The sequence below is a fragment of the Zeus faber genome (assembly GCF_960531495.2).
Source record: "Zeus faber genome assembly, chromosome: 8".
NCBI lineage: Eukaryota > Metazoa > Chordata > Actinopteri > Zeiformes > Zeidae > Zeus > Zeus faber.
This window is the reverse complement of record NC_137195.1, coordinates 23,885,219-23,944,378: the sequence shown is the minus strand read 5'-3', so window position 1 is coordinate 23,944,378 and position 59,160 is coordinate 23,885,219. Positions and strand designations below refer to the sequence as shown.

Genomic DNA, 59,160 nt, shown 5'->3' with positions numbered 1-59,160 from the left:
TGACCACACCTCCAACAGCTCTGGGTCTGTGGATCAGCTGGGAGCCTGGGGGCAGACAGAGGCGGGGGTAGAACCTGTGGCCGCCCAGACGCAGGGTTGCAGAGCTCTCCGCTCCATCCGAAGCCCTGTTCCATCACAGAAATTCCGCTCCACCTCTTGGGCGTGCTCACTCAGCAGTGTTCCACATCTGGACTCCTTCAGGGCTGGGGCTAGTGGGCTCACTGCTTACACTTCCGGGAACAAGGGGGAACGCCACAGGGCTAACGAGCACTGCATGAGACCTGTTAGCGTAGTTGAAGAAAGCTGGTGTGGAGTAACGAGGCTTGGGCTCTGTATGGCGAGGGGGTTAGAGCACTGTAGGACAGCTGGGCTGGGGTCAGGTTGTACGTCATAACCGTGCGGCCGGGGCAGGTAGGCTGCTATAGGGGCTCATTTGGCCGTATTAGCTGGGGGGAACTAACCTTAGCGGCACCAGCGTCTGAGGGCCCCCCACGCACGGGGGTTAACTATCAGTCACCGTCTTTCTCTCTTTGGTTACCATTTCACCCTATGTAGCCATGAGCCACTCCCTAAACATCTTTCTGTCCAGTTTGGCGGCAACTTTTGTCTTTCAGCGGGTGGTACTTTAACGCTGGTTTTACCTCAGAGCAATACGACGGTGACGCTGTGGCGACTTGGGAGACCATGTGCGTTCGGCTGTTTTCAGTTCGCAGCTCCATCTCGGCACACCTCTGTTCCGCAGCTTACATTGCCCCCCGGCTTCCCGACTGTGAGGGGGTGAGCATCCGCATCTCCTCCATGGTTAACTGGCCAATGGCGACGTGACGCTAATCCCGCTTCTGACACCTGTGACGCTCAGCGATATTAACCAGACGGACCCAATGAAGGAGAAGCAGATCGTATTGTTGTGGGAAGCTGAACAGTCTTTATTCCCTGCCGCGAGGCGTACAACTAATTCCGAGGTTTGAGGCATCCAGAGAGAACTAAATAATCCACTTTGTTTGGCCGTGTCGCGTCTCTTCTTCCCCTCGACCACTTCCTCTCTTTGTTCCAGCCCCGCCCCCTCGACACCTCGCCCAATTACCAACTACTTAGTACATCCTGGACACCTCCCCACCAATCAAACGAAGCCAAGAACACAACAACCACCCAATAAACCTGAACCCCCCCCCCCCTCCAGCGACTTTCACCACGGTTAGAAACACACACAGCGTTGCAATATAAACACCATGTCAGCTTAACATCAAATAATAGCATGCACAGCATGTGGATTAACATTTCACTAAAGCAAAATACCAACAAACAAACAAAATACCTTTTTGGCTGCATGCTACAAGGAGGGAAGTAGACTTTGAATCTTCCTTGAAACCATTGACATCCTCCCCTGACGATTCACATCTTATATTCAAGTCCTTCCTGACCAGTTAACTTTTCACCCACACATCCACCAAGTTGGTGCTCGCTGCTTCTGACTGCAATAGAGTAAGCGTCGCACGTCGCCTTCAAAATAAAAGTAATACTAAATTAGGCTATATTTAAATAAATGACAGCAGCTTAAATCAATACTCAATTACAAATTGGTTTAAAAAAGTAAACAAATATTGTAGGCATACAAACTATGACAAATGTAACCAATATAATGTCAACAATTACACTCCCACCAAATCATACAAAGCTTAATGTGGGATTTCCCTAAATGAAATGTTGTCGCATGTAAACACTTCAACTTTTCAATAAAACATTTCCTGTTATTAACCGGACGATGTCATTCACCTTCAAGTTCCTTCTATTCTTGTGCCACTTTTGTCTTGGTTGTAAGTTCAAAAGATATTCTTTCTTCCATCGAGTCCAAAATTCATTAGCCAAACACTGTACTCGGCGCCGCCTCTTTTGGAGATAAAGCTCTTTTCTGACAAATTGTCCTGGAGGGGGCAGAACGTTTGTGGACTTTTTTATAAGAATGTGATTCGGAGATAAAGGTTCTGGTCAGGATGGGTCATTCAAATGTTCAGCGGTTAATGATGGCCATTACCTCATACAGGAATGTCCTTAGAGAGCTGCTGTGAAGGATTTTGATCTGATTGCAAGCACAAAGCAAATTGTTTTTAAAAATGTGTTCCAGATAAGTAATTCCTTGTCTTTTCCAAGACCTAAAGATTATTGGTCTGTTTTTAACCAGAAAATCCTGGTTGTGCCAGATTGGCGTGAATTTGTTTGGAGATAGAGAGCGACCACTGAGTTTGAGGAATTTCCACCAGGCTGACAGAGTTGTTGCGATAAATGGGTTTTTACAGCAATTATGTTTCCTTATTGATTCAGTAAGGAATGCTAGATCAGATATTATAACTCCTGACATTCTGTTTGTTTAATGTCACGCCATCCATGGCCCAGTCGTTGCTCTGGTTGTAACCTCTTAATTTTAAATTGACGATGGTTTTGCTAGATAGTAGTATCTAAAGTTTGGGGCTGCTAGGCCTCCACAGTCTTTGTTTTTCTGTAGTGCTGCTAGTTTAATTCTCGGTTTCTTGTATACCCAATAAAACGTATTGACTATTGAATCTAGAGCAGTGGTCCCCAACCTTTTTATCACCGCGGACTGGTCAATGCTTGACAATTGTAATTGTAAAAGTTTATATTGCGAATATAATAAACGTGATAATAAATAATAAAGAAATATATATTATAATAAAATAAATAATAAAATAATAAACTTTATAAAAAATACGAAGAACCAGCAATTCCACATTTCACATTTTTATTATTAAACACTCCATGAATGATATTTTTCAACAGCTGAAATAAAGTTGTCCACAGCCCTAACGCTCTCGGACTCTGGTCGCTATGGTAACGTTTAAACATGCCTTCAAAATAAGATACAGATACGCCACAAAAATGAATATAAAGTGCATGAAAATTTTAACTCACCACAACGCTAAATCAATAAGAGCCCTGAGCTTGTTTCTCTGCAACGAGATGGTCCCATCTTGGGGTAATGGGAGAGACTGACACCCGAAGCGTGTTGCTTATGTCCAGTCTACTCCGTTGTTTTGTTTTGGTTTCTGTCACGGCAGAAAACCCTGCTTCACACAGATAGGATGTGGGAAATGGCAACAGGGTTTTAAGTGCTGTGGTGGCGATCTCCGGGTATTCTGCCATGACTTTAATCCAGAACATCGGCAGAGTTGTTGTCTCGAAAATACTTTTAAAGCCGCCGTTGTTTGCGATCTCCAGCAGTTGATCTTCTTCTTGCACAGACATGCTGGATTCACCTGGTTTGTTGATAAATGGGTCGCGGATCCATCCCTTGGCAGTTCGTGGGTCCTTTTTGGTTGGGAAGTAGCGCTCGAACTCTTTTAAAAGCAAAGACAGGTGATCGTGCACCAGCTGTGAGAATGAAGGCTCAGGCTCAGTCTCACACAAAATCCCCGCTAATGTTTGAAACATGTCCAATATGCCTCTGTTCACGCGCCGTCCCCACAAATCCAGTTTGGCTTTAAATGCAGCTACTTTATCTGCCAACTTGAAGACCGTTGTCATTTTCCCCTGAAGTGACATTTAATTCATTGAGCAGGCTGAATATGTCGCACAAGTATGCTATTTTTGCGACCCATTCCTCGTCACTGAAATGTGGTGCCAACGGTGACTTCTTTTCTGAGAGAAATCTTTGCAGCGGCTCTCGTAATTCAAACACTCTGGCCAGTGATTTCCCTCTGGATAACCATCTTATTTCTGTGTATAAGAGAAGCCGTGTGTGCTCCGCGTCCATCTCCTCACAAAGCTGCTCAAAAAGGCGTGAGTTAAGGGCGTGTGCTTTAATGTGGTTAATAACTTTAACGACATAATTCAAAACGCTGTTCAATTCCGGTGGCATTTTTCGGCTTGCAAGCATTTCCCTGTGAATGATACAATGCGTAGATTCACACTCAGGTGCAACCTCCTTAATCCGAGCAGTTAAACCAGACAGCCGTCCGGTCATGGCAGCAGCTCCATCTGTGCATATGCCGACACAAAAGGACCATTTAAGTTTTCCTAATATATAACCATCCAGCGACTTCTGCGGCTGTGGTGTTGGTTGGCAACGATAGCGCACACAACATGTCCTCATGTACATCCTCCTGATAAAGATATCGCACATAAACAAGTAGTATTGCCTTATTGTCAACATCTGTAGATTCGTCTACTTTCTGTGTGGAGTTTGCATGTTCTCCCCGTGCTCACATGGGGTTTCCTCCACCTCACGTCAGTAAGGACCCCCACCAAAAACATGCACCCATCATCGTCTGACCAGCGATGGACACTTATCACCTGGTCCCCGGGCGCGTCCACATATGCTGCCCACTGCTCCTGGCTGTGCCCCCGGAGGAAGGACAAGCCAGGATGGGTCAAATGCAGAGGATCCATTTCACCGGCCACCATCAAAGCATGTGCATGTGTGTGTGTGCAAGCATGTGTTGTAGTGTGGTGTGTTGCATGACGAATAAAGACTGTTTCTTCTTCTTTTCTTTTTCTTCTACCTGGAGTGCGTACCACGGTGACGTATTAATCCTCTCCAACAATTGTTTCTCAATGTCTTTGGCTATTTCCTCAATGCGCCGAGTCACAGTGCTAGCCGACAAAGGTACCCGTGCTATCTTGTTAACAGCAGCCTCTCCTAGAAGTTCACGGCAAATGTCTTTAGTGGAGGGCAAGATCAACTCTTCACCAATAGTGAATGGCTTTTCAGCCTTAGCAATACGGTTAGCCACCAAGTATGATGCTCTCAGTGCATTCGCATTTATTGATGTGGTGGCCGCCAGTAATTTCTTCTGTCTTTCGTGTTCCTGTTTTTTTCTTTCAAAATACTCCGGGGGCTTGTTTTTTAATCCAGGGTGCTTGGTCTCCAGGTGGCGAAGCAATTTTGAAGGCTTCATTGCCTCGTTAGAGAGCCGTTCGCCGCATATTATGCAGAGCGGGCTTGGTCTGTGGGAATCACCTGTCGCGATAAATCCATACTTCAAGTAGAACTCCTGGTACTGTCTGTTAAAAACTTTCTTTTTCTTGGAAGTTGTAGGCTCTTCTTCTGTCTCTTCACCGGTCCTTTTCCCCTTTGAAAAGAAACTTTCCAAAGACGTCTGTTTTTTGCTCATTTTGCTAGCTTGTGGGTTGAATTTTTGGCGCTCAAGTGACCGAGATGTAACCGAGAGAATCCGGTCATTTTTCAAAATAAAAGATTGTTCAGACTCAGATAATAAATATAACGGAAATAATTAATTATTTCTTGGGCGGCCCGGTACCAATTGATCCGCGGACCGGTGGTTGGGGACCACTGATATAGAGTATTAAACCAATGTACTGTTGGTTGCACTGGGGTCATTGAAAATATAGTTTATTTTTGGGAGTATATTCATTTTCACTGCTGCTATCCTACCAATTAGTGAGATGGGTAGGTTGTTCTATCGAATGAGGTCTTCTTTAATGGATTTGAGCAATGGAGTGAAGTTAAGGTTAAACGAATCTGACAGATTGGCAGACATATCAATATCAAGGTATCTAATATTGCCCGTTGTGATGGTTAAGGGAAGTTTCTGAGTTGCAGCATTGCAGTCCCCCCCACTTAGTGGTAAGACCATGGCTTTAGTCAAATTTATTGAATAGTCTGAGATAGCTGAGAATTTAGATATAAGATTGAACAACTCCGGTTGGGATGATATTGGGTTCCGTACGTACAACAAGACATTGTTTGCATTCAAACTGATTTTGTGAACAGAGTTTCCTGTTTGTATGCCTACGATATTACTGTTTTAATGGATGGCCGCTGCGAGGGGTTCAATAAAGATGGCGAATAGTAAAGGGGAGAGCGGACATCCTTGTCTTGTGCCGCATTGTAGATTGAAACGCTGTGAAGTGTAACCATCAGTGAGGACAGAAGCAGATGGGGAGTTGCAGAGGACTCTGATCCATTGAATGAGTGACTCTCCAAAACCAAATTTGTTGAGGATTGAAATGAGATATGTCCAATTAACTCTGTCAAATGTTTTTTCGGCATAAATGGGCAATAATAGTATTTAAGTAGTTCCTTTGAGATATGCTGATCAGATTGAATAAATGATGCATATTCCTGGATTGAGTGTCTGCTTTTGACAAAGACTGTTTGGTCTGGGAGAATTATAAATGGAATCACTTTTTTGAATTCCGTTGGTTAGTGATTTACTTATCATTTACATTTACATTTAGTCATTTAGCAGACGCTTTTATCCAAAGCGACTTACAAGGGAGGATAACATTCAGCTACATTGCGAACAGAGATTAGTGTAACAACAACATTGGTGTAACAATAAATACTGCAAGGTGGTGCTAAGTAATTGTAGATTAGGACAGGAGGTACTCACTGAAGAGCTGGGTCTTCAGGTGCTTCTTAAAGACAGAGAGGGAGGTCCCTGCTCTGGTCATTTTTGGCAGCTCGTTCCACCAACGTGGAACTACAAATGAGAATAGCCTGGATTGCCGTGGCTGTATGGCCGGCAGAGCCAGGCGACGCTCATTTGATGAGCGCAGCATCCGGGGGGCAACATGTGCTCTTACGAGAGCATTTAAGTAGGCGGGAGCGTTCCCAGCAATCACTCTGTAGGCCAGCATAAGAGACTTGAACTTGATGCGGGCGGCTACAGGTAGCCAGTGGAGCTCGATGAGCAGCGGAGTGACATGTGCCTTCTTTGGCTGGTTGAACACCAGTCGCGCCGCCGCATTCTGGATCATCTGAAGTGGCTTCACCGCACAGGCCGGCAAGCCTGTTAAGAGGGCATTGCAGTAGTCGAGACGGGACATCACCAAGGTTTGTACCAGCAGTTGAGTGGCATATTGGGTCAGGTACGGCCTGACTTTTCGGATGTTGAGTAGTGCGAAGCGGCAGGACCGGGAGACGGCGGCAACATGGTCCGAGAATGTCAGTTGGTCATCAATGATGACACCAAGATTCCTTGCAGCCTTGGTAGGAACAAGAGATAGAGAGTCGATTTTAATATCAATGTTGTGATAAATACCTTGTTTGGCCGGGAAGACCAGCAGTTCCGTTTTCGCCAGATTTAGTTGAAGATGATAATCCTTCATCCATGTGGATATGGATATATATGGATATATATGGATATATATAGCGAGACAATCCGAGATCCGCGTCGAGACAGTAGGGTCGTCGGGCGGGAAGGACAGATAGAGTTGAGTATCATCCGCATAGCAGTGATATGAAAAGCCATGTGAGCGGATGATCGGGCCCAGTGAGGTGGTGTATATGGCAAAGAGGAGGGGTCCCAGCACCGAGCCTTGGGGCACCCCTGTGGTGAGGTTGTGAGGCACAGACAGCTGGCCTCGCCATGTCACACTGAACGAGCGCCCAGTAAGGTAAGATTCGAACCAGGAAAGTGCACTGCCCGTTATGCCCATGCTTGAGAGTATGGACAGGAGTATGCTGTGATTGACAGTGTCAAAAGCGGCTGATAAGTCTAGCAGGATGAGGACCGAGGATTTGGCAGCAGCTCTAGCAGTTTTTAAGGCCTTTGTCACAGACAACAGGGCTGTTTCAGTGGAATGACCACTTTTGAAGCCAGATTGAAGTGTATCAAGAAGGTTGTTTCTTGACAGGTACTCTGTAACCTGTCTAGAGACCGCCCTCTCTAAGGTTTTGGAAAGGAATGGGAGGAGAGAGACCGGCCGATAGTTTCCTACTTGATTGGGATCGAGTGAGGGTTTTTTGAGTAGTGGTGCGACCCGAGCCGCTTTGAAGGCGGAAGGGAAAGTGCCGGAAGTTAGGGAAGAATTAATCACATGTGTGATTGCCGGGGTGATAGTCGGTGATATGGCTTGAAGGAGGTTGGATGGGATCGGATCTAGCGGACAGGTAGTAGGATGGCTACATGTTAGTAGTTTAGATACCTCACTTTCAGCGAGGGGGGTGAAACCAGGGAACGATGAGCCTAGGGCTGGGGAAGACAGGTTGTGAGTAAGTTGTTTAGTGAATTGGCTGCTGATGGCTGCCACTTTGTTAGTAAAGAAGGAGGCAAGGCAGTCAGCAGTGAGGTTAGTAGCTGGGGGAGGTGGTGGAGGGTAGAGCAGAGATTTGAAGGTGGTGAATAACTTACGTGTGTCTGTGGCACCGTTGATCCTATCGTTGAAGAAGGCCTTCTTGGCAGCAGTGATGCTGGAAGAGAAGGAGGACAGCAGTGTCTGGTAGCTAGCAAGATCCTCAGTTGTTTTGGATATGTGCCATTTCCGCTCGGCTGCTCTGAGGTCAGTGCGCGTTGTCCGGAGGGTGTCAGTCAGCCAAGGGTGCGACTGGGTTGAACGAGCAGGTCTGGTGGATAGTGGACACAGGCTATCCAGACATGAGCTCAAGATGGAGCAGAGGGAGTCAGTGGCATCATTAACCTGCAGAGAGGAGAAAGTGCCGTGGGGTGGAAGAGAAGAGGAGAGCACAGAGGAGAAGTGGGTGGGAGACAAGTTGCGGAGATTGCTGCGGATAGTAACCATGGGTGGGGAGGTGGGGGGTTGTTTTGGTAGCTGGACATTGAAGTGGATGAAGAAGTGGTCAGAGAGATGAAGAGGAGTGACCCATAGGTTGTCGGTGGTACAGCTCCGAGCAAGAATGAGATCGAGCTCGTTGCCAGCCTTGTGAGTCGGTGGAGTCGGGATCTGTCTTAGGTCGAACGAGCGAACCAAAGACAGGAAGTCAGCCGAGCTCGCACTGTCCAAGTGGATGTTCATGTCTCCGAGGACGAGCATGGGACACTCGTGCTCAGGGATTGATGACAGCAGGGTGTCAAGCTCATGTAGGAAGTCACCTAGTTGTCCTGGTGGACGGTAGATGACGACCACATAGGCTTTCACCGGAGCAGTCACCAAGACGGCGTGATATTCAAAGGAGGCAAAGTTGTTTAAAGGCAGCAGTGGATTAAATTTCCATGTGTTGGAAATTAGCAGGCCAGTCCTACCACCACGGCCAGATGGTCTGGATGTGTGGGAGAATGAGTAGTTAGTGGAGAGTGCAGCCGGGGTTGCGCTATCTTCCGGTTTAATCCATGTCTCAGTGAGAGCAAGGAGCTCCAGGGAGAGGTGGTTGGCATGACCAGAAATGAAGTCTGCCTTGTTAACTGCAGATCGACAATTCCACAAGCCAACAGAGAAGGAGGTCTTTGCAGAAGATGTTTGCTGCAGGGACCTGAGGTTACCCGGATTGCATCGGCGTATGGTATAACGACGCTTTCTGGGTGACCATGAAGTTGTAGGGATGCGGTAGTAGCACATTTTGTATGGAGTGAGAGAAGGAAGGCAGGTTAGCCTTGTTCGGTGTCCTTGCTTCGGTTGACGTGCAGAGGTCGACGTGCGTCTTCACACGAGAGCGACTACAAATGGGCCAACGCTTGAAGCTAACGCTTCAAGGGCAGGACCATAAATAGGTGATAGAATACAGCTGCTCGTGTGATTAGGGTTGCACCTGGCTAAGAGCACGCCCACATAAGAGAGGACTTACCTGAATAGGGGGTGTGTCTGGAACACAAGCTTGTTGGCAGATCAGCAAATAGCAGTGAAATGTACAGAGTCAATCCAGTAGTCCAAGTTGCAATACTACAATACGAGCAGTGATACACTACACAGCAACCTCAGCACTAGAGCTCGACTCAGAGTTAGTTTGTAGTGCAGGGTATTTATCCCTGTCCAGCGGAAGGAGGACACGCCCAGAAAGTTAGACAAAGGGTTTACTGATTAGAGGGAGTTGCTTGGCTCACACCCTTGCTGATGGCTGAGCAGTTAGCAGCAGATATGCCGGTACTACCCTGAAACCAGCTAGGACAAAGTAAGTGCCAATAAGACTGAACCAGCAATAATAACAAGAAAAACAACAGCAAAGGACAACAACAAACGACAACAATAAAACAGATTTAGTCAGTAATGCGCTTCTCTTTGACGTGCAGAGGTCGACGTGCGTCTTTACACAGAGCGTCTTCACACGAGAGCGACTACAAATGGGCCAACGCTTGAAGCTAACGCTTCAAGGGCAGGACCATAAATAGGTGATAGAATACAGCTGCTCGTGTGATTAGGGTTGCACCTGGCTAAGAGCACGCCCACATAAGAGAGGACTTACCTGAATAGGGGGTGTGTCTGGAACACAAGCTTGTTGGCAGATCAGCAAATAGCAGTGAAAGGTACAGAGTCAATCCAGTAGTCCAAGTTGCAATACTACAATACGAGCAGTGATACACTACACAGCAACCTCAGCACTAGAGCTCGACTCAATCATAAGCTCGACTTATAATCTTAAGGTCGCAATTAATAAGGCTTATGGGTCTATCACTGGAGGTGAGGGTTGGGTCCTTATTGGGTTTGAGCAAAACCAAAATGAGAGTGGTATTCATGTGCGGAGGCATGGTGGAGGTTGATTAAATCTCTGTTAGCATTCTGATGTATAATGGGGATATAAGTGGCCAGAAGTGTTTATCGAATTCCACTGGGTAGCCATCTGATCCAGGTGATTTATTGTTGGGCATAGAGAAGAGAGCGTTCCTGAGTTCTTCTAGAGTAGGTGGTTGATTTAACGTGGTAGCCTGCTCTGTCGAAAGATTAGGAAGGTCAATATCATCAAGAAATTAGTGAATGTTTGATATATTAGATTCATTATCTGAGTAATACAGCTAATTATAAAAGTCTCTAAATATGTTATTGATGTCTTGAGGGGAGTATGTTATCCTACCCTGCGGATCATTGATGGCTGTAATAAGTGTTTTTTCTCTATCGTGTTTCAATTGCTTGCCGAGAAATTTACCTGATTTCTCATTGAATTCAAAATAATTTGCTCTTGTTCATTGCATGAGGAATTGTGTCTTTTGATGGATGATATTATCAAATTGAGATGCAATCGTCCAGATCTCATGACATTTTGAGTGGGCTTGTTGGGAATGCAACTCCTTTAGTCGTTGTTCATGTTTATTTTGGCATTCTTGTCCTTTTTTTCTTGTGAGTGGAGAATGAAATAATACTACCTCTTGGAACTGCCTTAGCCGTTTCCCAGAGTAAAGATGGTGATATTTCTGGGGAGTCATTCAGTTCAATGAAGGAAGTCCATTCTCTGGAAAATAAATGGTTAAATTCTTTATTTGTGAGGCGTTAAACTGCCACCTGGCGGGAGGGTTCCATTTTGTTTCATTTATGAGGTTGAAACTAATCGGCCTGTGATCGGAAATTACAATGGGGTGGATTTCAAGATTAGTGGGCTTTTGGACATTGCGGCTTTCCTTATCAAGAAAAGGTCGATTCTACAGAAACTTTGGTGGGGTGGTGAATCATATGTGTATTCTCTAGAATGTTGGTTATTTGATCACCAACAATCCCCAAGAGCAAGATCACTCACATATTGTTTTATAGCGCCGACGAACGCCAGGATTTGTGAATATTTCTGGCTTGAGAACGGTCTAAACTTGGATCCAGTACTGAGTTGAAGTCTCCTCCAAATATGATAAATGATTGAGAGAATTCTAAGAGTTTTAAAAATATGTTGTGAAAGAAATTTGGGTCATCCTCATTGAATAAATATTAGCTATGGTTAATTTTACCTAAAATTCCATTACTCATTATGTAACGCCCTTCTGGGTCTGATATTGTGGTTTTATTTTGATATGGGATACTTTTATTGATCAATATAGAAACACCTCTTTTTTAGATTTTTTTTTGCGTATGATGCAGAAAACATCTGATTAAACCCACTTAGCTCTGAGTTCGAGGTGCTCGGATGCAGTGAGGTGAGTTTCTTGCAGTAGACAGAAGCTGGGGTTCATCCTGGTGAGGTGACTTAGAATTTTGCTACGTTAGCAGGTGAGCGCAAGCCATTCACATTCCACCTCACAAACTTAATGGGTGTCATTGAAGTTAGTTAGGAGGTGATGGTACAGTGCATCCAAGGCAATAGCTATACTTCCTTTCCCATGCTTTCCCCTAGATAAGTCTGGGATTTCCTCCTTTACATTCCTTTTTACTGTCCTAGTATTGCAGGAAGCTTGTAGGGATACATATCTCCATAAACAAATGGCAAGTAGACAATGATAAACATTGAACATTGCAGGATTAGACAAACTGTACATATAGTAAGAGACAGAATAGAGTAAGAATGATGGGAGAAGTGGGGAGAGAGGGATTAGGGAGGTTAAATGACAAGAGAAGTAGGGAGGGGGGATTAGGAGGGTGAGATGATGAGAGTGAGCAATATTTAAAATGCTGACATAGATAGCATGCTAATTTCTACATCTTGCAGGATTTAATTACCAGAATTACAAGCATACATACATAATGATCAAAATAACCAGGTTGTGGTGGAGGAGTCTCGGAATAACATACCTTCTATATATGTGACCCACCACAGCAAAAGCCGCCATCTCGCGCATTTCTAAAATCGCCAGGAGCAGCCAAATAAATTGAAAAAAACTTTCTTGAAGGAAAATTAGATTTTTCCAGGTTCGGGTTGCTTTGTTTTTTTTTTTTTTATCTCTCAACGTATTTTCAAAACCGAGTTTGATTCATAAATAGTAGAAAAATGTTTAACCATGGAGTTAAATATTCCCGTTAGATTACATGGGGAAATGCAGTTCACTTACAGAGATGCTGAACAGCACTGAATGATGCAGATCGATCCTTTACTTTAAAGTGACCATCCAGGTGAAGATCATTCCTCCATAATCCATGTGATGTGAAGTCACAATGTGAAACCGTTTTGATAGAGTTCAGCCTTTAAATATTACGTGTTTTATACATACACAGAGACAACGTTGTGGAGGGGGCGTGTCACTGACATCATCTTCACTTCCGGAAACAAGACGAGGCTCCGGTTTTACTTTGAAAACTCTGTTTCATTAGGAGAAGTGGGTGGAGGAAGATCTAAATCATATTGCGGACCTTAATCTGACCATTGCGATAGATCCAAGTCAGTTTAAGCAGCGCGCGCTAGACTTAATTTTCCACGATGATAGTTAGTTCTCCGACAGCGACTGAATCTGATATTACTCCGGACCTGGAGAACAGTTCAAACAGCGGATTTCATCCCGAATGTGACGATAAAACAGAATATTTTCAAGAACCACCGGAAAATAAATTACACTTTAAAAAACATTATTCTTACTGTTAAATAAAAGCTTTTTTCCAAAACAAAAATACGTTCAACGTTCCCTCAAAACACAAGAACAAAGCAGTGATTGGCCCATTCAGCAGTATGTTAAGTAGCCATGTGGCTTTGGCTACCCCATTTGCATTCTGGGAGCTAAGTGAATGAAGCCAAGTCTTGGCAAAACTTTCAAGGTGATTATCTCAGAAACACAGTTTGCCACACCCTTGTCATTAACAAGTCATAGCTTTAAAAATATTTGCTTGATTTGCACAAGTGACACCTTGTTTGGAAGCTCTGATTCTTCTCTAAAAAAGACAAAAGCCCCCAAATGACCCTAAAATATGCGGTGGGTCACATATAGTTTATCAACAACCATCGATACGCATTAACCCTTCTGCCGGTTCTCCTTCAGGATGGGGTACAGCACCCTTCCGTCGGTCGTTGATCTCACGGGGGAAATGGTCATTCATGCCCAGCGTGGTTCCTTTCAGCTCCCGTCCTTTGCTTTTAACCAGCTCCTTGTGCTTGAAGTGTTCAAACTTGGCAATGATGGAGCAGGGTCCTCCACTTTGGTTTCGCGCATTATACCCTTTTTTAAATGCATATATATTAATATTATTTGCAATTCGCTTTGTTATCTGTCTGAGTTGGAGCGGATTGCCGGTGTGTTGGTCAGTGTAGCAGGGCACCCCATTGTTGGATCTTTACTCACTTCCGTCTTCTCGCAAAATCACAGCCTCCTCCCGTTCTCAGAAGCTCTAATCTACTGTTCTTGTCTTGTTGTTAGCTAGTTTCGGTCTTTCCTCTTTGAACGTTAATGGAATTTCATAGTGACCATTGCCTTTTTGTGTGATGTTTTCTCTTAACTTTGACAAGAACTTGAGATCTTGAGACACAGGATCATCTTCTACAGCTCATTATGAGAAGTCTGGTTCGAGGACTCTTGATGATGTCTGAGGAAGTAATTTCCTTTACTTTGGTACAGCGCACATAGATCACATAGTCAGTTTTGAGATTGACAAAAGGCTCCACACCTGGTGTCACTTGTCTCACTACTATGCGATGGCTGATTCCGATGGCGTCGCCGTAGTCTACCCAAGGCTCCTTGTGGCCAACAATACTCCATCCAAGGTCTGTATGCTGCACATAAGGCTGATTTTCTGTGCCAGATACAACTTCCCTTGGAAATAGGGCTTGTGAACCGTTGTACCCAATGTGCAGACCTACTTTAAAGTCCTCCAAGTTTGGCATGACACAGGACGTCTGGCAGTCGGTTATCTCTCCACCTGCCTATCAAACTGTCTGTGAGTCGTCTCAGGAGCAGCGGTCGGAGCCCGTCGCAGAAGTCCATTTTGAGGATGGTCTCGAACGTGGATTCCTCACCACCATCGAATGAAGCAGGACAAACGTGTCCTGAGAAGGACGTGCAAACGTCCATTGCGCGATGATAAAAATCAGTGACTGATTCGTCTAGCTTTTGGTAGCAGTCTCTGATCTTTCCGAGGTCGAATTTGGAAGTCGTGTTCGATGGATCTGAGCACTGATTCAACCCATATTTCCCACAGGCCAGTAACGTCCCAAGCCGCGGTGCGTGGTCGGAGCAGGTCTGGGTCGTTGTTGTGGCAATTTCTGTAATAAAGGATCGTGAACAAATTTGTTGTTGTGTGTATATTTATTTTAGAAGGACAGAGTTAGTCTTTGCAAAGAGAGGAGAGGGAGAGAGCGAATGGCAGGACGCAGCCTGTAGTTGAGCTCACCCCGTCCTGCTGGATATAGGAAGAGCATGCGTATATATGTGGTGCGATGTGTAAGGCACTTAGGGTGGAGTGATGTACTACCGCATCTGTGCGATGTGCTTGCCCTATCTATGTGATATACTGCCCTGTCTATGTGACGTGCCTCCCTATCTGTGATGTACTGCCCATGTCTATGTGACGTGCCTCCCTATCTGTGTGACGTACTGCACTGTCTGTTGATGACCTGTAGGTCACTGCCTTAGACCATGGGCCTTTGTGTGTTCCGAAAGTGGGTCACAGGTGTTCCTTGTTTATGGGAATAGAGAGTCCTTGCTTGGGATGCATGCTGTTAAGATAGTGCTTGACAAACATGCTATTGTAGAAAAGGAAAAGTAGGATTTTGCCTATACAATTACAATTATCTTGGAGGTGCTCTGGGTGGGACCAAGCTTTTGCAGATTCATTGGTTGGTATGAAAGTTCTGTTGGTTGGAATAAACTCACACGTGTAGATCGTGGTAAGGAAATCTTCCCACTGGAGTTAAAGCCTCGGACTTGGAGGACATTTACTCTTTGAGAGCTTACTACTGTGGTTCTTGAAGTCATAGTAGACAGCTTTAACTTGACTTGGTCTTTGTTTGCTTCCAAAGCTTCAGCTACTTCACTTAGAACAAAAGTTGTGCCACTCCAATCCAACAGAGCATATACAAGGACTTCTTTTGCTGGCTGAGTTGTGGATGAAAGCCAGACAGGAATTATTGCAGCTGTTTGCATGTTAGCTTCTTCACGTATTACTGTATTTGAAGTAGCGGCTGTGGTTGTTTCTTTGTGTTGTGTTAAATGATGTCTTTCTTTGTTCTTTTCTTGACTTGAACTTGGCTTTTCCTGACTTGGATTTTGCTTGTGGCTCAAACCCCAGGTGCAGGCACAAGACGCAGCCACAGGCGCCAGGCACGGGACCCCCATGCCCACCCACGACCCGTGTAAGGGCGAGGCCCGCCCCAACGCAGCTGACTCGACGCCCCACCTGGCGTATGCGCCAAGTGCCCATCCACGTAGCAGAGTGTGGTCAGCGCGGGGCACCTGGATGTTAGCCACCCCCCCACCCCCGCCAATGCCAGCAGGCAACTCAAACTTGAATCACTCGCACCCCTCCTGCCCCGCAGACCCTGGTCTGGTGGAGTGTTGTTCGGAGTAGGATTGGTGTGCGACTGTATGTGTTCTAAGCTAATATGAGTGGGATTAAAATTTCAGGACGGAAGAGAAGCACGCTGGGGCAGGAGCGTGACAGGCAAGATGGCAGCTGCCCACCACATCCCCACCCACATACGTAGCTTGCACCCCACCCATCCCGCAAGCCCTAGGCCTATTGTGTGGTGTATGTGCTGAGTATGAGTTTTGGCACTGGGAGAGATAGGCGAATCGCGAGCAGATCGATGCAGGGGTGCAGCAGGCCGGGGAGCCCCCAACCCGAGCCCGAAACCCGCAACCACGCCCCAAACCAACACAAGGAGGCCAGCTGCAGGTACTCCCCAGGAGTACGCCCCCCGTCCCCGGAGACAGGCCAGCTCAACTCAGGAAATGGAGCGGGCGCCACCACTCTGCCCCCCTAACACCCCCGTGGGGCAGAGCCACCCGGGCACCCACCCAACCGCAGAACCCCGGCAGACCAGGAGGACCCCACATGCCCCAAAACACCACGACATTGCCCCGACTTAAGAAGACTCAAGTATTAAAAGATGAAGTTATGTCAGTGATAAAAGCAGCCCATATTTCATTATGGGATGATGTAATCTATTAATAACTGCAACCCTTGGGATGTGGTGAGATTCTTTCTTTTTCCAATTGGTAATATTGTTTTCTTGGCAATTGTTAAGGCCATAAAAATGGGTTGGTGGTGTTTAAGTGGTGGGTCGACTGAGGAGAGGTCACGGAGAAGACATATAGACGGGGAGACTGGAATGCTGCGACCCAGAAGGGAATAGCTTCTTGGTGATGTTGGTCCAGAATGCAAGGATAGGTGGGCAGAGCCAGAAAACATGAAAGTGGTCATCTCTGGTATTAAGGAAACAGTGAGAGCAAATGTCTTCATCCACAAAACCCATTTTGAACATTTTGCGTACCGTGATATGAGCTCTGTGCAGAATCTTACATTGGATGAGTTGCATTTTGGAGTTGCGGGTCACAGAAAAGGTGTTTCCACAGGTTGATATCGGTGGGAACAGCAAGGTCTCTTTCCATTCCATTGTAGGTTAAGATAAAGTGTCATCTGCTTTGAATAAAAGTTTGTATATTCTGGAAAATTGATTTTTTTAAGTGATCGATATTATTTATTGTTGGGCATAGAGAAGAGAGCGTTCCTGAGTTATTCTAGAGTAGGTGGTTGATCTAAGGTGGTAGCCTGCTCTGTCCTACCTTGGCTAAGTCTCCCCTGTAAAAGAGATTTTTGATCTCAATGGGACTTCCTGGTTAAATAAAGGTAAAATTAAAAAAAAAGAGAATTGTTGGGGATAGAGAAGAGAGCGTTCCTGAGTTCTTCTAGAGTCCTGAGTTCTCCTAGAGTAGGTGGTTGCTTGCTCTATCGAAAGTTTAGGAAGGTCAATATCATCAAGAAATGAGTGAATGTTTGATATATTAGATTCATTATCTGAGTAATACAGCTAATTATAACTCTCTTAATATGTTATTGATGTATGTTATCCTACCCTGTGGATCTTTGATGGCATAAGTGTTTTTTCTCTATCTAGTTCAACTGATTGGCAAGAAATGTACATGATTTGTCATTGAATTCAAAATAATTTGCTCTTGTTTGTTGCATGAGGAATTGTGTCTTTTGATGGATGATATTATCAAGTTGAGATGTAATTGTCCGGATCTCATTTCGGATTTGCTCAGTGGATGAGTGGGCTTGTTGGGAGTGCAATTCCTTTAGTCGTTGTTTGAGTTTATTTTGGCATTCTTGTCCTTTCTTTTTCTTGTGAGTGGACAATGAAATAATACGACACCTTGGAACTGCCTTAGCCGTTTCCCAGAGTAAGGATGGTGATATTTCAGGGGAGTCATTGGGTTCAATGACGGAAGTCCATTCTCTGGAAAAAAAAAAAAGGTTAAATTCTTTATCTGTCAAAAGTGAGGCGTTAAACCGCCACCTTCCGGGAGGGTTCCAGTTTGAGTCATTTATGAGGTTGAAACTAATCGGCCTGTGATCGGAAATTACAATGGGGTGGATTTCAAGATTAGTGATTTTGGACATTGCGGAGTTACTTGTCAAGAAAGGTCGATTCTAGAGAAAACTTTGGTGGGGTGGTGAATAATATGTGTATTTGCTAATTCGCTGTGGGTTACTTGATCGCCAACGATCCCCAAGAGCAAGATCACTCATATATTGCTTTATAGTGTCCGACGAACGCCAGGATTTGTGAATATTTCTGGTTTGAGAACGGTCTAAACTTGGATCCAGTACTGTGTTGAAGTCTCCTCCAAATATGAAAATTGATTCAGATAATTCTAAGAGTTTTGAAAATATATTGTGAAAGAAATTTGGGTCATCCTCATTGGGGATATAAATATTAGCTATGGTTAATTCGATGTTACCTAAAATTCCATTAATCATTATGTAACGCCCTTCTGGGTCTGATATTGTGGTTTTATTTTGATATGGGATACTTTTTATTGATCAATATCGAAACACCTCTTTTTTTTAGTTGTATGATGCAGAAAACATCTGATTAACCCATTTAGCTTTGAGTTTGAGGTGCTCGGATACAGTGAGGTAAGTTTCTTGCGGTAGACAGAAGCTGGGGTTCATCCTGGTGAGGTGACTTAAAGTTTTGCTACCAGTATGCTTCAGTATCACCTACTTGACCATCGTCAGGTTGGTCTTGAGAATTTGCACTATCCCTGACACTGTCCCTTACCGCAGTTGTAGACTCACTGGGCTCTGATATTTTCAAATAACTGCTTTACACTGTCTCAATTTGCATATAGAAAATGTCAATTATAAATAAACCCTCTACATCCACCATTAACACTTACTCAGAGGTAAATGTCACTTAAATGTAAATAATGTAAATGTAAAGCTTACGCAAATCAAAAGTTATGAATTTTATTAGCCGTATTTCAAAATGCACTTCCTCTCCGGGAACCATCCCCTCTCCGGGAACCATCACCTCTCCGGGAACCATCACTTTACCGTGGTGGAGAGGTTTGTGCGTCTCCGTGACCCTGGGAGCTATGTTGTCTGGAGCCTTGTGCTCCTGGTAGGGTTTCCCATGGCAAACCGGTCACAGGCGAGGGGCCTGACGAAGAATGGTTCAGGGCAGGCCAGCAGGCCCTAAAGGGGGCAGCCCCCCCAGCTGGCTATCTGGCAGTGGGCTAACAACCTACTCCAGAGAACCTCTCCTTGTTACGAAACCAATCAGAAATAGCCGGACAGACCCTTGGTATCAACCCTTGTACGCCCCTGACTCACGAACAATTAATCTCCGACATCTCTTCCGTGTTGCTACATGGAATGTGCAAACACTTCGACGCACAGGACACGCTACTCTTCTGTATCGTGAACTGTCTCGTTACAACATCTCCATCGCGGGACTCTGCAAATCACGCTGGTGCGATAGCGGTGAGAAGAAAGAGGGAGACCACAGCTACATCTGGAGCGGCTGAAATGATAACAGAGGGCTATATGGTGTCGCCCCAGCAATGCCATGCTGTTCCTGAGTTCTTCTAGAGTAGGTGGCTGATCTAAGGTGGTAGCCTGCTCTGTCCAAAGGCTAAGAGCCTAAGGCCTAAGGCTCTTAAATGGTTTAAAAATTACTTAACAGGTACCCTTGTTGAGACTGAAGTTAAAGGCTGTTCCATCATCACGGGCACCACCTCGACTGAGATCCTCTCATCTCCAGGATCCAACCATCACCTCAGTGTTTACCCGCTTCATCTCCAACCGGTATAATGCCCTGGCCAAAGAAGAACTCACCAACTGGAACCTTTTCGTGTCCACAATTAACCAGGCAGCTGCTGACTCCATCCGACGCCCTCACCATACACCTAGGCGCCCTTGGATAACACCAACAACGCTAGAAATCATAGAGCTCCGTAGAGCAGTACGTCTTAGTGGCGACGTGACTAAATACCGTGGCCGAAATTGCATACGCAACACCACGATACGAGAAGACAGGGAGAGATTCTGGCAAGGAGAAGCAGAATGCCTGAAGTCTGCCGCCGAAAATAACAACTTCACCCAAGTGTATCGAACCCTGAGGCGAGTGAAATCAGGCCCCCAACAGAAGGCAGTCCAGGTAAAAGACGCACAGGGTATCATATTGAACTCCGAGGATGAATGCATCAGCCGCTGGAAGGAACACTTCAGTGACCTTCTGCATCACCCCGCACCCCAAACCGACCCCACTCTCACCATTTCATCTGAAAATGCCAGCGCAAATGACAACTGCAGCATAGACCCCGTCACCAAAGTAGAGGTCGTGCAAGCTCTGACCAAACTGAGAAAGGACAGAGCCCCTGGTATCTGCAACATCACAGCTGAAATAATGACATTGAGCGGTGACAACACCATTGACTGGCTGACCGAAATCATCAATCATGTCTGGATAACTGAGCACCCCCCGGAAGACTGGACCAGGGGTATCATCCTCCCCTTTTGGAAACATAAGGGTGATAACATGGTCTGCAGCAACCACAGAGGCATCACACTCCTGTCTATCTCAGAAAGACGAAAGACGCCCCCAACAGGCGGGCTTCATGCCAAACCGCTCCACAACGGACCAGATCTCTGCCCTCCGCCTCATCATTGAGAATGTACACGAGTTCCGCCAAAACAGACACCTCTACATTGCCTTTCTTGAACTTAAGGCAGCTTTTGACACCGTGGACCACTCCTCCCTCTGGAAGATCCTCACCATCCTGGGAGCTCCAAGAAAGATTACCTCTCTCTTCCAAAAGCTCTACAGCGATGCCGAAAGCTGTGTGCGTGTCAATGGCACAAACTCTACCTGGTCCCCAATCAACAGCTGAGTGAGGCAGGGATGCGTAGCTGCACCAGACCTTTTTAACTGCATCATTGACCCCCTGATGGAACGGATAGGTGCGCGTTACACCCAAGGCAGTTACACCCTCACAGATCTGGAATACGCGGACGACACCACACTATTCTGCTCCACTCTTGACCAGATAAAAGAAGCCTTGGAAACCTACCAAGAGGAAGCCAACAAACTGGGTCTGAAGGTAAGCTGGCCCAAAACAAAATTAATGCACATTAGAGGTCCCCCCTCCGCTGCATATCAGTGGAGAGGAGGTTGGGTTTGTGACCTCCTTCACCTACCTCGGGTCCATCATCACCAACGATGGAAACATTTCACCAGAGATAAACCGGAGACGTGTCCTGGCAGCCAGTGCCATGAAAACACTTTGGAAGCCGCTGTGGAGACACCACTGCATATCAAGAGCGACCAAACTAAGGATTTATAACACCTGAGTCCTCTCCATCCTCCTCTACGGAGCAGATACCCAGCCTCTCAACAAGACCCTTGCTGCCAGAATCGATGGCTTTGACACCAGAGCACTGCGCTCAATAGAGGGGATAAAATGGCAAGATAGGGTTTCCAACATCATGCTGCAGGAACGCACCCAACAGCCCCCTGCGTCCCACCTGGCAGCACAGCGTCGGATGCGCTGGTATGGCCATGTCAAAAGGCTCCCCTTGGAACAGCCTACTCACGCTATCCTCCACTTCCAACCTAAAGCTGCCGGCTGGAAACGCCCCCGCGGTGCCCCCCGCACCCGATGGATTGATGCCATCACTAGGGACCTACACCAAATGGACCTGTCGCTTGCTGAAGCTGAGTCTCGCACTGGACCGACCCAAATGGAGAAGATTGGTGAAACCGATTGGCTCTACTCATGGCGTCGCCCCCGTCGCCGAGCAAGAGACCTGATGATGATGATGATGATGATGACTTAGAAATTGAAAATGTGCAAACAAAAAGGTAAGTTCTCTTGAAAAAAAATAAAAATAAATCAAATAAAATAAAATGTATGTTTTTGTACCTTATGTGTGTTTTGTCATGTATGTCATTGCTGCTGCAACACTGGAATTTCCCTTTGGGGATTAATTAAGTATCTTTATCTTTACACACACACACGCACACACACACACATTACAGGGTCACCTCATTGCCGTACGGCGTCTCCCACGTACAGCGCCTGGGTTCGGTCAGCGGCCAGCCCCCTGAAGATCTTACTGATGAGGATCGGCATCTTGTTCTCCCTGCCGCCCTTGATGCTCACCCCGAGCCCGCCGACCTCCTGCTTCGACACCCGGACGCAGCGCTTGCGGTTGGCGATCGCCTCCGGTACCGGCTCCGGGGAGTCGGCGAATGGACCGGCTCCGGGGTGCTGTTCTCCGGGGTGACCGGCGGTGTTGTTGTTGCCGTTGTACGAGCCGTTGAGCGCCCCGTCCTCGCAGCTCACCGTCAGCGAGTCCTCGCTCAGCTCGGCCAAAACTTTGTGCCACCGCTCCCGCACCCACACCTCCACGGAGCCACTTTTCCGCACCGCGGCCACACCGGCCGCCGTGACCACAACCGCCATCTGGGCCGCCGCCACCCGGACTCGGACGTCGCCCCCCACCGCCCCACTCACAAGTTTGCTGAGGGACTTGTCCGGGCTCCGGCTCCGGCTCCGGCTCCGGCTCCGGGACTGAGACTCCGCCGCTCCGGCTCCGCCTCCCCCGGACTCTACACCCTCGTCCGCGCTGGGTGGAGTTTTACTCCATCTCACCTCCTAATATTGTGACTTTGTTCTGCTATTCCGGCCACACCGCAGCTGGAAGCAGCAATGAGCGCCCTGTCCAGACGTGGTGAATGCACATGGATCCAGACTGAGTGTGGACGCAGCTTGAGGCGGGTTTTGCTGGTCACACCTGCTTTTATGTCACCAGGCTCCAAACAATTACAACAAACAACATCGATTTTTTTTTTTTTTTTAACAAATCGTCTCTTATTGTATCTGGAAATATTTACAAATAAATATTCGCTTTTTACAAATTTCCTTTTTATTTTAACTCATTGTATTTTATTTTATTTTTTACAAATCTCCGCATGTGACGTCACACGGTATATTGACTCACCCGTGACATACAATAGATCGAGTGCGTTGACGCGATTCAACTAAAGAATCGTTTGAACTTCGTAATTGAAAGCCAATATGACCAGATGACAGAAGGTCTGTAAATATCCACATCCAGGGCGGTGTTGTGTTGCGGGCCCACGCTCATCCATTCACGCCGTGGAGTGCGATCGGGGGCGCGCTCGAAGGAACGTGCCCGTGCAGGTTTGGAGCGGCCTCCACGTTTCAGAAACTTTTGAGGTGGAGAGAAGCCCCCACCCCCGCCGGGCAATGCCCCTGACCTTTGACCTTTATTATCATTTCAAACTAATATCTCTCTGCTGTGCAGTCAACGGTTATCATTATTATCACAAGGATGAGAAGGATTTCTTATCTTACTGTATTTGCACAGTTGGGGTTGAGCTTGACCTCCAGGGGTTAATAAAGGTTGTTTTTTGAAATCGTATTTTCTATCATAATTGTATTTATAACACTGTTAACATTCATTTGAGTTTGCTGCTCCTCTCCGTGTCAATCAGTGAATTCCAAAAATCAAGTGACAGTGGCTGCATTGCTTTTAAAGCGCGGCGCAAGTGTCTACAAACAATAAAGGATCAGTTGTTCTTGTGATCGTACACAACAACACAGTGCAACCTTTTCTTCCTTATCTGCACAGTTGAAATGAACAAAAAAAGTTCATGGTTTAACATTTATTGAACTTAAACTGAGTAAAAAGTGGCAAATATCACACAATCAATCATCATTAGTGTAGTAGAGTAAATATATGGGGGGGTCTATGTTAAAACATATGAAACAATAATAATAATAATAATAATAAAAATAATAACAACAATAACAATAAATAATTATAATAATAATAATAATAACAATCATAATAACAACAACAAAAATAAAAATAAATTATTACAACTACTACTACTACTACTACTACTAATAATAATAATAATATTAAAAATATATATATTATAATAATAATAATAACTTCTGCTGCCGACCTCCTGGGCCTAGGGGAACCACGGACCCCCATTTGGGAACCCTGCAATAGGCCACAAGCTGCCAGAATCCACTCACCTTCGCCTTCCCACGCACTGAGCCATCAGTGGAGTAGTTCCCTCCATCTACTGGAGAGAACTTTTACAGCCTCCACCCCCCTCTCACCAAAGCAGGGTGGGGCGTGATTCATTTTAAATCACATGTCTTAATGCATCAGGCCACACAAAGAATCCTGCATTCAAGGTAACAGTCATCGCTTTTCTCACCATATTCAGCTCCAGACTTGCTGGATTTGACAACAAATAGCCAATTGCAATTATGCCGCTTGACCATGTTGTTTTGAGAATAGTATGGGAGAATTATGACAGAAAATATATTTTTAAATACCTTGCTGTGAGTGTCTCTATCCACATGTACGGGTTTAGGGAGGGAGACGTGGTCGTTCTGGCAGTGGAGCGCCGACATGGCGAGGATTGAATTAATAATGAAAACACAAAGGCTTGCTGGCAAAACAGGAAGATCAAATGGAGGGCATGATTGGAGTCTGTTTGGCGTCATGCACCACACACTACCCCCGAAAGACAAAACAACATGTATGAAAACTCTCCCAGCCGGGTCCGACCCATCGGCCTCTTTAGTGCAGACGGGTCGGTAAAGCTGCGCCGTCACGGAGCCAAGCCAGCCCCGCCCCTTGCAGGCGTGGCTCAACCACGCCATCTCGTCTGCCACAGTTGCCTTATCTTTGAAAGCCAGAAATCATGGGATTTAAAATGGCTGGCTTGATTACCATGAACATGTATTAAATATTAGGGCCGCTTCATCCCAGTCTCACTTTTTCAAGAACATTGTTACCGTTATGCATTAAAGATAATTAGCAATACACAATACCAAAGAGGGGGGGTGATTCCAAGAATAACCATTTTGGCTTAATGAGGTATAGGGATTACAGCAAAGTTTTACTTTCATATGCAAATTCTTCATCAGATGAAATGTGCATTCTTTGTTGTGGTCATGGCCTTCAAAGAAAGACTGCAATATTACTAATGCGGATGGAAGCAAGGTTGTTAATGAATTGTTTTTTTAAAGCCTTCATTCACTGGCTAGGTCGGACCACAACACACGGTTGTTTTACTGCAACTGTACCAAATGGCATCCTGACAATTACACCCTTTTACTGTTCTTGGAGACGCCACCCAGCCAGTGAAGAGGGTTTTGTCCATTTGTCATTTCCAATTCAAGAGATAAATGCCTTGATCTCATTGATCCCGACCCCACACAGTCAGAAATCTCTCTTCCTTCTGCCCTTTTGATCTTCTTTATCCCCCTTGTTCAGTCTTTCCTGCTTCCCCCAAAACCCAGGAAGCATGCTGAACTTATGGGGTAAAAATAATAAAGATGAAAAACAAGGATTTTAAGAAATTGGGAGGTGAGATGAGGATCAAAGACAATTCTATTCATAGTTTGAAGCCTTTATTGTTCAAAAACCAAATCTCCACAGTGAAGCTAATATGTGGAAGCGACAGGTAAAGCACAAAGAAACCAGCGGCATAAAGTCCAAAAACAGTTCTGTTCACATCAAACAAAACATTTAAAAATAAGCTTTTACGATGGAAAAAAGAGAAAATCACAGAAAGGGAGAAATGGGAAAGATAGAATGATGTCAGTGTTATCTTTACAAAACGTACCTTTGAAAATATCGAGCAGTTTTCACAGACACAAAAACTGTTGAAAAATGTTGTTTAAAGAGTACCTCACACAGTATGTTTTAAATGTTTGTAATTTCATTAACTCATTTCAGTGGCTGTAAGTCGCTCTGGATTAAAGCATCTGATAAAGGTATATAAAACTGTAAACTGTTTTAGCCACTGAGGTGTCTTGGAATGTGTGGCGTCCCAAGACAGTACCCATTGTATAAGATAATGATTAACAGACGGTGCCAGGGGTCTCAAGAGAGAGAGAGAGACCATTGTCAGGGGTCCCAGTGATAAGGGAGGTGAAATGTGAAGGGTGACCTATGTAGGGGAATCAGATGGTCAACATTGTCTCTGGTCAAGCATAACAGCACCTGGCCGAGTTTCATTCGACAGAGAATCCATCCGGCTCGGTTTGTCTCCTGGACGTCCATGGCAAGTCTGGTCTAATGCTGTTCTTTTGTAATGAATCTATTATTTCACTCAAGTCAGCGTCAGCGGTCACTCCTTCTTCATCAACACATCAAATTCATCAAGAAGCTACAAAGTGACATCACAAACAGGATCTGTTGGGCCTCACCTGCTGATGCTGCCTGCTCCAGCGAATTTCCACTTTAAAACCTTAGGGTGAGTGCTATCTCAAAAATTGAGCTGTGTGTGGTTCTTGGAGCGGTAGTGTTTTGTGCAGACAGGCTGCACTGACAAGAGCAGATTGTGCGGAGATAGAGATGATGTGTTGATGTGTGAAGTGAGTTTCTAAATTTGGGTTTATTAAGTTGTAAAAAACGTAAATAAGGGGAATAAGAGAATAATAAACGAAGAGAAAGAGAATTAAGTTGTGAAGTAAAGAGTTACAAGTTAAAGGCTTAAAAGATGAAAAATAAAGTTTGAGAAAAAATGGGGAAAAGCAGGGCTGAACCAGCCTAGGAGAATGAGTGCACATTGAACATGCATGCTGAAAGAATCTGATTAAAAAGATAATTTCTTAAAAGTTTGGCCAAAGCGAAAATTTAAAAGTCTGGCCAAAGTGAAAATCTTGATGAAATTAGAAAAGTATAAATGAGTCGACGTTAAAAGTATAAAGTTAAGCGCTGTTGAAGTTATTGGAGAATCAGATGTGCTGCCGGGGAGACATGGCTTTTTCCATTAGGGGTGTGAGTGTGCCGCGGCTAAAGAGGTGTGAAGAAATTTGTGTATTGTTTGTGTATATGTATAAATGATATATAGAATATATGGGTTATTAAATAGGTATACATATGTGGTGAGCAGTTGAATAATAAAACATAAAGAGAAACATTTCTTGCCCCTTAAGTGATAAATATATATGAGCCTGTTTACGGACTTTGTAAAGCTGATGATAAGGATTATGAGCCTTTTTCTTTAAGGACGTTTGATAAATATATATGAGCCTTTTTCTTTCAAGGACGTTTTGTACATTTGATCGAGGATATGGGCTGACGCAGCATATACACGAACCCACCCACCGATATGGGAACACATTAGACCTACTGATAACAGCAGGGTTAGATATTGAGAACGTGCCGGTGCAACAAATGCCCATTTCCCGACCATTATTGCGTGTTCTATGAGACAAAACTTATTTCTCCAAAATAATTTCAGAAAATACAGGTAACCACAGAGTGCTTTTCTCCACTATCGATCGGCTGATAAATGCGCCCCCCCCATCTCCACCACAGCAGTCAGCCGGGAAGTGTGAGGAGTTTGCGCTCTTCTTTGAGGATAAAATAACCATGATCAGAGCGAGCATCACCCCTGACGTAAACTTAGACGAGATCAGTCAATCTCACAGAAAAGAAGTAACCATGAAGGATTTCGCCTGCATTACACTGTCAGACCTCTGCAAGACTGTTGACGAATGTAGCTCAGCCACCTCCTGCCTTGACCCTGTACCAACGGCATTCTTAAAGCGGGTATTTGATAGTGTCGCGAGTCACATCCTGATGATCATAAACATGTCACTTCAAACTGGCATCTTTCCAGACGCCTTCAAAACAGCTGTGGTGAAACCGCTACTAAAGAAGGCCAATCTAGATGTGAACGAATTGAAAAACTATAGGCCAATATCCAATCTTCCCTTCGTCAGTAAGGTACTCGAGAAGATAGTTTCAGTACAAATAAACTCTTTTCTCAAAGAACATAACATAATGGAAGAATTACAGTCAGGCTTTAGAACAAATCACAGCACACAAACTGCCCTCACTAAAATAGTTAGTGATCTCAGGCTGAACGCTGATGCAAACAAGGTCTCGATCCTTGTCCTGCTAGACCTGAGCGCAGCATTTGATACAACTGACCATGACATCCCAATCAATCGTTTTGAAAGGCTGGTTGGTCTCTCCGGCAACGTGCTCAATTGGTTCAGAACATTCATTATAGGGAGGAAGTTCTACGTTAAGCTGGGAGATCATGTATCAGAGAAACATGACAGCTGCTTGGGAGTGGCGCAAGGAAGGTACCTTGGCCCTTTGCTTTTCTCACTATACATGCTGCCACTTGGGCACACCATTAGAGAGCACGATGTACGCTTCCATAGCTATGCCGATGACACACAGCTATACATCTCGGCAGAACCAAATGATGAGCAATAACTTCCTGAAGCTAAATGAAAACAAAACTGAAATCCTTCTGATTGCCCCCCCCCCAAAAAGGGACATGCTACTTAAAAACCTGGGGAAACTGGCACCCTGGGTCAAACCTGAGGTTACAAGTTTGGGTGTCATTCTAGACTCTGACCAAAGCTTCAAGTCCCATATTAACAAGGTGAGGAAAGTTTCATTTTTTCACCTTAGAAATATACAAGAGCCAAAAGGATGCTGAAAAGCTGATTCACGCCTTTGTATCAAGCCGGCTTGACTACTGTAATGCACTTCTCACTGGCCTTCCCAAAGTAACTACTGAAAGGCTGCAGCTCATCTACTGCTGGCCTGTTAGAAGCACCGAGTAATACACAGAAGAGAATCGGGAGTGCAGCCTTCCAAACTTATGCCCCAAAGCTTTGGAATGCACTACCTATAGATATTAGGAAAGCCGGCTTGTTTGCCATCTTTAAAAGAAAACTAAAAACGCATCTATTCACTCTGGCGTACAACTAGAGCTCTCCTGCACTGCTACGTCCACTGCACTGCTACTTCCTACCGGCCGTACCGACTGTTTTACTGCTGTACCTACTGTACCTAGTAGGCCTACCTAGACTTTTATTGTTTTATCAGCACTTTGTAACTCTACGGTTCTCTAGTTGTTTTTCCCAAACGTGTGTCATCACCTTGTGTCGCAGCTGTGGAGAGACAGGGCCAGTAGACATCGACTGCGGAAACTGTGCTTTGGCTTGTTTTTAATCTTCTAATTCTTATTAATGTTTTTGATTTTCAATCTTCTAATTCTTATGATTAATGGCTTGATTTGAATCTTTTATTCCTTATTATTATCTGATTAATGTTTTTCAGTTTCATTGTTGGTTAAATCTTTTACTCTGTAATGCGCTGTTGTACAGCACTTTGAGTTGCATTTATTGTTGGAAAGGTGCGATATAAATACATTTTTACTTACTTACTAACCATGAGCTGTCCTAGCATTAGCCGTATTAGCATGAGCCGTGTTAGAATTAGCCGCATTAGCATTAGCCGTCTTAGCAAAAGCCGCCTTGGAATTAGCCATATTAGCATAAGCCTTCTTAGTCTTAGCCGTCTTAGCATTAGCCGTATTAGCATTAGCCGTCTAAGCATGAGCCCTCTTAGAATTAGCCAACTAACTTTGAGCCCTCCTAGCATTAGCCGTATTAGCCTGAGCCGTATTAACATTAGCCGTCTTAGCATAAGCTGTCTTAGCATGAGCCACCTTAGCATGAGCCACCTTAGCATTAGCTGTCCTAGCATGAGCCGTCTTAGAATTAGCCGTTGTTAGAAATAATATGACGCCTCTGGTTGGAAACAGTTCTTTGTGACCAGTCGCTCACACATTGTTTCCAGTACGTTTCCTATTGCGTGCATGTTGCTCATGCTGTTTGCACGTACATAGGTCTTTGTGATCCATTTATCCTTTGAGGACCCGCTGAGGGGAGACTTCATAAGGGTCGAGAAAAGAGAGAGAGGGGGTTGAGACCTAGCGAACTGACCCTGCTCGATAGCTCTGTCAGGGAGACAAGGGATTAGACCCAGAGACTCTGTTATACTTTTTGATTCTGCTTGACAATAAATATGACCGACTCCTAGAGTCCTGTTACGTCTTCTGATTGACGCTCCAACCCATCAACGAGCACGCGGAGAACCTCGAAGGTAATTATCATACTTGAATCCATAGTAATTGATTAAAACAGGTTAAGACAACTGAACAACTTGGTGATGCTTCGAGGAGGATATATCTTTTTCTCCGAACACTAACACTAGTACAGCTGTCCTAGCATTAGCCGTCTTAGCATGAGCTGTATTAGCATTTGCCGTATTAGCATTAACCGTATAAGCATGAGCCGTATTAGCATGAGCTGTCTTAGAATTAGCCGTCTAACATGAGCGGTATTAGCATTAGCAGTCTAACCGTGAGCTTAATTAGCATTAGCCGTATTAGCATTAGGCGTCTTAGCATTAACCGGGTAACCATGAGCTGAATTAGCATTAGCCGTATAAGCATTGGTTGCTTTAACAGTAGCCGTCTTACCATGAGCTGAATAAGCATTAGCCGTATTAGCATTAGCCGTCTGGGCATTAGCCGTCTAACCATGAGCTGAATTAGCATTAGTTGTTTTAGCATTAGCAGTCTAACCATGGGCTGAATTAGCATTAGCCGTCTTAGCATTAGCCGGGTAACCATGAGCTGAATTAGCATTAGCCGTATTAGCATTAGTTGCTTTAACATTAGCAGTCTAACCTTGGGCTGAATTAGCATTAGCCGTATTAGCATTAGCCGTATAAGCATGAGCCGTATTAGCATGAGCTGTCTTAGAATTAGCCGTCTAACATGAGCTGAATTAGCATTAGCGGTCTAACCGTGAGCTGAATTAGCATTAGCCGTATTATCATTAGCCGTATTAGCAATAGCCGTATAAGCATGAGCCGTATTAGCATGAGCTGTCTTAGAATTAGCCGTCTTAGCATCAGCTGTCCTAGCATTAGCCGTATTAGCATGAGCCGTATTAAAATTAGTTGTCTTTGCATTAGCCGTCTAACCATGGGCTGTCCTAGCGTTAGCCAAATTAGCATGAGCTGTATTAGCATTTGCCGTATTAGCATTAGCCGTATAAGCATGAGCCGTATTAGCATGAGCTGTCTTAGAATTAGCCGTCTAACATGAGCTGTTTTAGCATTAGCGGTCTAACCGTGAGCTGAATTAGCATTAGCCGTATTATCATTAGCCGTATTAGCAATAGCCGTATACGCATGAGCCGTATTAGCATGAGCTGTCTTAGAATTAGCCGTCTTAGCATCAGCTGTCCTAGCATTAGCCGTATTAGCATGAGCCGTATTAAAATTAGTTGTCTTTGCATTAGCCGTCTAACCATGGGCTGTCCTAGCGTTAGCCAAATTAGCATGAGCTGTATTAGCATTTGCCGTATTAGCATTAGCCGTATAAGCATGAGCCGTATTAGCATGAGCTGTCTTAGAATTAGCCGTCTAACATGAGCTGTTTTAGCATTAGCGGTCTAACCGTGAGCTGAATTAGCATTAGCCGTATTATCATTAGCCGTATTAGCAATAGCCGTATACGCATGAGCCGTATTAGCATGAGCTGTCTTAGAATTAGCCGTCTTAGCATCAGCTGTCCTAGCATTAGCCGAATTAGCATTAGCTGTATTAGCATGAGCCGTATTAAAATTAGTTGTCTTTGCATTAGCCGTCTAACCATGGGCTGTCCTAGCGTTAGCCAAATTAGCATGAGCTGTATTAGCATTTGCCGTATTAGCATTAGCCGTATAAGCATGAGTCGTATTAGCATGAGCTGTCTTAGAATTAGCCGTCTAACATGAGCTGTATTAGCATTAGCCGTATAAGCATGAGCCGTATTAGCATGAGCCGTTTGAGAAAGAGCCGTCTTAGCATGAGCCGTCTTGGAATTAGCATTAGTTGTTTTAGCATTAGCGGTCTAACCGTGAGCTGAATTAGCATTAGCCATATTATCATTAGCCGTCTTGGCATTAGCCGTCTAACCATGAGCTGAATTAGCATTAGTTGTTTTAGCATTAGCAGTCTAACCATGGGCTGAATTAGCATTAGCCGTATTTGCATTAGCCGTCTTAGCATTAGCCGGGTAACCATGAGCTGAATTAGCATTAGCCGTATTAGCATTAGTTGCTTTAACATTAGCAGTCTAACCTTGGGCTGATTTAGCATTAGCCGTATTAGCATTAGCCGTCCTTGCGTTAGCCAAATTAGCATGAGCTGTATTAGCATTTGCCGTATTAGCAATAGCCGTATAAGCATGAGCCGTATTAGCATGAGCTGTCTTAGAATTAGCCGTCTAACATGAGCTGTATTAGCAATAGCCGTATAAGCATGAGCCGTTTTAGAAAGAGCCGTCTTAGCATGAGCCGTCTTAGAATTATCATTAGCCGTCTTGGCATTAGCCGTCTAACCATGAGCTGAATTAGCATTAGCCGTATTAGCATTGGTTGCTTTAACATTAGCCGTCTAACCATGAGCTGAATTAGCATTAGTTGTTTTAGCATTAGCAGTCTTACCATGAGCTGAATTAGCATTAGCCGTATTAGCATTGGTTGCTTTAACATTAGCCGTCTAACCATGAGCTGAATTAGCATTAGTTGTTTTAGCATTAGCAGTCTTACCATGAGCTGAATTAGCATTAGCCGTCTGGGCATTAGCCGTCTAACCATGAGCTAAATTTGCATTAGTTGTTTTAGCATTAGCAGTCTAACCATGGGCTGAATTAGCATTAGCCGTATTAGCATTAGCCGTCTTAGCATTAGCCGGGTAACCATGAGCTGAATTAGCATTAGCCGTATTAGTATTAGTTGCTTTAACATTAGCAGCCTAACCTTGGGCTGAATTAGCATTAGCCGTATTAGCATTAGCCGTCTTAGCATTAGCCGTCTAACCATGAGCTGAATTAGCATTAGCATTAGGTGAGATGAGGAGACGATTCCATTCGTAGTTTGAAGCCTTTATTGTTCAAACCAAAAAGCAAATGTCCTCAGTGAAGCACAAAGAAACCAACGTCATCAAGTCCAAAAACAGTTCTGTTCACATCAAACTAAACATTTAAAAAGAAGCTTTTACGATGGAAACAAGAGAAAAACACCAAAAAAGGGAGAAATGGAGGAAAAAAAGAATGATGTCCATGTTATTTTTACAAACATTATAAGTGATGACATCAAGTAAAGAACACCTCACACAACATGTTGTAAATGTTTGTCATGTCACTCACTCATTGTAGTGGCTGCAAGTGGCTCTGGATGAAAGCATCTGAACAATGGAGATCAAAGTGTAAAGATACAAATGTGCTGTGGCTGGATGAGAGCTCATTGTTTTCACCTCAGAGCTGTGATCCTCAGTGACACATTTGGGCTAAACGCTGGATAGATCTTCTCGGTGAATGTGCAGCCTGTGAAGGAGTAGATATGATCCTTTGCCTCCACATGGTAGAAGGAAACTAGCCCTTCCTCGTAGTCTACAAACACCCCAACTTTGGACATATTTTGTTTCCAGGATAGTTTAACCCCAGAACAAGTTCTTTTATTTCCACGTATAAACCAGTAGCCATCTTCAGTGCTGAGAGATAAACGTCCCTTCCTGTTGACTGACTCTTTGAACACTCCTAAACACCAGTACTTCCCTTCCACCTCAACCTCATAATAGAATCTCCCTGAAGTGAAACCTTCTTTTCCCAGAACAAAACTACAATAATCAAATCGTTTTGGATTATCAGGGAGCTGCTGAGGTTTGTCTCCACGTGTCACTTGTTTGCCATCACCAGGCACTATCAGCTGTGGTTGTGCTGTATCAGGGTCCAGGGTCACATCCACTGTGTACAGCTGCTGCATCAGCCTCAGTCTGACATCTATCGCTAAGTTTTCCAGATCTTCCTGGACCAGAATTCTCTGCACCTCCTGAGCGATTGTCTTCTCCAACTGTGCTACGGCCAATCCAAGCCTCGGCCGATGGAGATGAGTGCGTACGGGTATATCAGACAAGTCCTTGGCATGTGGAGAGGAGAAGACGGATGGGAGGCGCTGGAGGAGCTGGAGGTGGTCCTCAGCGTGTGAGAGATGCTCCATCTCGCTGCTCCTCCGCTGGAGCTCTGTGATTTCCTGCTCCAGCTCTGTGATGCACTCTTCAGCCTGTTTCTCTGCTGCTTTTTGCTTCTCTTCGATGGCTGAGATCAGCTCATCCTGCTTCGTCCGGACGGAGGCCATCAAAGCGGCGACGGCCTCCGCCCACTCCGCTATCTCTTTCTCTGCGACTGTCTTACCCTCCTCCACCGAGCGCTCGATCTCTTCCACCTTCCGTCGTCGTTGTTCTATCATCTCCTGATATTCCGGTATCCTCTTCCCCAGCTGGACCTTGCGGCGCTCGTACTCTTCCTCTACGGGCACCGTTTCGTGACCCTTGTGTTCCGTGCACATGACGCAAACACAGAGCTGCTCAGTCCTGCAGTAGAGATCTAAAAGCTTATCGTGTTTCTTACAGATCCTGTCCTCCAGGTTCTCTACAGGGTTGATCAGCTTGTGTCTCTTCAGGGCTGCCACCCTCTGATGGGGCTCCAGGTGAGTCTCACAAAAAGAGGCTGAACACACCAGGCAGGACTTCAGGGCCTTGAGCTTGGTGCCTGGACAGAAGTCACAGAGCGCCGCCCCTTCCTCTTGGTTGTGGTGGTTGGAACCGGCAGCTTTAACATGAACAGCCATCTTGAAATGAGCAGCCACCACCTCAGATATTAAAGTATTGACACAGACATCGGGTCTTTTTTCAAATGACTTTTTACACATTGGGCAATTATACTCTTCACATTCGTCCCAATATTTGGTGACACAGGCCTTGCAGAAGTTGTGTCCACATGAAAGTGAAACAGGTTTTGCAAACACGTCCAGACAGATGGAACATATGAACTGTTCCGGGTCCAGGAGATCGGTGGCTGAGGCCATGGCTGGAGGAGAGGAGAGAGGAGAGAATGACACAGAGACATGGGGAGCAGATGACAACAAGAGCAAAGCTTATTTTTGTTTCCGTGGTTTAGAACCAGGAGCTCATTCACAAGGTCACCAACTTCAACCTTTCAAACATATATTTGGTGGTGAATTGTGTTGTCAGAACAGTCTTTTTTCAAAAAATACTCAAACTACATGATGACTGACATGAAATGCAACAGGATTTGACCATTTTACTAAAATGACTGCAAAAATAAAACACTTCCCCCTCCACCCTACTGCTTGTTTCTGTTGATGATCTCAATGAACGTCACAAGTTTATGCTCCACAAAGCTCCCAAAAACCCTCTGCTCAACACGTCACTTGATCAAATATTTTCATTAAAAAAAAACAACGACCGACCAAGAATCACAGACATTCAAGACAGAACTGACCTGTATCCTTCGTGTGACTGTGAAAGAGAAACTGGATTCTTTTAAGTTTCATTTCCTTGAAAGTGAGAAGCACCACCTACATAGCTCCACCTTTTACTGACAGTCAGCCCACCCCAGCAGCCAAAAAACAAATAAGATTGATTTCATATATCAAAGTTGTTCTTATTATTACAATGTATTATCAATATTATTATTATTATGATTTCATTATTGTTATTAGTAATTTGAATTTATTATTATGCTTATGCTTTTTTATTATTATTATTATTACAATACTTATATATTAACTTAAAATAATACTACTATCTGTAAACTGGTAAATAAAATTATAAGAGAAATGACAAATTCTTTAGCAAACATCACTGACATCATCATTGATCATAACTAGAGCTGTCAAACGATTAAAATCATTGACAGCGACGACAGGTGTGAGATTAATGACATGTTTTTGTTTGGCCAGGGCTACATTCATAGAGTAAAAGGACAAAGTCATATCAATATTGGATCATATTGAATTATTTTAAGTTCAATTTCTGTGACAACCGACCAAGAATCAGACAATTAAGACAGAACTGACCTGTATCCTTCGTGTGACTGTGAAAGAGAAACTGGATTCTTTTAAGTTTCATTTCCTTGAAAGTGAGAAGCACCACCTACATAGCTCCACCTTTTACTGACAGTCAGCCCACCCCAGCAGCCAAAAAACAAATAAGATTGATTTAATATATCAAAGTTATTATTATTACAATGTATTATTATTTCAATGTATTATTACGATTATTATTTAATTATTATTTCATTATTTTTATTAGTCATTTGTATTTCTTATTATGATTATGCTTATTATTATTATTCTTATCATTATCATTTTATTATTATTGCAATACTTATATATTTACTTATAAAACTACTATTAGTAAACTGGTAAATAAAAAAGTATTAGAGAAATGACAAATTCTTTAGCAAACATCACTGACATCATCATTGATCATAACTAGAGCTGTCAAACGATTAAAATCATTGACAGCGATGACAGGTGTGAGATTAATGACATGTTTTTGTTTGGCCAGGGCTACATTCATAGAGTAAGAGGACGATGTCATATCAATTATCTTAACAATCCAGCAGGTGACAGTAAAGTGCAGTAAGTCTACAAAACAACATTTAGGGTCAGGCATATTCTTTGGCTCTTTAATGCTTTTTGGTTCTTCCCAAATACATTTAATATATGATCCCATTTCTTTTTCTCCAACTAGAAATTTGGCTTTGGATGTGATCAAATTTCCTTTAAATGTGACAAGAAAAGATGGAAGTGGTACCATCTGTGGATGATGTTAAATGAAACCTCTTTCATCTTATTGGTTAATGAGTATTTTTCAGTTGGAGTCCAAACTCTCTTCCGGCAAGTATCTATCCCAGTGTTCCGGAATGCATGTCCATACGGGACGGACACAATGTCATTCTGGAACAAGGAAACAACTTTGCTGTTTTTACATAAAGGCTCAAAAGATATTTGTATTTATTTTGATCTTTTAAAGACAAGGCTCTTTGCAGCCATTGACTTTTTCCAGAGTTTTTTTCTAGAATAAGAGTGAAATTCAAAGAACACCTTCTTGTTTGGTCTTTAGTAATAAAACATTCCCAGGTGGGTAACTCAATCTTTGACTGGAATAGAACAAATTGAATGCATGTTACCTAGTAATTCACACTTATTGACATTTAGACAAAGAGCAGATGCTTTAAAAAATACATGGACTCCATCAAGTGAACTGTTGTCTCTGTGTTGTCACGATGAGCTGCACTGAGGCCTCACAGCAAGTTCAACTGTTCTCCACTCAACCCTCCAAGGAACAGGCAGATTGTTGCATCTGGCAGCTTTTCAATGCAGGAAGGTGAAAGGGAAAACATACAAGGTAAAAAACACATCAATCACCATAGGAATTGGATTCCAACAGGAAGGTAATAAAGGTAAGTATGATGTTAGTTATTTTCAGGGTGACACGGTAAGTATAAAAGACATAACTACACAACAACAATTATTTCCCCGCTACAGGTAACGTTCAAACAAGTATTTCACAGTAACTAAAACATTTTCTCCATAGAACATAAATCCTTTGTCAGAGGCTTATATCACTTGCATATGTTCATTAAAATACTCTTGGAAATACTGCAGACTTTACCTACACTAAAGCCAGGAATGGAGGCATTTAGCATTCCAAGTTACAACAACACATTGACACATTTTCACCGTATAATGTCATTTTCCACATTGCAAAGACAAGAGCGTTGTTGTCAATTACAAATGTAAACCTTCACACAAAGATGTACTTAATTCAAACAGCGGTCGGAGTTAAAACCACTGACATAAATAAAGTTAGAAGAACTGACTTTGCAGAGAACGCAAAAAATGCCCCTGTATTTCGAGAATAAACTCGGAATTCCGAGTTCGTAGCCGACTCGAGAATAAACTCGAAAGAACCTTTCGAGAATAAATTCGGAATTCCAATTCGGGGGGAAGCCCCGGCCATTCCACACCCCGAGTTTTCAGGCCCTAGCCCCCGGGGCCGGGGGCAGAGGTGGAACCGATTGAAACCTGTGTCTATCGCAGGGTCATTAGACCCGGGACTGAGACCAGGGATTTTCCTTTCCCACTGATGACAAATGGCAGATGTTGGCAGGTGTTACCAGGTTTTTGGTGCAGTGGGAAAGGGGTATTAGTTCTAGCTGTCTTGCTTGCAGTTGTGCATTAGACGCAAATCAATATGAACTGTCTGTAAACACATCCTCCGGCCTGACCACACTCCCTATGAATGAAATAACTTCAATGAAATCATATTTTCTGACAGATGGCCTGCCCTCCATTCACTCGCATTGTTGTGGTTAAATCTTAACCAAGTTGTTCTGGCAACATCTTGGTTCAGATCATTGTTCAAGAGTTGCTAAACAAGGTCAACAAAGTTGGAGTGACAAATGTATTGGTTTTGCCTGCAAAAAGTGACAGATTTCAGTTTGAAAAGTCTGCGATGATCGCAACAGTGACAGAAAGAAGGAATGATGTTGAAAGCCTTTTCATTTTTGCGACAGGGAAATCACTTCCGGAACTCTTTATTTGGACACAGTTGACGTCAATTGGCAATAAATTGATGACTCACTTACTTGTGCGTGAGTGTGTGCTGCTTGCATGGCAACAGCTGTTACAAATCTAGTGCATGGGAGTGGATGAAGGGCGACGGGGGTTCGTATCAGGGCTGTGATACTGGGAAACGCCTCGCCCACATGGCCCCGCCTCCTTTCTGGCAAGTTCACCAGTTAAGAGACAATTTTTGTCAATCAAATTACCCAAAAAAGAAAAACATGTTGGCGGCGGCGACGTCTTTTCTTCTCTTCAGTTTTTCTTTTGCTGAGCAAGCTGAGCATTGTACAGCACGTCCAGGTGTGAGTGCAGTCCATAAGCTGGTGAGCTGTATGTCATATGTGGCATTGCCCTGCCAGGTGTGATGTATGTAGTCTGTAGAGATATGTGTGATGTCAATATCACATTTCTTTACACTTTTTTAATTTGTTTTTACAGTATGAGAGCACCTCTACAGGCTGCCACAGGAAATCATCTTGCACCTACACCAGCTAGCAGGCCAGGACCGCAATCTTCTCTCTCTCTCTCTCTTTTGTGTTCATGAATTCAAATGTTCATTTGACTTGAACGTGATTGTTGGTTCTAGAGTTGCTCTTCTCACCTAAAACCATTTTTGGGGTTTTTGTATATAGTTTGTGTGACGTCTTCAATAAATCTTTCAAAAGTAAAAACATTGCTTACATTTCTTGCATTGCCCCACTCCCACTCGCCTACAGCCTCATTCCTTTGAGAGTGTGCCAGAGAGAGGGCCCAGCCTGCTGCAGAGCCACACCTCTAATGGCCCCCACCAGGGGGTCGTGCATTTTCAGCTCGTGGCTCATTTCACACCTTGGGTCAAATAAAATAAAGTTGTGATAAAACCTTGTTTTTAACTATTTATAAATCAGATGTGATCAGCTATTTTGACTTCATTAAACAACATGAACAACTTTTGTGTTGACAAAACAGTTTGTTAATATATTCTCGTGTGTTGCTATGACAACATTTCTGGCGCCACACAAAATACAAAAACATACTCTTTATGTCTTGTGTGTTTTAGATCTATCTAAAAGCTGCATAATGATACTGACAAAACTATTGATGGCACATCAATGTTGCTGTGTTTTTCCCTCAAATAGATATATCAAGCACTTTGGAGTCAGAGTGTGTTAAGTTGATTATATTTAGATAAATATCAGACCACACCAAAATCACACTCATCACGCTTCTCTGACTACAGCTTGGTCTTCAGAGGGTTAATGACATTTTCACTGTAAACAAGCCGCCATCGTTCTCCTTTTCCTTTGCACACAAAATACAATAAACCTAAATGAATAAAATAAATAAATCATCATTTTGCCGTCCAGTTTCAGGTGGGACGTGAGATAGAAGCAGTTTGTTGTTTTGTTTGACGTTTTCTCAGGTTCCAGTTTCGTTTGCATTTGAACAACAACGGGTGCAGTTGTTGTTTTTAGTTATGGCGGAAGGTGCAGTGCTTTGTCTTTACCACGCGGTGGCGGCAGCGAGTTTGCAGCGAGGCTCGGGGCAGGAAGCAGCGTCTCTAAAAGGCTTCATCGATCACAAGTGACAAGCATTTTGGATATTCCTTTTGAGAAAGGAAAGAAAAAAGGACAATGAGGAAATGGCAGCAAAGATGGGATGAGGCCAATAAGGGACGAACACACTACAAAGTTGTGAAATCCATAAAGGCCCAGGATGTAAGGAGGGGAAACAGGAGGGAGCAAGTCAGTTGAACGAGGTTAAGGTTTGATCACACAGGACTCAACAAGACACTGTTCCTGGTTTGGAGAAATATGTCAGAAGAATGCTCTCATTGCAAAAGCACAGACAATGTCAAACATATACTCATGGAATGCAATACGTACAAGGAAGAGAGGGAACGGCTCCTCCTGCAGTAAGGATTAGGGAGACAGGTAGAGAATGGAACCGAGAGGGAATACTGGGAACAACTGGAAAGCTGGGATTTAATTTTTTAAGGATACAAGGTTTTTGCTGCTGTAACTGTGGAAATTTCCCCATTGTGGGAATAATAAAGGTTTATCTTATCTTGTTGAGGTGTACACTATTTCTCTACTTCATAATGTAATGTCAATATCATTTCGACATACAACGGTACAGTAGGTGGCGATATGCACCTTCAAAGTCAAAGATCACAATCCACCATCAAACAAAGAAGATGAAGATGAAGATGAAGAGTCCTTTTTACCAGTTGAAATACATTTGAAGGGCCAATACAACTCACAAAATGCAGTTTTGCACTTGTCTTAAAGTGATTGCAGCTCCTAGCTTGTGACTGAAAGGTTGTTTATGACTCAAAATGACTTGGTGTCATTCATAAGGGTTATATTTGACAGATTACAGCCACCCAGTGGACGGCAATCACTTTTTGGCACCACACCGGTCTGCCGTCATGCTCTCGTCCACTAATATGACTTCCGGTTTGCCGCCTCCCGTCTGCTGGGTTCCATGTGAATGCAGCGTCACACAGCAGGCGGTGCAGGACCAGGGCTAAGAAGATTATTAAGGATCCCCACCATCCCAACGATGGACTGTTCCAGTGGCTACGATCAGGCAAACGCCTCCGCAGCCACAAGACCAGAGCAGAGAGACTCAGAAAGAGCTTCTTCCCCCAAGCCATAAGCACAATGAACTCTGTCACAAACTAGGACTCACCTCATACTGTGTCCACCTCACTGCTGTAATACTTGCACACATTTATATTCCTCTATATTATTATTCTCAGTTCCCAAACATTGCACAAAAAATATTGCACAATGTAAATGATTATATACATTTATATACATATCGTTGCAGTGGATCCAGTATCTTTTTCTTTTTGATGCTTTATATAGATTTGTATTTAGGATTTACCTTATTCATATTTTCATTCTCATTTTTTATTTTTATCTTGTTTATCAAAGGATCGGAACATTGTTTTACCACCAGGAAAAACAACAGAATGCCTTGAAATTTCTTCACTTTGACAAGACTTAAATCTTCTATCTGCCGCAAAACCTCTACTATCTGATGTCGATGCTGAATGCGGGGACCTACTCTCCCTTTCTGATGTGCCCTGGCTAAGTCGCGGCTCCTGCGGCTCCGCTCCTCCTTTCTGCTGCAGCGGTTTTATTCCCTGAGGTCAGAAAATCGACCAGTTTTTGAAAGAGAAGGAGCGACCTCCTAAAGAGCTTAGTGATGTCCCACATCATGAAGACCTTCGAGAGGCTCGTCCTGGAGCAGCTAAGGCCTATGGTCAGGCCTTTCACTGATCCACTGCAGTTTGCCTACCAGCCCCGCCTGGGAGTTGAGGACAGCATCATCTACCTGCTGAACAGAGTCTACACTCATCTGGACAAGCCGGCGAGCACTGTGAGAGTCATGTTCTTTGATTTCTCCAGGGCTTTCAACACCATCCGTCCGGCTCTTCTGGGTGAGAAGATGGCTGAGATGCTGGTGGAGGCCCCCATCGTGTCCTGGATTGTTGATTACCTGACGGGCAGACCACAGTATGTACGCCTACAGAACTGTGTGTCTGACAGAGTAGTCAGCAACACTGGGGCCCCACAGGGGACTGTCCTCTCTTCATTCCTCTTCACCCTCTTCACCTCAGACTTCAACTATTGCACTGAGTCCTGCCACCTTCAGAAGTTTTCTGATGACTCAGCAATAGTTGGTTGTATTAAAAAGTGTGATGAGAGTGAATACAGGACTGTTGTGGGCAACTTTGTCACTTGGAGTGAGTTGAACCATCTGCTGCTCAATGTGAGTAAGACAAAGGAGCTCATAGTGGATCTGAGGAGGGCAAAAACACCCGTGACCCCTGTTTCCATCCAGGGGGTCCCTGTGGACACTGTGGAGGAGTACAAGTACCTGGGGGTGTACTTCAATAACAAGTTGAACTGGACCAGAAACACCGAGGCAGTCTACAAAAAGGGCCAAAGCCGACTCTATTTCCTACGGAGGCTGAGGTCCTTTAACATCTGCCGGACGATGCTGAGGATGTTCTATGAGTCTGTTGTGGCCAGTACGATCTTCTTCGCTGTCACATGCTGGGGCAGTGGGCTGGGGGTCGCAGACAACAACAGACTAAACAAACTAATCAGGAGGGCCGGTGATGTCGTAGGAGAGGAGCAGGACACCCTGATGACTGTGGCAGAGAGGAGGATACTGTCCAGGCTTCAGTCCATCTTGGACAATGTCTCACACCCTCTCTACGACACACTGGCCCAGCAGAGGAGCACCTTCAGCAGAAGACTCCTCTTACCCAGATGCACCAGAGCGCCACAGGAAATCATTCCTGCCAGAGGGCATCAATCTCTACAAAGCCTCCCTCAGAGAGTCAGACACCCCCTCTCTGTAACCTGACCTCAAAACACGGACTTCCACTTCTGCACCTTCTTCTTTTTGCACATTTTAACTGCACATTTTACACTTTATCATGTGTATATAGATATGTTTATATATATATTTATATATAAATATGTTTCTTAATAATTATTATATGTTGTATGTAAATATGTTGTATGTAGATTTGGAGCTGTAACAAAAGTAATTTCCCCCTGGGATTATTAAAGTATTTCTGATTCTGATTCTGATTCTGACCCTCTATGGTTGGCAGCCCTGGCTTTGTTACTTGATCTTACTGATCATCTAAACACACTGAACAAGAGCCTACAAGGCAAAGACCAGCTTGTACCACAACTTTATGCGCACATGAAAGCATTCTGTGTGAAGCTCTGTCTCTTTGAGACACAACTACGCAACTTCAATGTTGCAAACTTCCCCACGCTGTCCGAAATCAAATTTGCTTTTCCAAAAGGCCAAGCTTTCTGCTAAAAAGCGGAAATGTGTTTCTGTGATCACATCTCTCATGACAGAATTCAGTCAGCGCATCCAAGATTTTTCTATCATCGAGAAAGAAATCAAGCTGTTCTTGACTCCCTTCCTGATGGATGCAGAAGAAGTGGAAGAGAGTCTGCAATTAGAACTTATTGAAATGCAGTGTGATAATTCTCTGGAGAAGCAACATCAGCTTCTCTCTCTTACCGACTTCTACCGGAGCTTGGAAGAGGCCGAGTTTCCTCCGATGAGACGCCACGCAAAAAGAATGATGAGTCTGTTCGGCTCAACATACATATGTGAGCAAACATTTTCTCTTTCAACCCTGAACAAAAGCAGATTGAGAACCAAAATGACCGACGGCCATCTCTGCGATGTCCTTCGCATCTCAACCACCAAACTTACTCCTGACCTGCCGGCCATCCTTCAGATCAAAACACAGCATCACTGCTTCCACTGAGCGCAACTCTGTTCCCATTATAGGTGAGTTAAAAATATATGACACAATATTCATGCGTTAATAATCCCAATTACTTCATCAATTCAGTCAATTATAGTTGATAACATTTGCCAACAAACATTAGTTGATGTGTTAACAAGCCCAATAACTTATTTGCATAACAAGCTTGAAATATACCCATCCCCATTTCCCCTTATTTGTCCCCCTTTATACAGGGCTGTGAAGGGGGATCACCATCCTGACCAACAAGCGATCTGAGGCTGCTGTTTTGAGAATGTGCTGCCAATCATTTTTGTAACTAAATGAATGAAAAGTCATTAATAGAAAGCTGAGATGTAGGCTGTTTTTTTTCTTTAAGCATATTCAATTATCAAGCATAATGTACCTACATTTGATTGATTTTTCTAACTTTAATACACTAGAGGTGAGGCGATATAGCTCACCTCTAGTAAGTGGCCCAGCCCTTTGCCTATTTTTCTGTATGTGGCCCTCAGTGAAAAAAGTTTGGACACTCTTGGTCTAGACCAAGCAGGCATGCCTCCAGAATATCAGCCAGCCACACTCCATGCAGGTAGGTGGGGGGGCTCTCTGACCACACCTCCAACAGCTCTGGGTCTGTGGATCAGCTGGGAGCCTGGGAGCAGACAGAGGCGGGGGTAGAACCTGTGGCCGCCCAGACGCAGGGTTGCAGAGCTCTCCGCTCCATCCGAAGCCCTGTCCATCACAGAAATTCCGCTCCACCTCTTGGGCGCGCTCACTCAGCAGTGTTCCACATCTGGACTCCTTCAGGGCTGGGGCTAGTGGGCTCACTGCTTACACTTCCGGGAACAAGGGGGAACGCCACAGGGCTAACGAGCACTGCATGAGACCTGTTAGCGTAGTTGAAGAAAGCTGGTGTGGAGTAACGAGGCTTGGGCTCTGCATGGCGAGGGGGCTAGAGCACTGTAGGACAGCTGGGCTGGGGTCAGGTTGTACGTCATAACCGTGCGGCCGGGGCAGGTAGGCTGCTATAGGGGCTCATTTGGCCGTATTAGCTGGGGGGAACTAACCTTAGCGGCACCAGCGTCTGAGGGCCCCCCACGCACGGGGGTTAACTATCAGTCACCGTCTTTCTCTCTTTGGTTACCATTTCACCCTATGTAGCCATGAGCCACTCCCTAAACATCTTTCTGTCCAGTTTGGCGGCAACTTTTGTCTTTCAGCGGGTGGTACTTTAACGCTGGTTTTACCTCAGAGCAATACGACGGTGACGCTGTGGCGACTTGGGAGACCATGTGCGTTCGGCTGTTTTCAGTTCGCAGCTCCATCTCGGCACACCTCTGTTCCGCAGCTTTCATTGCCCCCCGGCTTCCCGACTGTGAGGGGGTGAGCATCCGCATCTCCTCCATGGTAATCTGGCCAATGGCGACGTGACGCTAATCCCGCTTCTGACACCTATGTGACGCTCAGCGATATTAACCAGATGGACCCAATGAAGGAGAAGCAGATCGTATTGTTGTGGGAAGCTGAACAGTCTTTATTCCCTGCTGCGAGGCGTACAACTAATCCCGAGGTTTGAGGCGTCCAGAGAGAACTAAATAATCCACTTTGTTTGGCCGTGTCGCGTCTCTTCTTCCCCTCGACCACTTCCTCTCTTTGTTCCAGCCCCGCCCCCTCGACACCTCGCCCAATTACCAACTACTTAGTACATCCTGGACACCTCCCCACCAATCAAACGAAGCCAAGAACAGAACAACCACCCAATAAACCTGAACCCCCCCCCCCCCCTCCAGTGACTTTCACCACGGTTAGAAACACACACAGCGTTGCAATATAAACACCATGTCAGCTTAACATCAAATAATAGCATGCACAGCATGTGGATTAACATTTCACTAAAGCAAAATACCAACAAACAAACAAAATACCTTTTTGGCTGCATGCTACAAGGAGGGAAGTAGACTTTGAATCTTCCTTGAAACCATTGACATCCTCCCCTGACGATTCACATCTTATATTCAAGTCCTTCCTGACCAGTTAACTTTTCACCCACACATCCACCAAGTTGGTGCTCGCTGCTTCTGACTGCAATAGAGTAAGCGTCGCACGTCGCCTTCAAAATAAAAGTAATACTAAATTAGGCTATATTTAAATAAATGACAGCAGCTTAAATCAATACTCAATTACAAATTGGTTTAAAAAAGTAAACAAATATTGTAGGCATACAAACTATGACATATGTACCCAATATAATGTCAACAATTACACTCCCACCAAATCATACAAAGCTTAATGTGGGATTTCCCTAAATGAAATGTTGTCGCATGTAAACACTTCAACTTTTCAATAAAACATTTCCTGTTATTAACCGGACGATGTCATTCACCTTCAAGTTCCTTCTATTCTTGTGCCACTTTTGTCTTGGTTGTAAGTTCAAAAGATATTCTTTCTTCCATCGAGTCCAAAATTCATTAGCCAAACACTGTACTCGGCGCCGCCTCTTTTGGAGATAAAGCTCTTTTCTGACAAATTGTCCTTGAGGGGGCAGAACGTTTGTGGACTTTTTTATAAGAATGTGATTCGGAGATAAAGGTTCTGGTCAGGATGGGTCATTCAAATGTTCAGCGGTTAATGATGGCCATTACCTCATACAGGAATGTCCTTAGAGAGCTGCTGTGAAGGATTTTGATCTGATTGCAAGCACAAAGCAAATTGTTTTTAAAAATGTGTTCCAGATAAGTAATTCCTTGTCTTTTCCAAGACCTAAAGATTATTGGTCTGTTTTTAACCAGAAAATCCTGGTTGTGCCAGATTGGCGTGAATTTGTTTGGAGATAGAGAGCGACCACTGAGTTTGAGGAATTTCCACCAGGCTGACAGAGTTGTTGCGATAAATGGGTTTTTACAGCAATTATGTTTCCTTATTGATTCAGTAAGGAATGCTAGATCAGATATTATAACTCCTGACATTCTGTTTGTTCAATGTCACGCCATCCATGGCCCAGTCGTTGCTCTGGTTGTAACCTCTTAATTTTAAATTGACGATGGTTTTGCTAGATAGTAGTATCTAAAGTTTGGGGCTGCTAAGCCTCCACAGTCTTTGTTTTTCTGTAGTGCTGCTAGTTTAATTCTCGGTTTCTTGTATACCCAATAAAACGTATTGACTATTGAATCTAGAGCAGTGGTCCCCAACCTTTTTATCACCGCGGACTGGTCAATGCTTGACAATTGTAATTGTAAAAGTTTATATTGCGAATATAATAAACGTGATAATAAATAATAAAGAAATATATATTATAATAAAATAAATAATAAAATAATAAACTTTATAAAAAATACGAAGAACCAGCAATTCCACATTTCACATTTTTATTATTAAACACTCCATGAATTATATTTTTCAACAGCTGAAATAAAGTTGTCCACAGCCCTAACGCTCTCGGACTCTGGTCGCTATGGTAACGTTTAAACATGCCTTCAAAATAAGATACAGATACGCCACAAAAATGAATATAAAGTGCATGAAAATTTTAACTCACCACAACGCTAAATCAATAAGAGCCCTGAGCTTGTTTCTCTGCAACGAGATGGTCCCATCTTGGGGTAATGGGAGAGACTGACACCCGAAGTGTGTTGCTTATGTCCAGTCTACTCCGTTGTTTTGTTTTGGTTTCTGTCACGGCAGAAAACCCTGCTTCACACAGATAGGATGTGGGAAATGGCAATAGGGTTTTAAGTGCTGTGGTGGCGATCTCCGGGTATTCTGCCATGACTTTAATCCAGAACATCGGCAGAGTTGTTGTCTCGAAAATACTTTTAAAGCCGCCGTTGTTTGCGATCTCCAGCAGTTGATCTTCTTCTTGCACAGACATGCTGGATTCACCTGGTTTGTTGATAAATGGGTCGCGGATCCATCCCTTGGCAGTTCATGGGTCCTTTTTGGTTGGGAAGTAGCGCTCGAACTCTTTTAAAAGCAAAGACAGGTGATCGTGCACCAGCTGTGAGAATGAAGGCTCAGGCTCAGTCTCACACAAAATCCCAGCTAATGTTTGAAACATGTCCAATATGCCTCTGTTCACGCGCCGTCCCCACAAATCCAGTTTGGCTTTAAATGCAGCTACTTTATCTGCCAACTTGAAGACCGTTGTCATTTTCCCCTGAAGTGACATTTAATTCATTGAGCAGGCTGAATATGTTGCACAAGTATGCCAGTTTTGCGACCCATTCCTCGTCACTGAAATGTGGTGCCAACGGTGACTTCTTTTCTGAGAGAAATCTTTGCAGCGGCTCTCGTAATTCAAACACTCTGGCCAGTGATTTCCCTCTGGATAACCATCTTATTTCTGTGTGTAAGAGAAGCCGTGTGTGCTCCGCGTCCATCTCCTCACAAAGCTGCTCAAAAAGGCGTGAGTTAAGGGCGTGTGCTTTAATGTGGTTAATAACTTTAACGACATCATTCAAAACGCTGTTCAATTCCGGTGGCATTTTTCGGCTTGCAAGCATTTCCCTGTGAATGATACAATGCGTAGATTCACACTCAGGTGCAACCTCCTTAATCCGAGCAGTTAAACCAGACAGCCATCCGGTCATGGCAGCAGCTCCGTCTGTGCATATGCCGACACAAAAGGACCATTTAAGTTTTCCTAATATATAACCATCCAGCGACTTCTGCGGCTGTGGTGTTGGTTGGCAACGATAGCGCACACAACATGTCCTCATGTACATCCTCCTGATAAAGATATCGCACATAAACAAGTAGTATTGCCTTATTGTCAACATCTGTAGATTCGTCTACTTTCTGTGTGGAGTTTGCATGTTCTCCCCGTGCTCACATGGGGTTTCCTCCACCTCACGTCAGTAAGGACCCCCACCAAAAACATGCACCCATCATCGTCTGACCAGCGATGGACACTTATCACCTGGTCCCCGGGCGCGTCCACATATGCTGCCCACTGCTCCTGGCTGTGCCCCCGGAGGAAGGACAAGCCAGGATGGGTCAAATGCAGAGGATCCATTTCACCGGCCACCATCAAAGCATGTGCATGTGTGTGTGTGTGCAAGCATGTGTTGTAGTGTGGTGTGTTGCGTGACGAATAAAGACTGTTTCTTCTTCTTTTCTTTTTCTTCTACCTGGAGTGCGTACCACGGTGACGTATTAATCCTCTCCAACAATTGTTTCTCAATGTCTTTGGCTATTTCCTCAATGCGCCGAGTCACAGTGCTAGCCGACAAAGGTACCCGTGCTATCTTGTTAACAGCAGCCTCTCCTAGAAGTTCACGGCAAATGTCTTTAGTGGAGGGCAAGATCAACTCTTCACCAATAGTGAATGGCTTTTCAGCCTTAGCAATACGGTTAGCCACCAAGTATGATGCTCTCAGTGCATTCGCATTTATTGATGTGGTGGCCGCCAGTAATTTCTTCTGTCTTTCGTGTTCCTGTTTTTTTCTTTCAAAATACTCCGGGGGCTTGTTTTTTAATCCAGGGTGCTTGGTCTCCAGGTGGCGAAGCAATTTTGAAGGCTTCATTGCCTCGTTAGAGAGCCGTTCGCCGCATATTATGCAGAGCGGGCTTGGTCTGTGGGAATCACCTGTCGCGATAAATCCATACTTCAAGTAGAACTCCTGGTACTGTCTGTTAAAAACTTTCTTTTTCTTGGAAGTTGTAGGCTCTTCTTCTGTCTCTTCACCGGCCCTTTTCCCCTTTGAAAAGAAACTTTCCAAAGACGTCTGTTTTTTGCTCATTTTGCTAGCTTGTGGGTTGAATTTTTGGCGCTCAAGTGACCGAGATGTAACCGAGAGAATCCGGTCATTTTTCAAAATAAACGATTGTTCAGACTCAGATAATAAATACAACGGAAATAATTAATTATTTCTTGGGCGGCCCGGTACCAATTGATCCGCGGACCGGTGGTTGGGGACCACTGATCTAGAGTATTAAACCAATGTACTGTTGGTTGCACTGGGGTCATTGAAAATATAGAGTTTATTTTTGGGAGTATATTCATTTTCGCTGCTGCTATCCTACCAATTAGTGAGATGGGTAGGTTGTTCCATCGAATGAGGTCTTCTTTAATGGATTTGAGCAATGGAGTGAAGTTAAGGTTAAACGAATCTGACAGATTGGCAGACATATCAATATCAAGGTGTCTAATATTGCCCGTTGTGATGGTTAAGGGAAGTTTCTGAGTTGCAGCATTGCAGTCCCCCCCACTTAGTGGTAAGACCGTGGCTTTAGTCAAATGTATTGAATAGTCTGAGATAGCTGAGAATTTAGATATAAGATTGAACAACTCCGGTTGGGATGATATTGGGTTCCGTACGTACAACAAGACATTGTTTGCATTCAAACTGATTTTGTGAACAGAGTTTCCTGTTTGTATGCCTACGATATTACTGTTTTATTGGATGGCCGCTGCGAGGGGTTCAATAAAGATGGCGAATAGTAAAGGGGAGAGCGGACATCCTTGTCTTGTGCCGCATTGTAGATTGAAACGCTGTGAAGTGTAACCATCAGTGAGGACAGAAGCAGATGGGGAGTTGCAGAGGACTCTGATCCATTGAATGAGTGAGCCTCCAAAACCAAATTTGTTGAGGATTGAAATGAGATATGTCCAATTAACTCTGTCAAATGTTTTTTCGGCATAAATGGGCAATAATAGTATTTAAGTAGTTCCTTTGAGATATGCTGATCAGATTGAATAAATGATGCATATTCCTGGATTGAGTGTCTGCTTTTGACAAAGACTGTTTGGTCTGGGAGAATTATAAATGGAATCACTTTTTTGAATTCCGTTGGTTAGTGATTTACTTATCATTTACATTTACATTTAGTCATTTAGCAGACGCTTTTATCCAAAGCGACTTACAAGGGAGGATAACATTCAGCTACATTGCGAACAGAGATTAGTGTAACAACAACATTGGTGTAACAATAAATACTGCAAGGTGGTGCTAAGTAATTGTAGATTAGGACAGGAGGTACTCACTGAAGAGCTGGGTCTTCAGGTGCTTCTTAAAGACAGAGAGGGAGGTCCCTGCTCTGGTCATTTTTGGCAGCTCGTTCCACCAACGTGGAACTACAAATGAGAATAGCCTGGATTGCCGTGGCTGTATGGCCGGCAGAGCCAGGCGACGCTCATTTGATGAGCGCAGCATCCGGGGGGCAACATGTGCTCTTACGAGAGCATTTAAGTAGGCGGGAGCGTTCCCAGCAATCACTCTGTAGGCCAGCATAAGAGACTTGAACTTGATGCGGGCGGCTACAGGTAGCCAGTGGAGCTCGATGAGCAGCGGAGTGACATGTGCCTTCTTTGGCTGGTTGAACACCAGTCGCGCCGCCGCATTCTGGATCATCTGAAGTGGCTTCACCGCACAGGCCGGCAAGCCTGTTAAGAGGGCATTGCAGTAGTCGAGACGGGACATCACCAAGGTTTGTACCAGCAGTTGAGTGGCATATTGGGTCAGGTACGGCCTGACTTTTCGGATGTTGAGTAGTGCGAAGCGGCAGGACCGGGAGACGGCGGCAACATGGTCCGAGAATGTCAGTTGGTCATCAATGATGACACCAAGATTCCTTGCAGCCTTGGTAGGAACAAGAGATAGAGAGTCGATTTTAATATCAATGTTGTGATAAATACCTTGTTTGGCCGGGAAGACCAGCAGTTCCGTTTTCGCCAGATTTAGTTGAAGATGATAATCCTTCATCCATGTGGATATGGATATATATGGATATATATGGATATATATAGCGAGACAATCCGAGATCCGCGTCGAGACAGTAGGGTCGTCGGGCGGGAAGGACAGATAGAGTTGAGTATCATCCGCATAGCAGTGATATGAAAAGCCATGTGAGCGGATGATCGGGCCCAGTGAGGTGGTGTATATGGCAAAGAGGAGGGGTCCCAGCACCGAGCCTTGGGGCACCCCTGTGGTGAGGTTGTGAGGCACAGACAGCTGGCCTCGCCATGTCACACTGAACGAGCGCCAAGTAAGGTAAGATTCGAACCAGGAAAGTGCACTGCCCGTTATGCCCATGCTTGAGAGTATGGACAGGAGTATGCTGTGATTGACAGTGTCAAAAGCGGCTGATAAGTCTAGCAGGATGAGGACCGAGGATTTGGCAGCAGCTCTAGCAGTTTTTAAGGCCTTTGTCACAGACAACAGGGCTGTTTCAGTGGAATGACCACTTTTGAAGCCAGATTGAAGTGTATCAAGAAGGTTGTTTCTTGACAGGTACTCTGTAACCTGTCTAGAGACCGCCCTCTCTAAGGTTTTGGAAAGGAATGGGAGGAGAGAGACCGGCCGATAGTTTCCTACTTGATTGGGATCGAGTGAGGGTTTTTTGAGTAGTGGTGCGACCCGAGCCGCTTTGAAGGCGGAAGGGAAAGTGCCGGAAGTTAGGGAAGAATTAATCACATGTGTGATTGCCGGGGTGATAGACGGTGATATGGCTTGAAGGAGGTTGGATGGGATCGGATCTAGCGGACAGGTAGTAGGATGGCTACATGTTAGTAGTTTAGATACCTCACTTTCAGCGAGGGGGGTGAAACCAGGGAACGATGAGCCTAGGGCTCGGGAAGACAGGTTGTGAGTAAGTTGTTTAGTGAATTGGCTGCTGATGGCTGCCACTTTGTTAGTAAAGAAGGAGGCAAGGCAGTCAGCAGTGAGGTTAGTAGCTGGGGGAGGTGGTGGAGGGTAGAGCAGAGATTTGAAGGTGGTGAATAACTTACGTGTGTCTGTGGCACCGTTGATCCTATCGTTGAAGAAGGCCTTCTTGGCAGCAGTGATGCTGGAAGAGAAGGAGGACAGCAGTGTCTGGTAGCTAGCAAGATCCTCAGTTGTTTTGGATATCTGCCATTTCCGCTCGGCTGCTCTGAGGTCAGTGCGCGTTGTCCGGAGGGTGTCAGTCAGCCAAGGGTGCGACTGGGTTGAACGAGCAGGTCTGGTGGATAGTGGACACAGGCTATTCAGACATGAGCTCAAGGTGGAGCAGAGGGAGTCAGTGGCATCATTAACCTGCAGAGAGGAGAAAGTGCCGTGGGGTGGAAGAGAAGAGGAGAGCACAGAGGAGAAGTGGGTGGGAGACAAGTTGCGGAGATTGCTGCGGATAGTAACCATGGGTGGGGAGGTGGGGGGTTGTTTTGGTAGCTGGACATTGAAGTGGATGAAGAAGTGGTCAGAGAGATGAAGAGGAGTGACCCATAGGTTGTCGGTGGTACAGCTCCGAGCAAGAATGAGATCGAGCTCGTTGCCAGCCTTGTGAGTCGGTGGAGTCGGGATCTGTCTTAGGTCGAACGAGCGAACCAAAGACAGGAAGTCAGCCGAGCTCGCACTGTCCAAGTGGATGTTCATGTCTCCGAGGACGAGCATGGGACACTCGTGCTCAGGGATTGATGACAGCAGGGTGTCAAGCTCATGTAGGAAGTCACCTAGTTGTCCTGGTGGACGGTAGATGACGACCACATAGGCTTTCACCGGAGCAGTCACCAAGACGGCGTGATATTCAAAGGAGGCAAAGTTGTTTAAAGGCAGCAGTGGATTAAATTTCCATGTGTTGGAAATTAGCAGGCCAGTCCTACCACCACGGCCAGATGGTCTGGATGTGTGGGAGAATGAGTAGTTAGTGGAGAGTGCAGCCGGGGTTGCGCTATCTTCCGGTTTAATCCATGTCTCAGTGAGAGCAAGGAGCTCCAGGGAGAGGTGGTTGGCATGACCAGAAATGAAGTCTGCCTTGTTAACTGCAGATCGACAATTCCACAAGCCAACAGAGAAGGAGGTCTTTGCAGAAGATGTTTGCTGCAGGGACCTGAGGTTACCCGGATTGCATCGGCGTATGGTATAACGACGCTTTCTGGGTGACCATGAAGTTGTAGGGATGCGGTAGTAGCACATTTTGTATGGAGTGAGAGAAGGAAGGCAGGTTAGCCTTGTTCGGTGTCCATGCTTCGGTTGACGTGCAGAGGTCGACGTGCGTCTTCACACGAGAGCGACTACAAATGGGCCAACGCTTGAAGCTAACGCTTCAAGGGCAGGACCATAAATAGGTGATAGAATACAGCTGCTCGTGTGATTAGGGTTGCACCTGGCTAAGAGCACGCCCACATAAGAGAGGACTTACCTGAATAGGGGGTGTGTCTGGAACACAAGCTTGTTGGCAGATCAGCAAATAGCAGTGAAATGTACAGAGTCAATCCAGTAGTCCAAGTTGCAATACTACAATACGAGCAGTGATACACTACACAGCAACCTCAGCACTAGAGCTCGACTCAGAGTTAGTTTGTAGTGCAGGGTATTTATCCCTGTCCAGCGGAAGGAGGACACGCCCAGAAAGTTAGACAAAGGGTTTACTGATTAGAGGGAGTTGCTTGGCTCACACCCTTGCTGATGGCTGAGCAGTTAGCAGCAGATATGCCGGTACTACCCTGAAACCAGCTAGGACAAAGTAAGTGCCAATAAGACTGAACCAGCAATAATAACAAGAAAAACAACAGCAAAGGACAACAACAAACGACAACAATAAAACAGATTTAGTCAGTAATGCGCTTCTCTTTGACGTGCAGAGGTCGACGTGCGTCTTTACACAGAGCGTCTTCACACGAGAGCGACTACAAATGGGCCAACGCTTGAAGCTAACGCTTCAAGGGCAGGACCATAAATAGGTGATAGAATACAGCTGCTCGTGTGATTAGGGTTGCACCTGGCTAAGAGCACGCCCACATAAGAGAGGACTTACCTGAATAGGGGGTGTGTCTGGAACACAAGCTTGTTGGCAGATCAGCAAATAGCAGTGAAAGGTACAGAGTCAATCCAGTAGTCCAAGTTGCAATACTACAATACGAGCAGTGATACACTACACAGCAACCTCAGCACTAGAGCTCGACTCAATCATAAGCTCGACTTATAATCTTAAGGTTGCAATTAATAAGGCTTATGGGTCTATCACTGGAGGTGAGGGTTGGGTCCTTATTGGGTTTGAGCAAAACCAAAATGAGAGTGGTATTCATGTGCGGAGGCATGGTGGAGGTTGATTAAATCTCTGTTAGCATTCTGATGTATAATGGGGATATAAGTGGCCAGAAGTGTTTATCGAATTCCACTGGGTAGCCATCTGATCCAGGTGATTTATTGTTGGGCATAGAGAAGAGAGCGTTCCTGAGTTCTTCTAGAGTAGGTGGTTGATTTAACGTGGTAGCCTGCTCTGTCGAAAGATTAGGAAGGTCAATATCATCAAGAAATTAGTGAATTTTTGATATATTAGATTCATTATCTGAGTAATACAGCTAATTATAAAAGTCTCTAAATATGTTATTGATGTCTTGAGGGGAGTATGTTATCCTACCCTGCGGATCATTGATGGCTGTAATAAGTGTTTTTTCTCTATCGTGTTTCAATTGCTTGCCGAGAAATTTACCTGATTTCTCATTGAATTCAAAATAATTTGCTCTTGTTCATTGCATGAGGAATTGTGTCTTTTGATGGATGATATTATCAAATTGAGATGCAATCGTCCAGATCTCATGACATTTTGAGTGGGCTTGTTGGGAATGCAACTCCTTTAGTCGTTGTTCATGTTTATTTTGGCATTCTTGTCCTTTTTTTTTCTTGTGAGTGGAGAATGAAATAATACTACCTCTTGGAACTGCCTTAGCCGTTTCCCAGAGTAAAGATGGTGATATTTCTGGGGAGTCATTCAGTTCAATGAAGGAAGTCCATTCTCTGGAAAATAAATGGTTAAATTCTTTATATGTGAGGCGTTAAACTGCCACCTGGCGGGAGGGTTCCAGTTTGTTTCATTTATGAGGTTGAAACTAATCGGCCTGTGATCGGAAATTACAATGGGGTGGATTTCAAGATTAGTGGGCTTTTGGACATTGCGGCTTTCCTTGTCAAGAAAAGGTCGATTCTACAGAAACTTTGGTGGGGTGGTGAATCATATGTGTATTCTCTAGAATGTTGGTTATTTGATCACCAACAATCCCCAAGAGCAAGATCACTCACATATTGTTTTATAGCGCCGACGAACGCCAGGATTTGTGAATATTTCTGGCTTGAGAACGGTCTAAACTTGGATCCAGTACTGTGTTGAAGTCTCCTCCAAATATGATAAATGATTGAGAGAATTCTAAGAGTTTTAAAAATATGTTGTGAAAGAAATTTGGGTCATCCTCATTGAATAAATATTAGCTATGGTTAATTTTACCTAAAATTCCATTACTCATTATGTAACGCCCTTCTGGGTCTGATATTGTGGTTTTATTTTGATATGGGATACTTTTATTGATCAATATAGAAACACCTCTTTTTTTGATTTTTTTTTGCGTATGATGCAGAAAACATCTGATTAAACCCACTTAGCTCTGAGTTCGAGGTGCTCGGATGCAGTGAGGTGAGTTTCTTGCAGTAGACAGAAGCTGGGGTTCATCCTGGTGAGGTGACTTAGAATTTTGCTACGTTAGCAGGTGAGCGCAAGCCATTCACATTCCACCTCACAAACTTAATGGGTGTCATTGAAGTTAGTTAGGGGGTGATGGTACAGTGCATCCAAGGCAATAGCTATACTTCCTTTCCCATGCTTTCCCCTAGATAAGTCTGGGATTTCCTCCTTTACATTCCTTTTTACTGTCCTAGTATTGCAGGAAGCTTGTAGGGATACATATCTCCATAAACAAATGGCAAGTAGGCAATGATAAACATTGAACATTGCAGGATTAGACAAACTGTACATATAGTAAGAGACAGAATAGAGTAAGAATGATGGGAGAAGTGGGGAGAGAGGGATTAGGGAGGTTAAATGACAAGAGAAGTAGGGAGGGGGGATTAGGAGGGTGAGATGATGAGAGTGAGCAATATTTAAAATGCTGACAAAGATAGCATGCTAATTTCTACATCTTGCAGGATTTAATTACCAGAATTACAAGCATACATACATAATGATCAAAATAACCAGGTTGTGGTGGAGGAGTCTCGGAATAACAGACCTTCTATATATGTGACCCACCACAGCAAAAGCCGCCATCTCGCGCATTTCTAAAATCGCCAGGAGCAGCCAAATAAATTGAAAAAAACTTTCTTGAAGGAAAATTAGATTTTTCCAGGATGGGGTTGCTTTGTTTTTTTTTTTTTATCTCTCAACGTATTTTCAAAACCGAGTTTGATTCATAAATAGTAGAAAAATGTTTAACCATGGAGTTAAATATTCCCGTTAGATTACATGGGAAAATGCAGTTCACTTACAGAGATGCTGAACAGCACTGAATGATGCAGATCGATCCTTTACTTTAAAGTGACCATCCAGGTGAAGATCATTCCTCCATAATCCATGTGATGTGAAGTCACAATGTGAAACCGTTTTGATAGAGTTCAGCCTTTAAATATTACGTGTTTTATACATACACGGAGACAACGTTGTGGAGGGGGCGTGTCACTGACGTCATCTTCACTTCCGGAAACAAGACGAGGCTCCGGTTTTACTTTGAAAACTCTGTTTCATTAGGAGAAGCGGGTGGAGGAAGATCTAAATCATATTGCGGACCTTAATCTGACCATTGCGATAGATCCAAGTCAGTTTAAGCAGCGCGCGCTAGACTTAATTTTCCACGATGATAGTTAGTTCTCCGACAGCGACTGAATCTGATATTACTCCGGACCTGGAGAACAGTTCAAACAGCGGATTTCATCCCGAATGTGATGATAAAACAGAATATTTTCAAGAACCACCGGAAAATAAATTACACTTTAAAAAACATTATTCTTACTGTTAAATAAAAGCTTTTTTCCAAAACAAAAATACGTTCAACGTTCCCTCAAAACACAAGAACAAAGCAGTGATTGGCCCATTCAGCAGTATGTTAAGTAGCCATGTGGCTTTGGCTACCCCATTTGCATTCTGGGAGCTAAGTGAATGAAGCCAAGTCTTGGCAAAACTTTCAAGGTGATTATCTCAGAAACACAGTTTGCCACACCCTTGTCATTAACAAGTCATAGCTTTAAAAATATTTGCTTGATTTGCACAAGTGACACCTTGTTTGGAAGCTCTGATTCTTCTCTAAAAAAGACAAAAGCCCCCAAATGACCCTAAAATATGCGGTGGGTCACATATAGTTTATCAACAACCATCGATACGCATTAACCCTTCTGCCGGTTCTCCTTCAGGATGGGGTACAGCACCCTTCCGTCGGTCGTTGATCTCACGGGGGAAATGGTCATTCATGCCCAGCGTGGTTCCTTTCAGCTCCCGTCCTTTGCTTTTAACCAGCTCCTTGTGCTTGAAGTGTTCAAACTTGGCAATGATGGAGCAGGGTCCTCCACTTTGGTTTCGCGCATTATACCCTTTTTTAAATGCATATATATTAATATTATTTGCAATTCGCTTTGTTATCTGTCTGAGTTGGAGCGGATTGCCGGTGTGTTAGTCAGTGTAGCAGGGCGCCCCATTGTTGGATCTTTACTCACTTCCGTCTTCTCACAAAATCACAGCATCCTCCCGTTCTCAGAAGCTCTAATCTACTGTTCTTGTCTTGTTGTTAGCTAGTTTCGGTCTTTCCTCTTTGAACGTTAATGGAATTTCGTAGTGACCATTGCCTTTTTGTGTGATGTTTTCTCTTAACTTTGACAAGAACTTGAGATCTTGAGACACAGGCTCATCTTCTACAGCTCATTATGAGAAGTCTGGTTCGAGGACTCTTGATGATGTCTGAGGAAGTAATTTCCTTTACTTTGGTACAGCGCACATAGATCACATAGTCAGTTTGAGATTGACAAAAGGCTCCACACCTGGTGTCACTTGTCTCACTACTATGCGATGGCTGATTCCAATGGCGTCGCCGTAGTCTACCCAAGGCTCCTTGTAGCCAACAATACTCCATCCAAGGTCTGTATGCTGCGCATAAGGCTGATTTTCTTTGCCAGATACAACTTCCCTTGGAAATAGGGCTTGTGAACCGTTGTACCCAATGTGCAGACCTACTTTAAAGTCCTGCAAGTTTGGCATGACGCAGGACGTCTGGCAGTCGGTTATCTCTCCACCTGCCTATCAAACTGTCTGTGAGTCGTCTCAGGAGCAGCGGTCGGAGCCCGTCGCAGAAGTCCATTTTGAGGATGGTCTCGAACGTGGATTCCTCACCACCATCGAATGAAGCAGGACAAACGTGTCCTGAGAAGGACGTGCAAACGTCCATTGTGCGATGATAAAAATCAGTGACTGATTCGTCTAGCTTTTGGTAGCAGTCTCTGATCTTTCCGAGGTCGAATTTGACCGGGAAGTTGTGTTCGATGGATCTGAGTACTGATTCGACCCATATTTCCCACAGGCCAGTAACGTCCCAAGCCGCGGTGCGTGGTCGGAGCAGGTCTGGGTCGTTGTTGTGGCAATTTCTGTAATAAAGGATCGTGAACAAACTCGTTGTTGTGTGTATATTTATTTTAGAAGAACAGAGTTAGTCTTTGCAAAGAGAGGAGAGGGAGAGAGCGAATGGGAGGACGCAGCCTGTAGTTGAGCACACCCCGTCCTGCTGGATATAGGAAG

General features: G+C 44.4%; 1 protein-coding gene across 1 annotated transcript; it reads right to left on the bottom strand.

The window, feature by feature from the left end:
• Positions 1 to 33,068: 33,068 nt before the first annotated feature.
• Positions 33,069 to 34,790, bottom strand: LOC307233609 (E3 ubiquitin-protein ligase TRIM39-like; the record flags this gene model as incomplete). The annotated part of the gene is made up of 1 exon (XM_080004962.1): positions 33,069 to 34,790. One exon carries the CDS (start codon positions 34,788 to 34,790, stop codon positions 33,177 to 33,179), a length of 1,614 nt encoding a protein of 537 aa, XP_079861088.1. The 3' UTR covers positions 33,069 to 33,176.
• Positions 34,791 to 59,160: the final 24,370 nt, after the last annotated feature.